This window comes from Adiantum capillus-veneris, chromosome 6 (assembly GCF_014529385.1).
Source record: "Adiantum capillus-veneris isolate H3 chromosome 6, ASM1452938v2, whole genome shotgun sequence".
NCBI classification, from domain to species: domain Eukaryota; kingdom Viridiplantae; phylum Streptophyta; class Polypodiopsida; order Polypodiales; family Pteridaceae; genus Adiantum; species Adiantum capillus-veneris.
Window position 1 is genome coordinate 16,852,541 of NC_140936.1, and position 72,089 is coordinate 16,924,629.

Here is a 72,089-nt window from a genome sequence, read left to right on the forward strand (position 1 = left end):
TTTTTGTGATTTACTTGATTTTTCTATTTTTTATTATCTCCTATTTTATAAATAAAACAAATTTTTATTGGAGTTGTTGATTTTATCTTGATTTCTATGTAATCTTTAAATCCTTTTTTGAAATTTTATTTATGAATGGTTTTTTTAATTTAAAAAAATGGCTTTTTTGAGTTTGTAACTAAGTTATACTAACTAAGGCTAACCTAACTATTACTAACTAAAACTAACCTCTGGTTACCTGGCGGGCGACCTGGGAGCAGAGCGTGCAGCACGCGTTGAAGGATATCTAACAACATCGAAAGGCAGGCCAGGGGGCAGCACACGAGTGCTGAGGTGGTTGCGTGTGGCGGGAGCAGCGCGCCCTGGGGTGCGGTGGCAGCACGCTGTGATTGCGGGACCAACAGGCTCTGAAGACGGAGTCAGAGAGAGAGAGAAGTCCGGACACACTACAGGTGGGGCTACACAACACAAGGGAGTGGGTGTGCGCGCGCGCGTGTGTGTGTGTGTGTGTGTGTGTGTGTGTGTGTGTGTGTGAGTAACTCCAAAAAAAGGGAGAGCTGCACGCGGGCAGCAGGGGATATTCGAGAGAGAGAAGGGAGAGTTAGAGAGAGAGAGTGGGAGAGGTGCACGTGAGCAGGGGATGAGGGGGGTTGTAGGTCCTGCGCGTAGGTGGCACAACAGAGACTAGAGAGAGAGTGAGAGAAAACGACAACGTGTGTGTGAATGCACTAAAGCTCTAGTGTGTGAATGCACTAAAGCTCTGGCAAGTGGATGCGTGTGTGTGTGAGGATGAGCCAAAAACGGGTGTATGCACGCGAGCTTTAGTGTGTGAATGCACTAAAGCTCTGGCAAGTGGATGCGTGTGTGTGTGAGGATGAGCCAAAAATGGGTGTATGCACGCGTGACAGAGGCAAGAAAGAGAGAGCGGGCACGCTAGAGAGAGAATGAGAGAGAGAGTGAGGGCGTGTGGGCGAGAGGGTTCACACGGAGCGAGACGAGAGCGGTCGGAAGCAGAGGAAGAAAACGAAGAAGATTATTCTAGCGTCGCAGGAAACTATCCCAAGAGACCGTAAAGATCTATCCGTAGAGGGATTTTATGCGCTGCAAGGCACGGGCATCGAGTTCGAAACCGGCCTTTTTTATTATTGTTTTTTTATTGTCAAATTTCCAAAAATGCCAAAATTAGGCCGAAAATTAGCCGAAACCCCAAAAAATCGCCAGAAAATCCCAAATATTGCCAGAAAAATCAAAACAATTCTCGGAAAACTCTAGAAACCTTAGAAAATCATTGTGGTTCACAGCCAAACATTTCCAACACGCAAAAGCACACCAAAAATAGCAAATTTTACCAAAAATGCCAATTTTGACAAAATTATCCACCTGGCCCTCGGAAATAGCAAAACGCTCAAAACTTGACCACGGAGGGCACAAATGCGAACAAAATGATGCCGTAAATACGCACACGCAAAATAGTTCATAAAGATCGCAAAATATCAAATTTTTATGAAATTAAGCAAAAATTAGCAAAAAATTGTCAGAAATTACAAAAGTTATCCAAAAAATACCCAAAACATTTCTAGAAATTCTCCACACATTGGGAAATAGTGCAGCCAAATAAAATTTCAAAAATCTCATCAATTCAATTGCCAAACAATTTTATCAATAAAATCAAGACTAGGCAATTAAACCGGCAAAATTAGGTCAAAAATTCACGCAATTAGAGTGTGTAAATCACTGTTTTGAGCACAGAAACACATCATTTAACCATTACACACATCAATCATGCAATTAAAACGGTGCGCACACAAAAGGGTTAAACTTGTCGAATTTGCAATGTGACTTCACATATCATTAGTTGGCCATGATCACAACACAAATCAATCATCACAATTGAAAAATCGTAACGCACACATTGATTTTTAGGTGCACAAACATGGGCAAAATAGTGCAAACACACCTAAAATTAGCATACACACACTCAATTAGAATGCACACACACTTGATTTTAGTGCACACACACTTGAAATTGACCATCCAAACATGCAATTAACTCAATTAGGCACCCAATTAGCAATCCACAATCACCAATTAGTAATTGAAACTTGTCAAATCATACACCACCAAATCTTAAAAATTTCGGCATTATGACGGCATGAAAATGAATAATCGCAAAATTTTCAATCCATAACATCAACATAGCATAGACATTACACTGCATCAACATTACATTGTATCATGGTGGGATTTCTACACAATTCTACACATCTTTAGATTCTAGGGAGGTTGAGAATACTACCTTAATTACCTTACCATTGAAGATCAATTGAATAGTCGAATGCTCCAATCTTTCATAGCAAATTAGTAAGTTAGCATAAATTAGTCAAATTAGCAAGGGGTTAGTGTGAAATTAGAGTGTGTAAACACACAATTGGCAAGATATGGTTACACATTAGGGAATTATGAACACATTGCTTCATGCACGCACATCCAAAATCCACAAAAACATAAATGCACAAGTGAAATTAGTGAGGGAACGCATTCGATTATGCCACAATTACACTAGCGTAGGCCATCGTCCCCGGAAACGGTGCCAAATGTTGGGGGTCCCATCGTTGCAATAGCTCCAATGACCAACAAAAATATCAATCTGGAGGGATGAGCGACCCGCCCGGCTAGGGCATGGAAACACTCACACGGTTAGTGAGATAATCATGGCAACACAAATGGTTAACTCTACGAGGTGAGATTCTTGGCCTATGGAGGAGCTAAGCCACAATGAAGGGCAATCTCCACATCCACTTCTCTTCACCTCTAATCAACCCAATCACACACACTACATTGCAAAACACACACAACACTAATCCTATCATGCAACACACTAATCGCAAGCACACACACATAATCTATCGAGAACCACACTTTAATCAAACGTACATGCACACACAAGCAAAAGAGGGCAATCACACAAGATTAGAGAGGGATTAACCACTAATTAGTTACGATCTAGCTAATCTAAGCATCATATGCAATCATAAGAAGCATGAGAGAGGCATAGTGAAAGAGAATTAAGCATTGATTAGTGTTAACCAAGTCTCATGAGCAAGGAGAAGCTCAAGGACTCCATAGCCATGCTTTCACCAAAGAGTGCTCTCAACAAATGAGCTTGAGAACCCTAATTTCATTTACAAACTGCCTTATGTACCTAGGTTAAAAATATGCAATGTCCGAGCTCCCAAGGCTTTTAGGGATCCACGACTTACTGAATCTGCTACCTAGACACAATAACGAACCTATTCTTTACATCTTGGAACTCCCGTTGAGCCCGTGACACATTAAAATATTACAATGGCTTGAAATAAATCGGGAATTTACAATACGTGACCATTTTGGAAAAACATGAAAAATGTGTAACTCCAATCTTTACTGCTGCTTCGTATTCATCCTCGATGTGCATCCGTATGTCTTCGGTCTTTAACAGCTTCTTTTAACTGACGTTGACTCAGTTAACAGAGCGTTTCTCTGTCATGGAAAACTAGTCAAACTTCTTTTCAAATTCTTGTAGTAGCTCTCATGCAGATAAAGTTTTATTCTTTTTCTGCATCCACTTCATGAATCTTTGTCTAGTTACGCTCTGAGAATCTTTAAGAAATTATTCCTCTTGCAACTCCTTCTTGAACTCTTGCCAGTGTGATGCGTGAGATGCTTGCATTTCTTCATTTATGGCCCTAAGTTCAGACATCGTAATTAGATAAAATCCGTCTATTTCATTTGATCATCAACTCCATTATCTTCCATAAATTGCTCGTATAGATATTGTAGAATTTGCTAATATCATGGCCTTCAAACGGCTGCAGTTTGTCTATAACCATGTGTTGAGATTTATGAATCCGCTCCTATCGATTATATTGTTGTTGGTGTTAAGTATGGAGCCTGATTTACCCCTTGTAATTTTTGTATTAAAAACGCACATTTGTAAGGCCCCCATTATGAGGAGAAGCCATCGTGAATGAAGAAAAATCACTCGCCAAAAACCAAAATTTTCACGGCCAGTCTCGGGCCGAATTATGATGGCCGGACGACGGCCAAAAAGTGGTCAAAAAACGGCCAATCGTTTGGCCGGTTGGTTGGTGGTTGAAAGTCAATGGTCGATGGTTAGTGGCCAAATTCAATGGCCGGTGGCCGAATTCAAATGCGGACTTTTCTTCTCAAGGATGGCCACACGGACGGATTGGAGAGTCCAATTTGGACTTGTCAACCCAAGGGCGACTACAGACGGCTACCTCTCATGAGAGAGGGCAGCCCTTTTGGCCTATAAAAGGAGGCCTCTTCTACACACAAAAATGGATTGTGATGCATTGTGAAGTTGAAGTGAGGTGGTGAGAGTGAAGCAAGGCCGGAGCTCCAAAAGGGTATAACCCCTTTGTAACTTACTTCTTGTTTGAAGTACTAAATCCATTGAGTGGATGCTTTCCTGTGGACGTAGCCCACATTGGGTGAACCACTTATATCGTGCTCTCTCTCTCTCTCTCTCTCTCTCTACTCTATTATCTCTTATGTGTAAAAATTATCAAGTAATCTACTTAATTATGTACTTAGCTACGTCATTTTTCTTAACAACTGGTATTAGAGCAAGATTTGATTGTAGCTAAAGTATCTCAAGGAAAGGATTCCTTGAATTGAGTGGGAGTAATGGCAGAGGAAGGTAAGCTCAAGATTAAGAAGTTCAACGGAAAGTACTATCAACAATGGAAGATGCAGATTGAAAACTATCTCTACCAAAAGGACCTTTATTTTCCACTAGGTGGCCTTGCAAAGAAGCCCTCAATGATGGCAAATGAAGCATGGGTTGTCCTTGACAGAAAGGCATTGGGAACAATCCGGTTAATCTTGGTGTCAACGGTGGCCTTCAGTGTTTTGGAGATGAAGACCACAAAGGACTTGATGAAGTCACTTGATGGCCTCTACGAGAAACCATCCAATAAGGTATTTCTTATGAAGCACTTGTTCAATCTAAAGATGGCGGAGAATGGTTCAGTCTTAGAACACCTAGATGAATTTGAAACCAACATAATTCAAATTTGATTGGTGAAAATGAATTTTGATGATGAAGTGCGAGCTCTCCTTATACTATTGTCTCTACCGGATAGTTGGGACACCCTTGTGATGGCTGTAAGTAATTCTATCTCTGGCACAAATACTCTTAAGTTTGATGATGTTGTGGGTGTTCTCCTAAGCAAGGAAATGTGAAGGAGAAGAATAGGAGAATCATCAAATGCTACACTGTCAGTGGAAACAAGAGGAAGGCTTAATGAGAGGTTCAAAAACCAAAAGGGTTGTGGTCGCTCAAGGTGGAGCAAGTCACACACAAATTCGGTTCTTGAATGTTGGAACTACGGCAAGAAGTCCCATGTCAAGAAGGATTTTTGCTCCAAGAACAAGGAGTTGGAATCTCAAGACAACAAGTCAACATCAGAGGCCAATGTGGCATGTAAAGTAGAGCAAGATGCTCTAATTCTCTCATTAAACAATGTGTCTAATTCCTGGATAGTAGATTCTGGGGCTTCATTCCATGAGACACCACATAAGCAACATTTCCAAAATTACACCAAAGGTAATTTTGGGTATGTATACTTGGAAGATGATGAAGCTTGTGAAATTGTTGGCAAAGGTACAATTTGTGTCAAAACTGCTAATGGAATTGAATGGAAGCTTAAAGATGTTAGGCATGTTCCTTCTCTTCGCAAGAATTTGATCTCTACAGGACAACTGGACAATGAACGTCACAACATTGCATTCAGAAACAAACGGTGGAAGATCTTAAAGGGATCTTTGGTGGTTTCCAAAAAAGAAAAGGTTGGTACACTTTACTTGTGTACTGTCAGCTCGCAATATTTAGCTTGTGCAACAACCACATAAGTCGACAGTGCAGTGTGGCACTATCGGCAGGGACATATGAGTGCCAAAGGAATGCAAATCCTTCAAATAAAGAAGTTTCTACCAGGTTTGAAAGAAGTGGACTTAGAGTTCTGTGAAGATTGTGTTTGTGGAAAACAAAAGAGGGTAAAATTTCAAAAATCAAGAGTTTATGTGTCATGAGTTTAATGCATTTTTGGCTAGTCATGGGGTAATAACCAATATACAATATGGTATACACCTCAACAAAATGTTCTTATTGAAAGGAAAAACAGGTCACTTTTGGAGGTGGCATGATGTATGGTCAGGAGTCAAGCTTTGCCACATTTGTTTTGGCTTGAGTCCTTCATGTGTGCTACTTTTGTACTTAACAAGTGTCCTACAAAATCTCTATGACTCCTTATGAAGCATGGTATCATAGAAAGCCATCAATTGATCACATACGCATTTTTGATTGTGGCCTATGCTTTGGTGCCACAAACAAAATGCAAAAATTAAGGCTATCAAATTCATTTTTTTTGGGGTTATAGTACTGAAAGCAAAGATTACATGTTGTGCCATCCACAAACAAAGTGTATCTTGGTTTTATGAGATGTTGTGTTTGTGTAAGATTATGTGCAGCCTTTTTTGTCAAATACTAGAGATAGTAATGTAAGCTCATAGGACATTTATGACATTTTTTAACCTCTTTCAGTGGTGGTGAAAACATGAATGTAAATTCAAATGAAGGAAGTGGGTTTACAAGTTGAAACGTAAGCCAGATGGTGAGATTGATCACTATAAGGCTCGTCTTGTTGCAAAAGGTTATGCACAACAAAATATCATAGATTATGAAAAGACTTCTGCTCCCACTTGTTGTATGACCTACTGTGTGTCTTCTATGTGCATTGGTAGCTCATTTTGGATGGGATGTACATCAATCAGACATTGTTACTGCTTTCTTGAATGGTGACATTTGAGAAAGTTCAAAAATTTGTCAAGAAAGGACAAGAGGATAAAGTGTTCAAATGTAAGGAATCTATGTATGGGTTGAAGTAGTCTCCTGATGCTTGGTATGAGAAATCTGACACTCATTTGGTTAAATGAAGCTTTTGTAACAATCCAACAGAAAGCACTTTGTATGTAAAGTGTGAGGACGATGTTCTTCTCATTGTTGTTCTATATGTGGATGATTTGTTGATCACTGGTTTGAATGAGAGACATATTACTGAATTTAAGGCTAAGTTGAATGCTACTTTCAAGATGAAAGACTTGGGGTTGTTGCATCATTACTTGGGCATACAGTGTAAGCAGTGTGATGGTGGTATTGCCCTGAGTCAAACAAGTTACATAGAGACACTTGCTATGTAAGTTTGGACTTGAGGATTGCAAAGCTATTGTCACTCCCATGGAAAAAGGCTTGAAGTTGAGTCCACTCACGATGCAAGTAATCCTGCTGATGTCGCTCTTTACAAAACTACAGTTGGATGCCTTATTTGTGTATGCAATACAAGGCCAGATATTCAGTTTGCAATTTCAGAGGTCATCAGATTTATGCATAGCCCAGGGTCTAAGAGTTGGTAGGTTGTTAAGAGGATCTTTTGTTACTTCATGGTCACTTTGCATTTTGGGTTGTTTTATCCCAAGGGGGATCATTGACGTCAAATTTACATGCTTTTTTGAACTTGTATTGGGTTGGTTGTTATGACACACGAGTGTCCACGAGTGGTTTTTTGTTTTTCCATGATTGGTAGTTCATGCATATCCTAGTTGAGCAAGAAGAAACCTGCTATGACCACTTCTAGTTTTGAGGCTGAGTACAAGGTAGTCTTCACAGCTATCGTTGGGTGTGTATGGTTCAGACTTCTTATGTTTGATTTGGGTGTTCGATAGGACACTGCCAACATCATCTACTGTCATAATAACTAATATCTAATTCTCCTAAATGATTTTCTCATGTTAAACTAATCATTTAATATGGGGAATTATAAGGGAGAAAAAGCTAGAATATTGGTTAAGCTAGCAGACCAACCACAGTAGGGATCCAAAGGAGAGAAAATAGGGATCCAAAGGCGGGGCCATCTGCAAAAGAGTAATGTGCAAAAATGGGCTACAAAGACCCTAAGGTTTTGCCCATTAAGACTTCCAAAATGCTAAGGTTCCAAAATTCAAAGGTTGGGTCTAATGGTCCAACCCCAGATAGAATTGGATGCTTCTGGGAAGACTCAAAAGTCTTCCCACATCCCTATTGATGGGGGCAAGACCTTTTAGTAGGGGATGAGAGAGAAACACACACACACACACATGCACACACGCACGCACGCACGCACACACACACGCACGCGCATGCGCACGCACGCGCGCACACACACACACACACACACACACACACACACACACACACACACACACACACACACACACACACACACACACACACACACACACACACACACACACACACACACACACACACACTCCCAGGATCCCTTTACACAAAGGGAATAGGGGACACATGTCATCTCCCTAGCCTAGTTGCCCCCAAGGTGCATTCAAATCCTATTGGATGGCCATAGAGGTGGACCAATGAGAATTAGGCTAGAGTACATGTAGTTTAATTCATTTTAAAAAACTTGATAAAAGAACCAATAGGAATCAAGCTCTCTAGAAGACTATTAGAAGGTCTCCCAACGGGTCCAATGAGCATTCAACAACCCAATGGCTTGCCTGATTCCTATTGGCGAGAAGACAAAGGGATCCAATGAGAGTTTAATTGCATTAATTAAATACCTAAAGCTCTCAAAAAAGGGGAAAGGGGGACACATGTCAAAAGGCTATCATTTATGCTTCTCAATTATCATTGGCTAAGCTTTGCAGGGTCCAATGGGGTGCCAACATGAGTAAAATCCAAGAGGGGCCAACCAAGAGAGAGAGAGAGGGGGCTGATTTTGGCTTGTGAGAAGCTTGTGAGAAGGGAGGCCTATACCAACAACTCTTGGCTTTGTGATACAAATCCAACCAAGAGCCAACCTCAAATGCATGCTCATCTCCTCTACCATGCTAATTACTAAGCTATGCTAAGCTTTTATGAGTGATTATGTGAGGAGATATACTTCTTCTTGTAAGAATACTCCTTCTTCCTCTCAATCTACTCTCATACCCCGCTAGCTCTCACCATATTTGAAGGTGTGTGAGGTCTTGGTTCTGAGACCGTGAGGGAATTGATGTCGTGTTTTATAAGTGTGTGCATGGTGCTTGAAGCTTCCATCTTCATTGAATTAGTAAGTTATTGAAGGAACACAAAGTATTGTATTGTAAAATGTCTCCCTTGATGGGGGAAACCTTTAATACAAAGCCTTTTGGAGGGGGGACCGGCTCCATGTAAATCCGGTCCTCAACTGTTGTCAATAGCTTAATTTCTCTCTCTTTTGAAGTATTGTCATGCCTATTTAACTAGGTGTTATGCTTTTGGTTGCTCTCTCCATCCAAGCACTCGTGCTATGCTCATTAGTAATCTATGCTAATGAAATGCGCACTATGTTTATGCTATTTTCTGCTACACACAAGTTACTAGGCCATTATATGTTACGTTGGTATCAGAGCACAAGGTTTCTCTTTTCTTGCTCAAGAAGGGAGGTCCTTAAGCTAGCTATAAATTTTTGGTATTATTAATTGCAATTGAGTGAGTAGAATAGGGTTTTTTTAGCCTTGCGCTATGCCTGCTTCGTGCAGATAACGGGGCATCACCGTTGAGAGCTATGGTCTTATTAGCGGAGTCCTACGGGGCTTGCCTACGACTTAACCACTATTGAGCTATTAGAAGTTTGACAGCAGCCGGTATTGTTTTGGTGTTGAAAGACCCTCTCTTCTATTCCTTGCAATTAATAATATTCAAGCCATGGGTACAGGAGCTTGAGTGATTTTCTAAGGGGTTAAGAGGAGTAGCAACTAGATCTTGAAGTGCCAAAGTACACTTTAAAAAGTTTACACCTAAAGAATGGCTTACAATAGTAAAGAGAGTGAAATTAATGTTGATAGCTTTGATTTTGCTAATGATCAAGCTACTAATGATGCCCCTATTCTTGTTAACTACCTTGTTACTAGGATCAATAAGCCATGTGTCATAATAACTAATATCTAATTCTCCTAAATGATTTTCTCATGTGAAACTGATCATTTAATATGGGGAAGTGCCAGGGGAGAGAAAGCTAAAATATTGGTTAAGCTGGCAGACCGGCCACAGTAGGGATCCAAAGGGGGGGCCATCTGCAAAAGAGCAATGTGCAACAATGGGCTTTAAAGACCCTAAGATTCAACCCATTAAGACTTCCATAATGCTAAGGTTCCAAAAAGCAAATGTTGTGTCCAATGGTGAAAGCTTAGTTAAATTGGATGCTTAGTTTGTGTACCAAAAAGTTATTCATAACTCCTACAAAGGAGGGGGCGAGCCTTGCAAGTAGGGGATGAGAGAGAAACACACACACACACACACACACACACACACACACACACACACACACACACACACACACTCACAAGCTTCCTTTACACAAAGGGAATGAGGGACACATGTCAGCTCCCTAGCCCAGATGCCCACAAGGTGTACTCAAATCTTATTGGATGGCCATGGACTTGGACCAATGAGAATATGGCTAGAGTAACTCTAGTGTAATTAATTTAAAAACACTTAATAAAAGAACCAATAAGAATGAAGCTCTCTAGAAGACTACTGGACAGACTCCCAAGGGGTCCAATGAGCATTCAACAGCCCAATGGCTTGCCTGATTCCTATTGGCCAGGAGACAAAAGGGTCTAATGAGAGTTTAGTTGCATTTACTAATTACCTAAAGCTCTCACAAAAGGGGAAAGGGTGACACATATCAAAAGGCTATCACTTATGCTGCTCAAATTTCATTAGCAAAGCTGGGAGTGGTACAATGGGGTGTCAGCATGAGTAAGATCCAAGAGGGGTGCGAGAGAGGGGGCTGAATTTGTCAAGTCATTATCACACACACACACACACACACTCACACAAGATCATGCTTGAAAGCAAGAATACACTCTCTCTCTCCTTCTCAAGATTTAATGGAAAGCTTATCACCTACTCCAAGCTTGTGAGAGGGAGGCCTACACCACCAACTCTTGGCTTTGTGATGAAAATCCAACCAAGAGCCAAGCTTCAATGCATGCTCATCTCCTCTACCATGCTAATTACTAAGCTATGCTGTGCTAATATGAGTGATTATGTGAGGAGAGGTACATCTTTCTCGTAAGACTACCCCTTCTTCCTCTCAATCTACTCTCATACCCCGCTTGCTCTCACCATCTTCGAAGGTGTGTGAGGTCTTGGGTCAAAGACCGTGAGAGAATTGATGTTATGTTTTATAAGTATTTTGCTTAGTGCTTGAAGCTTCCATCTTCATTGCACTAGCTAGTATTGAATGAACACAAAGAATTGTATTGTAAAATGTCTCTCTTGATGGGAGAAACCTATAATACAAAGCCTTTTGGAGGGGGGACTGGCTCCATGTAAATCCGGTCCTCAATTGTTGTCAATAGCTTAATTTCTCTCTCTTTTGAAGTATTGTTCATGCTATCTAACTAGGTGTTATGCTTTTTGTTACTCTCTCCACCCAAGCACTCTTGTTACGCTCATTAGGAATCTATTCTAATGAAATGCTCACTATGTTCATGATATTTTCCGCTACACACAAGTTACTAGGCCATTAAATGTTACATTGGTATCACATCACAAGGTTTCTCTTTTTTGCTCAAGAAGGGAGGTCCTCAAGCTAGTTATAAATGGTTGGTACTATTATTTGCAATTGAATAATGAGCAGGCTACTAATGATGCCCCTATGCTTGTTAACTACCTTGTTTCTAGGCTTCAACAAACCATGGGCAATCCATCCCTCCAAAGTGAAGTGCAACCACAGCTTTGTGCTCATGGGATTCTCCAAGCTTCCCACTATGACGAGAGAGTACCTAGGAAGCCTCCTTTCAAGACTCCCAAAAAAAGCCTCTTTCCGATTTGGGAAGAAGAAGAGGATCCATACAAAGGGCTCAAAAATTTGCTTCTTGATGACGCATCTCCTTCTTAAAGGATAACTCAAGAGACCCCACCGAAGGCACGAGAAAGAAGTGAGTCTCCTGACACCTCAGTGCAGATGGCTCCATAAAGATGGCGGGCTAAACGCTCTCCATCACCTCCTAAATGAAGAAGACCATCGCACACTTATCCACATCATAATTCAAAGAGGGATGAAAAAAAGCAAGAGAAGAAAAAGGTGAGAGAGAGGACTCACTCTTCTCCATCTTCTTCATCTTATAAAAGTGATGGTGTAGACAAAGAAGATCAAGGCAAGAAAAAGGAGAGAAGAGGTCACCCTCTTCTCCATCTTCCTCAAATTCATCATCCTCTAAAGAAAGCGATGGTGCAACTTTTGAACCATAAAAAAGAAGAGGCCATAGGAAATCCTATGCCGCATGGAAGAGGTTGTCCAAGCTCAAGAAGTTCAAAGAGGGAGGGAAGAGCATCTCTTTCCTTACCTACAATGGTACCTTTGGTGCTACGGACAAAGTCTTGGCCTCTATCCAACAATTTGATGCGGCGTTTGGATATGAGGGCTTCACGGAGTCCTCTAAGCTACACTATGTAGCTATGCAATTTCAAAAGTCTGCCAGGAAATGGTGGTCTAGCCTACGGGAAAACGGTGAAGCTCCAGAAACATGGAAAGCTTTAAGAGCTTCCATTATGAAGCAGTTTCTGGCCACTGATGCCAAAGAGAAAGTACTCACCAAATAGTGAAGCTTGAAGCTCTCTCCCTAAGAATCCATTCACAAATATGTAGAAAAGTTTTGGGACCTACATCTCAAAGCCACTGTCTTCAAAAAGATGGATTTTGGAGAGCAAAAGGAACAATTGTGTGCAGGCTTAACTGAAGAAATGGTGGAGTATGTCAACTCCCAAAGGCCACACATCATATCCGCGGTTATACACCATATTATGGTGGCTTCTCGAATCAATTTCCAAACAGGGGCTAAGAGAAATTCTAAGCCCATGGAGAACAAGGGCTCCAATGAGCCTAAGGGGAAGGACAATGTCCAAAAGTCTCCTACGGGAAATTCCAATAACAACAAAGCTGAGGAGAACGGAGTTTACAAAGGCAAAAACAAAATATCTCTTGAAGAGCTTGAGTGTTATTGCAAGGATAACTGCTGTTTCAAGTGCGGAAAGAGCAAGCGCAAGGGCATGCGTACCACGTTTGCCCCCAAAAAAACACCCGCCATGAGCCTCCTAGAGCTACCTTGGTCAAAATCCAAGAAGAGGAAGCTCACCACAAAGGCTATCCTCTATGCCGCCATGCTTGGGGAAAGGTAAGAGAACATGACGCTTTTATTCTCTTTGACCCTGGTTCTACTCACAATTTTATATCCACAGAGTTGGCAACCAAGCTAGGCATCCAAGCCTATGAGATGGGAGATGTCCTACCCGTAGATGGTGCTTTCAAGGGGCAAGAAGCTTCAGTCACTCCCTTAATTGGGAAATTGAGGCTCCATGTCCAAAGCTATGTGGACAAAGAGGACTTCTTTATCTCTCCTCTCAAGCACGAGGATGTAATCCTAGGAGCACCATGGTTTGATTGCATGGTTGCCAATGTTAAATTCCCTGAAAGCAAAATCTACTTTAAGTACAACAAAAAAGATATGTACATAGATGCTAAGGAAATGGGTAACACCATACCCATTGTACATACGCAAGCTTTCAATAAGTCAATAAAGAGCTCTATTTCCATGTACACAATTTTTATTAAAGATTCTCAAAATGAACCTAATGCTTTAGCAAAAGAAAATATAAATGATCACAAGTAATTAGAGTTATCCAATTTTCTCAAGGGGTTTCAAGATGTATTTATTGACGACATCCCTTGTGAACTACCTCCTAAATGAGGCAATGATGAGCATGAAATTGAACTCCTTTCAGGAAGTTCACCACCTAAGAAACCTCCTTATAGAGTTTCTCAAGCTCAACAAGAGGAGATTATGCAGCAAGTGCATGAGTTAGTTGAAAAGGGCATGGTTAGGCCTAGCTCATCTCCATTTTGCTCACCCATGCTACTAGTGCAAAAGAAAGACGGGACATATCGTATGTGTGTTGACTATAGAGCACTAAATAGGATCACTATCAAGAATAGGTTTTCCGTTCCACGGGTAGAAGACCTATTTGATAATCTAGAAGGATCAACCTACTTCAGTAGGATTGACCTAAAAAGTGGCTACCATCAAATAAGGATAGTTGATCAAGACATTGTAAAGACTGCATTTTGCACTACGTTTCGTCTTTACAAATACATTGTCGTGCTTTTTGGCTTGACCAATGCACCAACCACATTCAACCGCTTGATGGAGAAGCTATTCAGGCCTCACTAAACCTTTATTGGAGTGTTCTTTGATGATATTATCATCTACTCTAATTCACTAGACAAACACAAGAAACACCTTCAGGTAATATTTCAAGTCTTAAGAGAGAATAAACTTTTTGTTAATCGAAAGAAAAGTGAATTTTTCTTGCAAGAGATTTAGTATTTAGGTCACATTATCTCTCAAGATGGCATCCAAATGGATCCATCAAAGTTAGAGGTAATAAAAGGATGGCCTAAACCAAGGAATATTCATGAATTAAGAAGCTTTATAGGTATGTGTGCATACTATAGAAGCTTCATAGAAAAGTTCTCACAAATTGAAGGACCATTACATGACCTAACAAAGAAAAACGTTATGTATACATGGTCTGCAAAAGAGAACAATGCTTTTGAAAAGACTGAAGAAAAGCTTATCTCTCAACCTGTGCTTACACTGCCGGATCTCTCAAAGCCATTTGAGGTCCAATGTGACGCTTGTGGTGATTGGCTTGGAGCTGCTTTGCTCCAAGAAGGGCACACCATAGCCTATGAAAGTCAAAGGCTTGACCCTGTTGAGCAAGATCTAGGCATATATGAAAAGGAACTCTACGCAGTTCTACATGCCTTAAACTCATGGAAGCACTATTTATTGGGGACTCCTTTCATCCTGCGGATGGATCACCAAAGTCTTAAGTACTTCATGACGCTGACCAAGCTCTCCGACAAACAAATGAGATGGGAAAATTTCCTTTTGCAATTTCATTTTCATATTGCTCACATTGCTGGCAAGCGTAATCAAGTAGCCAATGCACTCTCAGGACGGCTGAGAGTGATTGCGGTTCCCATAGAAACTCACAATGATCTATCTTCCATGATAGATGAGAATGCTATTGATTTTGATTTTAGAGATGTGATTTCAGCCCTTGCACTAGAGAGGAAAGAGGAACCATTTACTTTACGAGATGGTTATCTTCTCTATGGAAATAGACTATGCATTACTAGCTCACTACGTGAGAAAATAATGTATGAATCTCATGCTCCTCCTTATGCGGGGCATACATTAGGAGGAGTATGGGGTCTATGAGGGCCACTTTATTTTCCATGAGATTATGGAGGTGATTAACATTTTGACAAATAGATACACGCCATGTGTGCAAGAATGGTGGGTGTGTAAGAAAGTTAAAAGATTGGTCAAAGGCTATGGTTTTTGGCCCTTCATAACTCCTACATACGATCTCTGATTTGAGCGAAGATTATAGATCTATAATCTACACACTGAGCTCTTTCCATAGATATGTTACATGATATGGTTTGATCGCTAGATTCTAAACTCCATTTTGGGGGGAAATTTGAAATTCAAATAAACTAGCCATTTTGCCTGTTTGAACTCAAAAGATATCCTTTGATTGCTTTCTTAATACTAGAGGTTTGACTCCCTTAAAGTGCCAAATAAAGAGGCCCTCCTAGACCCCATTCTCTTCCTAATGGAGGGATTCAGTCTACCTTAAAAGGGATTGAAACATATTTCTATTGGCCTACCATGAAAGCAAACATACAAGAGTATGTTTCTAAATGTGTGGTATGCCAAAAGACGAAGTTTGATAGAAGGAAGCAACTTGGATTGCTTCAACCATTTCCAATCCATAATTCACCATGGGAGAGCATATCCATGGATTTTATCTTTGGATTGCCTAAGTCTATCCATGGGAATATAGGAATATGGACAATAGTAGATAGGTTAAGCAAACAAGCTCATTTTATACCTGTTGACGGGAGCAAAGCGAACCCTGAACCCCGACGGCCTCTAAAACACCGGGGACCGAATGGCGCGCCTCGAGCCTGTCATGGTAAAGCAAACAGGGGGCACCACCTAGCTTCAGCGGCTAGGACGCAAACAACACACTACCATAACAAAGTTTTCATCCAAGAGAGATGGATGCTTGGGAGTAATGATGAAGAGGAAAGGGAATGAGATAGATAGAGAGAGAGAGAGAGAGAGAGAGAGAGAGAGAGAGAGAGAGAGAGTGAGGGAGGGGGTATAGAGGCTTAGTACTTAGGCACCACAAAAGGATGGCGAATCCGCACACCCTTCACACATACACAAGCTCACTCCAAACACAAGATTAGGTGGCGATTCCGCACACCTCACATGGGCAAAACATTGCAAGAAACCATACTCACAAAACCTCAAGCTTTATTTAGAGAATAAGGCGATGAAATGGGGAGCATAGGGTAGGGGAATGAGAAGGGAGAGAGTGGTAGAGCACATGGCGGATAGGTGGGAGTTGATGGCGAAGACTCGCACGAGGGTTATGGCCATCATCCTTCATTTAGTTGCCCTTCATCTTCCATAGCCAAGGGTGTAGAGGTCATGCTCAAGACAAGCATGGTGATTGCGGTGATGATGATGGTGTGGGTGTGTGTGTGTGCACTAGGCACACACAGTGCATAGTGTACTCTTTGGTGATGGTGTGTGTGTCTAGTGTGATGGTGACCCCTCTTTATATAGGGGAGGAGGGGGGAGAAATTCTAGAATTTAGAAATGAAGAAATCATTATCTACATAGGCCATGTGACTGTGGGCCCCACTTGTCTGGCTGTGTGTATATGTGCCAGAACAGCAGTCTCATGAGAGAGAGACTAAGAGAGAGAGATGGGTTGATGAAAAAAAGTGAGAGGTGACATGGAGAATAAAGTAATTACAAGAGGGAAGAGAGGGGAGTGTGTTAAGAGGTGAATCTGTGTGCAGATGTGTGTGAACACAAGAAAAATCAGGTAACCACCGGATGGGGATGGGTTTGTGGGCACCTTTTTCAGTGAAACTGAGTGTGTGTGAGTGTGGGGGAGGTTATTTAGCTACAAGACAAGAGACATGGCGCCCTTTAGAGAGAGAGGGGGATATTTGGGTCATGGGATATGATAGGAGAGAGAAAAGGGGGGTGGGGTATACTATTTTTGGAAGATAGGAGAGGTGGCATGTGAGTTAGAATGTATTATTGGTGAGTTAGAATGCATTATTGGTGAGAGGTGGGGTAGCTTGAGGGGAGAGAGAAAGGAGAAAGGACAAGGGGAAGAGAGAGGGGGTTGACCTTTTGAGTGGAGGAGAGGAAAAGGGACACATGGCGGGGCAACAATGAAGAAAAAGGAGGCAAGGTGGGGATGGGCTGCCCCGCAGGCATCAGGTGGCCTATTTTACCTTTCTCATATATTTACATAATCATACTTTATTTTTTTTCTTACTTTTTCCAATGCCTTTTATCACTCCCTCCCTAAGAGGGGGTTTCCATGGGGTGGGGACGAGAGAAGAGGGGTATGGGAGCTTGGCTTGTGAAAAGCCCCCATCACTGTCAAGAAGACTATCAAAGCCCATCAAATGGAAACCCTCTTCATTTCACAAATCTTCAAGTACCATGGCTTGCCAATGTCCATAGTGTCGGATAGAGATCCTAGAATGACCGGTGTTTCTGGAAGGGTCTCTTTGAGAATTTAGGGACAAGGCTAAATTTCTGTTCGGCCTATCACCCGCAAACAGCTGGCCAAAGTGAAATGGCTAACCTAAGAATTCTTGAGCTACTAAAAGCCTATGTAACGGAAGTAGATCAACGGTCCCAAGGGGAGAAGTACTAACCCTCGTGGAGTATGCTTACAATAACACTGTACATACTTCCATGTGAAAAGCACCTTTCAAGGTAATTGAGGGAAGATAAAAAATTCCCCTGCTACTTATGGTACACGGGAAGATCTGCACTGCAGATGAGTATAACCGAGACCTACAAGAATCTTTCCAAAAGATTAAGGATTCTATCTCTATCTCATAGCAAAGGCAAAAGGCTGCTGCTGATAAGCACAAAAGAGCCCAAGCCTTTAAAGAAAATAATTGGGTCTTACTCAAGTTTCCCAAGGCTTGATTAAGGCACGACAGGAAAAAATCCTACAGGACACCAAACGTACTATGCTAAATTAGCAAAAAGCGACTATGGTCCCTTCCAGATTCTAAGGCCAATCAATGACATGGCCTATCAACTCAAGTTGCCCAATCATTGGCTCATACACAATGATTTTCATGTGAGCCTAATAAAGTCTTACAAAGGAGAGCCACCTCAAGAACCAACTATTGAAGACCCATTGGAGATCGAGGACCAAGAAGAGGTGCTGCAACCAAAGTCCATTCTCCGACATGAAGACACGGTATTAAGAGGCGGTAAGACTATCCGACGATATCTTATTAAGCTTAAGAATTATCCTTTGAAGATGCTAGATGGATCCAAGGCATAAAATGAAAGGATAACCTAAACCTTGTCAATGCTTACAATGCTTCCCTAGAGTAAGCAAATGTACAAATGTTTAAAATGAACAAAGCTTTTGTCTTATAAGACTCTCTTTTTCTTTATTGTGCACAAATATGAAGTAGTATGCATGTTGAGATAAGGTTTGCAGAGATGGTGTCTCCCAAACACCAAGTAGAGCTTGTCACTCTGCTATGGAAGATTGATAGTGTAACATTTAATGGCCTAAAAACTTGTGTGTAGCGGAAATTAGCATGAACATAGTGGGCATTTCATTAGAATAGATTCCTAATGAGAAATTACAAGAGTGCTTGGGTGGAGAGAGCAACAAAAAGCATAACACCTAGTTAGATAGCATGATCAATACTTTCAAAAGAGAGAGAAATTAAGCAATTGACAACAACTGAGGAATGGATTTGCATGGAGCCGGTCCCCCCTCCAAAAGGCTTTGTATTATGGTTTCTCCCATCAAGAGAGACATTGTACAATACAATTCTTTGTGTTCCTTCAAGACTAGCTAGTGCAATGAAGATGAAAGCTTCATGCACCAAGCAAAACACTTAGCAAACACAACATTAATTATCCCTGATCTCAGACCCAAGACCTCACACACCTTCGAAAATGGTGAGAGCTAGCAGGGTATGAGAGTAGATTGAGAGGAAAAAGGAGTATCTTACGAGAAAGATGTACATCTCCTCACATAATCACTCATATTAGCATAGCTTAGCTTAGTAATTAGCTTGGTAGAGAAGATGAGCATGCATTGAAGCTTGGATCTTGGCTGGATTTGAATCCACATGCCAAGAGTATGTCGATGTAGGCTTCTATCTCACAAGCTTGGAGTAGGTGATGAGATCTCCATTAAAGCTTAGGAAGAGATAGTCTTATTTACTTCTCACATAGACTGTGTGAGAGAGTGTGTGTGATAATGCCTTGCAAAAATCAACCCCCTCTCTCTCTTGGGCGAGCCCTCTTGCTATTTGCTCTTCCTCTATCCTCATTGGACCTCCCCAAGTCAAAGCCAATGACTATTAAGCAGCATAAGTGATAGCCTTCTGACATGTGTCGCCCTTTCCCATTTTGTGAGAGCTTTAGGTAATTTAATAATTCAACTAAACTCTCATTGGACCCCTTTGCCTCCTGGCCAATAGGAATCAGGCAAGCCAATGGGCTGCTGAATGCTCATTGGACCCCTTGGGAGACTGTCCAATAGTCATCCAGGAGACTTAATTTTCATTGGTTCTTTTTATTAAGTGCCTTTAAAATTAACTAAACTAGATTTACTCTAGTCTAATTCTCATTGGTCCACCTTCAAGGCCATCCAATAGGAATTGGGTACACCTTGTGGGCATCTAGCCTAGGGAGATGACATGTGTCCCTCATTCCCTTTGTGTAAAGGGAGCTTGTGTGTGTGTGTGTGTGTGTGGCTTTCTCTCTCATCCCCTACAAGCTAGGCTCGCCCCCTCCTATGTAGGGATGTGTAAAGACTTTTGGGACACACACAAAGCATCCAATTCCCCCTATGGTTGACCTTTGGACACAACCTTTGAATTTTGGAACCTTAGCATTTTGGAAGTCTTAATGGGCTGAACCTTAGGGTCTTTTTAGCCCATTGTTGCACATGGCTCTTTTGCAGATGGCCCCCCCTTTTGATCCCTATTTTCTCTCCTTTGGATCCCTACTGTGGCCGGTCTGCTAGCTTAACCAATATCTAGCTTTTTCTCCCCTGGCACTTCCCCATATTAAATGATCAGTTTAACATGAGAAAATCATTTAGGAGAATTAGATATTGATTATTATGACATTACCTCTCTCTTGAAATCATAGTCGTCCTCGACTATGGTGTAGAGAAGATAAAGCATATTCATGAGTCCTTTTCTTAGCGGGTAGAGGATCCCTATGTTACCCTACAAGATCATTGCACAATGGATGACTAGTCCATTTGGTGCTTGAGAGCCTGAGGCTGCTGCAAGCATGTCTGCACATTAGTCCTATCAGTCTTCCATAGTAGAGTGACAAGATCTACTTGGTGTTTGGGAGACGTCGTCTCCGTAAACTTGATCTAAGCATGCATACTACTTCACTTTTGTGCACAATAAAGAAAAAGAGAGTCTTATAAGACAAAAAACTTTGTTCATTTTTAACATTTTGTACATTTGCTTACTCTTGGGAAGCATTGTAAGCATTGTAAGCATTGACAAGGTTTACTTTATCCTTTAATTGTATGCCTTGCATCCATCTAGCATCTTCAAAAGGATAATTCTTAAACTTAATAAGATATCGTTGGATAGTCTTACCGCCTCTTAATACCTTGTCTTCATGTCGGAGAATGGACTCGGGCTGCAGCACCTCCTCTTGGTCCTCGATCTCCGGTGGGTCTTCAATAGTTGGTTCTTGAGGTGGCTCTCCTTTGTAAGACTTTAATAGGCTCACATGGAAAGCATTGTGTATGAGCCAATGATTGGGCAACTTGAGTTGATAGGCCATCTCATTGATTCGCCTAAGAATCTGGAAGGGACCATAGTACCTTTTTGCTAGTTTAGCATAGTACTTTTGGTGGCCCGTAGGATTCTTGCCCGTCGTGTGCCTTGATCGAGCCTTGGGAAACTTTAATAAGACCCAATCATTTTCTTTAAAGGCTTGGGCTCTTATGTGCTTGTCAACAGCATCCTTTTGCCTTTGCTGTGAGATAGAGATAGCATCCATAATCTTTTTAAAAGATTCTTGTAGGTCTCGGCTATACTCATCTGCAACGAAGATCTTCCCATGTACCTTAAGTGGAAAGGGACTTTTTGATCTTCCCTCAATTACCTCAAAAGGTGCTTTTCCCATGGAAGTATGTACAGTGTTATTGTAAGCATACTCCACTAAGGGTAAGTACTTCTCCCATTGGGATCTTTGATCTACTTCCGTTACATAGGCTTTTAGTAGATCGAGAATTGTTAGGTTAGCTATTTCACTTTGGCCATCCGTTTGTGGATGATAGGCTGAAGAGAAGTTTAGCCTTGTCCCTAAATTCTCAAAGAGACCCTTCCAAAAATTACTGGTCATTCTAGGATCTCTATCCGACACTATGGACATTGGCAAGCCATGGTACTTGAAAATTTGTGAAATGAAGAGGGTTGCCATTTGATGGGCTTTGATAGTCTTTTTGACAGGTATAAAATGAGCTTGTTTACTGAACCTGTCTACTATCGTCCATATTCCCGTATTCCCATGGATAGACTTAGGCAATCCAAAGATAAAATCCATGGATATGCTCTCCCATGGTGATTTAGGGATTGGCAAGGGTTGAAGAAATCCAAGTTGTTTCCCTCTATCAAATTTTGTCTTTTGGCATACCACACATTTAGAAACATACTCTTGTATGTTCACTTTCATGGTAGGCCACCCTTTAAGGTAGATTGAATCCCTCTATGCCCCGCATAAGGTGGAGCATGTGATTCATACATTACTTTCTCACGTAGTGAGTTAGTAACACATAGTCTATTGCCGTAGAGAAGATAACCATCTTGTCAAGTAAATGGTTCTTCTTTCTTCCCTAATGCAAGGGCGGAAATCACATCTCTAAAATTGGGATCAATAGCGTACTCATCTATCATTGAAGATAGATCATTGTGAGTTGCTATGGAAACCGCATTCACTCTCGGCCGTCTTGAGAGTGCATGAGCTACTTGATTATGCTTGCCAGCAATGTGGGCAATATGAAAATGAAATTGCGAAAGGAAATTTGCCCACCTCATTTGTTTGTCGGAGAGCTTGGTCTGCGTCATGAAGTACTTAAGACTTTGGTGATCCGTTCGCAGAATGAAAGGAGTCCCCAATAAATAGTGATTCCATGAGTCTAAGGCATGTAGAACTGCAAGGAGTTCCTTTTCATATATGCCTAGATCTTGCTCAACAGGGTCAAGCCTTCGACTCTCATAGCCTATGGCATGCCCTTCTTGGAGAAAAACAGCTCCAAGAAAATCACCACAAGCATCACATTGGACCTCAAATGGTTTTGAGAGATCCGGTAGTGTAAGCACAGGTTGAGAGATAAGCTTTTCTTTAAGATTTTTGAAAGCATTGTTCTCCTTAGCAGACATTGTATACCTAACACTTTTCTTTGTTAGGTCATGTAATGGTCCCGCAATTTGTGAGAACTTTTCTATGAAGTGTCTATAGTATGAACACATACCTATAAAGCTTCTTAGTTCATGAATATTCCTTGGTTTAGGCCATCCTTTTATTACCTCTAACTTTGATGGATCCATTTGGATGCCATCTTGAGAGATAATGTGACCTAAATACTGAATCTCTTGCAAGAAAAATTCACTTTTCTTTCGATTAACATAAAGTTTATTCTCTCTTAAAAATTGAAATATTACCTGGAGGTGTTGCTTGTGTTCGTCTAATGAATTAGAGTAGATGATAATATCATCAAAGAACACTCCAGTGAAGGTTCAATGAGGCCTAAACAGCTTCTCCATCAAGCGGTTGAATGTGGCTGGTGCATTGGTCAAGCCAAAAGGCATGACAATGTATTCGTAAAGACCAAATGTGGTGCGAAATGCGGTCTTTACAATGTCTTGATCAACTATCCTTATTTGATGATAGCCACTTTTTAGGTCAATCCTAATGAAGTAGGTCGATCCTTGTAGCTTATCAAATAGGTCTTCTACGCGTGGAACGGGAAACCTATTCTTGATAGTGATCCTATTTAGTGCTCTATAGTCGACACAGATACGATATGTGTCGTCTTTATTTTGCACTAATAGCACCGGTGAGCAAAATGGAGATGAGCTAGCCTAACCATGCCCTTCTCAACTAACTCATGCACTTGCCGCATAATCTCGTCTTGTTGAGCTTGAGAAACTCTATAAGGAGGTTTGTTAGGCGGTGAACTTCCTGGAAGAAGTTCAATTGCATGGTCATCATTACCTCGTTTAGGAGGTAGCTCACAAGGGATGTCGTCAATAAAAACATCTTGAAACCCCTTGAGAAAATTCGATAACTCTAATTCCTTTTGGTTGATTTTATTTTCTTTTGCTAAAGCATTAGGTTCATTTTGAGATCTTTAACAAAAATCATGTACACGGAAATAGAGCTCTTTATTGACTTGTTGAAAGCTGGTGTATGTACAATGGGGATAGTGTTACCCATTTCCTTAGCATCTATATGCATGTATTTTTCCCTGAAGTTAAAGGAGATTCTCCTTTCAGGAAATTTAACATTGGCAGCCAGGCGATCAAACCATGGTGCCCCTAGGATTACATCCTCATGCTTGAGAGGAGAGATAAAGAAGTCCTCTTTGTCCACATAGCTTTGAACATGAAGCCTCAATTTCCCGATTAAGGGAGTGACTGAAGCTTCTTGCTCCTTGAAAGCACTGTGTGCGGGTAGGACATATCCCATCTCGTAGGCTTGTATGCCTAGCTTGGTGGCCAACTCTATAGATATAAAATTGTGAGTAGAACCAGGGTCAAGAGAATAAAAGCATCATGTTCTCTTACCTTTCCCCAAGCATGGCATAGAGGAGATCCTTTGTGATGAATTTGGTGAGTCTCCTCCTCTTAGATTTCAACCAAGGAAGCTCTAGGAGGATGTTGGCGGTTGTTATTTTGGGGACAAGCGCGGTACGCATGCCCTTGTTCGCCGCACTTGAAACACCGATTATCCTTGCGATAACGCTCAAGCTCTTCAGGAGAGAGTTTGTTTTTACCTTTGTAAACTCCCTTCTCTTTAGCTTTGTTGGAGTTTCCCTTAGGAGACTTTTGGACATTGTCCTTCCCCTTAGGCTCGTTGGAACCCTTGTTTTCTGTGGGCTTATTATTTCTTTTAGCCCCTGTTTGGAAATTGATTCGAGAGGCCACCATAGTATGGTGTATTACCGCCGATATGGTACGTGGCCTTTGGGAGTTGACATACTCTGCCATTTCTTTGGTTAAGCCCGCAAAAAATTGTTGCTTTTGCTCTCCAAAATCCAACTTTTTGAAGACATCGGCTTTGAGTTGTAGGTCCCAAAACTTTTCTACATATTTGTGGATGGATTCATAGGGAGAGAGCTTTAAGCTTTGCCATTCGGTGAGTACTTTGTCTTTGGCATCGGTGGCCAAAAACTGCTTCATAATGGAAGCTCTTAAAGCTTTCCATGTTCGTGGAGCTTCACCGTTGGCTCGTAGGCTAGATCACCATTGTCTGGCGGACTTTTGAAAGTGCATAGCTACATGGCATAGCTTAGAGGACTCCGTGAAGCCCTCATATCCAAACACCGCATCGAACTGTTGGATAAAGGCCAAGACTTTGTCCGTAGCACCAAAGGTGCCATCATAGGTAAGGAAAGAGATGCTCTTCCCTCCCTCTTTGAATTTCTTGAGCTTGTACGACCTCTTCCATGCGGCATAGGATTTCCTATGGCCTCTTCTTTTTGATGGTTCAAAGGTTGCACCATCACTTTCTTCAGAAGGTGAAGAATTTGAAGAAGGTGGAGAAGAGGGTGACCTCTTTCTCGCCTTTTTCTTGTCTTGATCTTCGTCATCTTGACCATCGCTTTCATAAGAGTAAGAGGATGAAGAAGATGGAGAAGAGGGTGTCCTCTTTCTCGCCTTTTTCTTCTCTTGCTTTTTATCATCCCTCTTTGAATTATGGTGTGGAGAAGAGTGTGATGGTCTTCTCCGCTTTGGTGGTGATGGAGAGCGTTTAGCCCGCCGTCTTCGTGGAGCCATCTCCGCCGAGGTGGCGGGAGACTCACTTCTTTCTCGTTCCTTCGGTGGAGGTTCTTGAGTTCTCCTTTGGGAAGGAGATGCATCATCAAGAAGTAAATTATCGAGCCCTTCGTATGGATTCTCTTCTTCTTACCGAATCGGAGAGAGACCTCTTTTGGAAGTCTCACAAGGAGGCTTCCTAGGTGTTCTCTCGTCATGGTGATGAGCTTGGAGAATCCCGTGAGCACGGAGCTGCCGTTGCACTTCACTTTGGAGAGATGGATTGCCCATGTCTTGTTGAAGCCTAGAAACAAGATAGTTAACAAGCATCGGAGCATCATTAGTGGTTTGCTCATTAGCAAAATCAAAGTTATCAACATTAATTTCACTCTCTTTACTATTGTCAGCCATTCTAACAACTTTTAGGTGTAAACTTTTTAGGTGTACTTTGGCACTTCAAGCCCTAGTTGCTACTCCTCTTTACCCCTTTAGAAAAAGAACTCAAGCTACTGTACCCGTGGCTCGAATACCATTAATTGCAAGGAATAGAAGAGAGGGTCTTTCAACACCAAAACAGCACCGGCTCCTGTCAAGATTCTAATAGCTCAGTAGTGGTTAAGCCCTAGGCAAGCCCCGTAGGACTCCACTATTAAGACCATACCTCTCGACGGTGATGCCCCGTTAATTGCACAAAGGCAGGCGCACTACAAGGCTGAAAAATCCCTATTCTACTTACTCACAGGCAATTAATAATACCAACCATTTATAGCTAGCTTGAGGACCTCCCTTCTTGAGCAAGAAAAAAGAAACCTTGGGCTCTGATACCAATGTAACATTTAATGGCCTAAAAACTTGTGTGTAGCAGAAATTAGCATGAACATAGTGGGCATTTCATTAGAATAGATTCCTAATGAGAAATTACAAGAGTGCTTGGGTGGAGAGAGCAACAAAAAGCATAACACCTAGTTAGATAGCATGAACAATACTTTCAAAAGAGAGAGAAATTAAGCAATTGACAACAGTTGAGGACCGGATTTGCATGGAGCCGGTCCCCCCTCCAAAAGGCTTTGTATTATGGTTTCTCCCATCAAGAGAGACATTGTACAATACAATTCTTTGTGTTCCTTCAAGACTAGCTAGTGCAATGAAGATGAAAGCTTCATGCACCAAGCAAAACACTTAGAAAACACAACATTAATTATCCCGATCTCAGACCCAAGACCTCACACACCTTCGAAAATGGTGAGAGCTAGCAGGGTATGAGAGTAGATTGAGAGGAAAAAGGAGTATCTTACGAGAAAGATGTACATCTCCTCACATAATCACTCATATTAGCATATCTTAGCTTAATAATTAGCTTGGTAGAGGAGATGAGCATGCATTGAAGCTTGGCTCTTGGTTGGATTTGCATCCACATGCCAAGAGTATGTCGATGTAGGCTTCTATCTCACAAGCTTGGAGTAGGTGATGAGCTCTCCATTAAAACTTGGGAAGAGATAGTCTTATTTACTTCTCACATATACTGTGTGAGAGAGTGTGTGTGATAATGCCTTGCAGAAATCACCCCCCTCTCTCTCTTGGGCGAGCCCTCTTGCTATTTGCTCTTCCTCTACCCTCATTGGACCTCCCCAAGTCAAGCCAATGACTATTAAGCAACATAAGTGATAGCCTTCTAACATGTGCCTCCCTTTCCCCTTTTGTGAGAGCTTTAGGTAAATAATTCAACTAAAATCTCATTGGACCCCTTTGCCTCCTGGCCAATAGGAATCAGGCAAGCCAATGGGCTGCTGAATGCTCATTGGACCCCTTGGGAGACTGTCCAATAGTCATCCAGGAGACTTAATTTTCATTGGTTATTTTTATTAAGTGCTTTTAAATTAACTAAACTAGATTTACTCTAGTCTAATTCTCATCGGTCCACCTTCAAGGCTATCCAATAGGAATTGGGTACACCTTGTGGGCATCTGGCCTAGGGAGCTGACATGTGTCCCTCATTCCCTTTGTGTAAAGGGAGCTTGTGTGTGTGTGTGTGTGTGTGTGTGGATTTCTCTCTCATCCCCTACAAGCTAGGATCGCCCCCTCCTATGTAGGGATGTGTAAAGACTTTTGGGACACACACAAAGCATCCAATTCGCCCTATGGTTGACCTTTGGACACAACCTTTGAATTTTGGAACCTTAGCATTTTGGAAGTCTTAATGGGCTGAACCTTAGGGTCGTTTTAGCCCATTGTTGCACATGGCTCTTTTGCAGATGGCCCCCATTTTGGATCCCTATTTCCCCTCCTTTGGATCCCTACTATGGCCGGTCTGCTAGCTTAACCAATATTCTAGCTTTTTCTCCCCTGGCACTTCCCCATATTAAATGATCAGTTTAACATGAGAAAATCATTTAGGAGAATTAGATATTGATTATTATGACAGATAGGACTAATGTGCAGACATGCTTGCGGCAGCTTTGGCTCTCAAGCGCCAAATGGACTAGTCATCCATCCGAAAACGATGTCGTAGGGTAACATAGGGATCCTCTCCCCGGTAGAAAAAGGACTAATGAATAGGCTTTATCTTCTCTACCCCATAGTCGAGGAGAACTATGATTTCAAGAGAGAGTTAATGTCATAATAACTAATATCTAATTCTCCTAAATGATTTGCTCATGTTAAACTGATCATTTAATATGGAGAAGTGCCAGGGGAGAGAAAGCTAAAATATTGGTTAAGCTGGCACACCGACCACGATAGGGATCCAAAGGGGGGGCCATCTGAAAAAGAGCAATGTGCAACAATGGGCTTTAAAGACCCTAAGGTTTAGCCCATTAAGACTTCCATAATGCTAAGGTTCCAAAATTCAAAGGTTGTGTCCAATGGTGAAAGCTTAGTTAAATTGTACCAAAAAAATATTCACAACTCCTACAAAGGAGGGGGAGAGCCTTGCAAGTAGGGGATGAGAGAGAAACACGCACACACACACACACACACACACACACTCACAAGCTTCCTTTACACAAAGGGAATGAGGGACACATGTCAGCTCCCTAGCCCAGATGCCCACAAGGTGTACTCAAATCCTATTGAATGACCATGGAGTTGGACCAATGAGAATATGGCTAGAGTAAATCTAGTTTAATTAATTTAAAAACACTTAATAAAAGAGCCAATAAGAATTAATCTCTCTAGAAGACTATTGGACAGTCTCCCAAGGGGTCCAATGAGCATTCGACAGCCCAATGGATTGCCTGATTCCTATTGGCCAGGAGACAAAGGGGTCTAATGAGAGTTTAGTTGCATTTACTAATTACCTAAAGCTCTCACAAAAGGGTAAGGGGGGACACATGTCAAAAGGCTATCACTTATACTGCTTAAATTTCATTGGCTAAGCTGGGAGGGGTCCAATGGGGTGTAAGCATGAGTAAGATCCAAGAGGGGTTGACCAAGAGAGAGAGGGGGCTGAATTTGTCAAGTCGTTATCACACACACTCACACACTCACACACTCACAAGCTCATGTGTGAAGCAAGAAGACTCTCTCTCTCTCTCTCTCTCTCTCTCTCTCTGTCTCTGTCTCTCCTTATCAAGCTTTAATGGAAAGCTTATCACCTACTCCAAGCTTGTGAGAAGGGAGGCCTACACAAACAACTCTTTGCTTTGTGATGAAAATCCAACCAAGAGCCAAGCTTCAATGCATGCTCATCTCCTCTACCATGCTAATTACTAAGCTATGCTATGCTAATATGAGTGATTATGTGAGGAGATGTACATCTTTCTTGTAAGACTACTCCTACTTCCTCTCGATCTACTCTCATACCCCGCTAGCTCTCACCATCTTTGAAGGTGTGTGAGGTCTTGGGTCTGAGACCATGAGGGAATTGATATTATGTTTTATAAGTGTTTTGATTAGTGCTTGAAGCTTCCATCTTCATTGCACCTAGCTAGTATTGAAGAAACACAAAAAATTGTATTGTAAAATGTCTCTTGATGGGAGAAACCTATAATACAAAGCCTTTTGGAAGGGGGACCGACTCCATGTAAATCCGGCTCCATGTAAATCCGGTCCTCAACTGCTGTCAATATCTTAATTTCTATCTCTTTTTTTCTCTCTCTTTTGAAGTATTGTTCATGCTATCTAACTAGGTGTTATGCTTTTTGTTGCTCTCTCCATCCAAGCACTCTTGTTATGCTCATTAGGAATCTATTCTAATGAAATGCTCACTATATTCATGATATTTTCCGCTACACACAAGTTACTAGGCCATTAAATGTTACAACATGGGCAATCCATCCCTCCAAAGTGAAGTGCAACAGCAGCTTCATGCTCATGGGATTCTCCAAACTCCCCACCAAGAAGAGAGAATACCTAGGAAGCCTCCTTGTGAGACTTCCAAAAAGGGCCTCTCTTCGATTCAGGAAGAAGAAGAGGATCCATACGAAAGGCTCAAAAAGTTACTACTTGATGACGCATCTCCTTCCCAAAGGAGAACTCAAGAGCCTGCACCAAAAGAATGAGAAAGAAGTGAGTCTCCTGCCACTTCGGTGGAGATGGCTCCACGAAGACAACGAGCAAAACGCTCTCCATCACCTCCTATACAGAGAAGACCATCGCACACTTATCCACACCATAATTCAAAGAGAGGTGACAAAAAACAAGAGAAGAAAAAGGCGAGAAAGAGGTCACCCTCTTCTCCATCTTCTTCATCCTTTTCCTCTTATGAAGAAAGTGATGGTGCAGACAAGGCAAGAAAAAGGAAAGAAAGAGGTCACCCTCTTCTCCATCTTCCTCGAATTCTTCATCTTCTGAAGAAAGTAATCGTGCAACTTTTGAACCACCAAACAGAAGAGGCCATAGGAAATCCTATGCCACATGGAAGAGGTCATCCATGCTCAAGAAGTTCAAAGAGGGAGGAAAGAACAGATATTTCCTTACCTACGATGGCACCTTTGGTGCTACGGACAAAGTCTTGGATTTCATCCAACAATTCAATGTGGCATTTGGAGATGAGGGCTTCACGGAGTCCTCTAAGCTATGCCATGTAACTATGCATTTTCAAAGTCCGCCAGGCAATGGTGTTCTAGCCTACCGGCAAACGGTGAAGCCCCACAAACATGGAAAGCTTTAAGAGCTTCCATCATCAAGCAGTTTTTGGCTACCGATGCCAAAGAGAAAGTACTCACCAAATGGCAAAGCTTGAAGCGCTCTCCCTACAAATCTATTCACAAATATGTAGACAAGTTTTGGGTCTTTAAAAAGATGGATTTTGGAGAGAAAAAACAACAATTTTATGCGGGTCTAATTGAAGATATGGTGGAGTATGTCAACTCCCAAAGGCCACGCACCATATTTGAGGTCATACACCATACCACGGTGGCTTCACGAATCAATTTTCAAACAGGGGCTAAGAGAAATCTGAAGCCCACGGAACAAGGACCATAACAATGAGCCTAAGGGGAAGGACAATGTCAAAAAGTCTCCTAAAGGCAACACCAACAAGAACAAAGCTAAGGAGAAGAGAGTTTATAAAGGCAAAAATAAACTCTCTCCTAAAGAGCTTGAGCATTATCATAAAGATAACCGATGTTTCAAGTGCGGGGAGCAAGGGCATGCTTACTGTGCTTGCCCCCACAAGAATACACAAAACGAGCCTCCTAGAGCTACCTTGGTCAAAATCAAAGAAGAGGAAGCTCACTACAAAGGATCTCCTCTATGACATGCTTGGGGAAATGTAAGAGAACATGATGATTTTATTCTCTTTGACCCTAGTTCTACTCATAATTTCATATCCACAGAGTTGGCCACCAAGCTAGGCATCCGAGCCTATGAGATGGGAGATGTCCTACCCACCGATGGTGCTTTCAAGGGTCAAGAAGCTTCAGTCACTCCCTTAATTGGGAAATTGAGGCTCCATGTCCAAAGATATGTGGACAAAGAGGACTTCTTTATCTCTCCTCTCAAGCACGAGGATGTAATCCTAGGGGCACCATGGTTTGATCGAATAGCTGCCAATGTTAAATTCCCTGAAAGGAAAATCTACTTTAGGTTCAGGGAAAAAGATATGTACATAGATGCTAAGGAGTTGGGTAACACCATACACATTATACATACGCAACCTTTCAATAAGTCAATAAAGAGCTCTATTTCTGTGTACACGATTTTTTTGTTAACGATTATCAAAATGAACCTAATGCTTTAGCAAAAGAAAATATAAACAATCACAAGGAATTAGAGTTATCCAATTTTCTCAAGGGATTTCAAGATGTTTAAGAGAGAGGTAATGTCATAATAAGTAATATCTAATTCTCCTAAGTGATCATCTCATGTTAAACTGATCATTTAATATGGGGAATTATAAGGGGAGAAAAAGCTAGAATATTGGTTAAGCTGGTAGATCGGCCACGATAAGGATCCAAATGAGGAAAAATAGGGATTCAAAGGGGGGGCCATCTGCAAAAGAGAAATGTGCAACAATGGGCTTCAAAGACCCATTAAGACTTCCAAAATGCTAAGGTTCCAAAATTCAAAGGTTGTGTCCAATGGTCCAACCCTGGGTAAAATTGGATGCTTGTGGATTTCAAGATGTTTAAGAGAGAGGTAATGTCATAATAACTAATATCTAATTCTCCTAAGTGATTATCTCATGTTAAACTGATCATTTAATATGGGGAATTATAAGGGGAGAAAAAGATAGAATATTGGTTAAGTTGGCATACCGGCCATAGTAGGGATCCAAATGAGGAAAAATAGGGATCCAAAGGGGGGGCCATCTGCAAAAGAGAAATGTGCAACAATGGGCTTCAAAGACCCATTAAGACTTCCAAAATGCTAAGGTTCCAAAATTCAAAGGTTGTGTGCAATGGTCCAACCCTAGGTAAAATTGGATGCTTGTGGATTTCAAGATGTTTAAGAGAGAGGTAATGTCATAATAACTAATATCTATCCTAAGTGATTATCTCATGTTAAACTGATCATTTAATATGGGGAATTATAAGGGGAGAAAAATCTAGAATAATGGTTAAGCTGGCAGACAGGCCACAATAGGGATCCAAATGAGGAAAAATAGGGATCCAAAGGGGGGGCCATTTGCAAAAGAGAAATGTGCAACAATGGGCTTCAAAGACCCTAAGGTTCAACCCATTAAGACTTCCAAAATGCTAAGGTTCCCAAAATTCAAAGGTTGTGTCCAATGGTCCAACCCTAGGTAAAATTGGATGCTTGTGGATTTCAAGATGTTTAAGAGAGAGGTAATGTCATAATAACTAATATCTAATTCTCCTAAGCGATTATCTCATGTTAAACTGATCATTTAATATGGGGAATTATAAGGGGAGAAAAAGCTAGAATATTGGTTAAGCTGGCAAACCGGCCACAGTAGGGATCCAAATGAGGAAAAATAGGGATCCAAAGGGGGGGCCATCTGCAAAAGAAAAATGTGCAACAATGGGCTTCAAAGACCCTAAGGTTCAACCCATTAAGACTTCCAAAATGCTAAGGTTCCAAAATTCAAAGGTTGTGTCCAATGGTCCAACCCTAGGTAAAATTGGATGCTTGTGGAAAGACTCAAAAGTCTTCCCACATACCTATCTTGATGGGGGTGAGCCCTTTTAGTAGGGGATGAGAGAGAAACACACACTGTTTGCGGGTCGCCGCGACGGACGTCCATAGCATAGCTCTCAAGCATCAACATAAAATTATCGATACAGAGGAAGCGACTCGGATGAGGCATGGAAACTCACTAGGATGTCAACCCTAATGAAGTGAACTCGAAGAGATGCAACTACTAACTCTACAAGCAAATCGATCGCACCAAAGCCAAGTAATCTGCCTATGTCCTTCTACACAACTCTACAGTCATCACGCCCGTTCACCATGCAAATCATATCAGAATCGCACGAAACTTGAAGGGAAGCTACAGGGAACTATCAAGAACATATCCTATCACTGTCACATCATTCTGGAGAGGTACAATGATCGCAATCGTTCGTCCCACAGTACGCAAAAACAGTAAATGGATGATCCTAAAGGGTCGTTTTTGGGTCCCTAAAGCCTCTCCTAGGGTCAAAACAACATAAAATGCGCATATAAACATTCAAAACAACGATTTAAGGCCTAAACGGATGCGTATGAAACCTTCACCGAATCTTGAATGCTTACACTTGAACGAAAGAGCAGAGTAAGAGGAACACAATGCAAGAAACAAAACTGAATTTGGATTACCGTAGCCCCAGAAGCGATGATTACAAGTTGGAGCAAAGAGGTAGCTCTCTGTACGTAACGCAATAGTCCCTTATCTTCACAAAAATAATCTCTCTTTTCCCACTAACCTTAGTGTATTATATACCTAGGGCTTTCTAAAGTGGTAGGCGGCCAACTCCTCATGGACCTTTACATACATCACTGGAAAAATTACATCTTTGACTCAGACTTGACATAGACGATTGACATTAGGCTTTTACAGGGTTTGATGTATTAAACATCGGAAAAATAATGTGACCACATCAAAACTTTGGCCGGATGACCCAACGGGCGCCTTGGCTAGGTGGGCACTTGTATGTTGTTATCACCTCCAAACACTCCCCCCTTCCTAGCTCGTGTTGTCCCTTGACACGACCTTGTGAAGTCTTGTCATAGGGTTGTCTTCAGCTTTGTCTTCAAGGTTGGTCTTTATCTTGGGAATCGCGTTGTCGTTGATGACACTCCCCCCTTCCTTGAGTGATGCATAGCTGTCATGTTGTTGATACAGGATTTGAGCTTTGGTTATCGATGCAACGTTTCTTCTTGTTGTGCATTCGCCTCTTCGTTGCCAATCTTAGCCGCCGTAAAGATGGATGTTGAAGTGGTTGATCATGTAGAACTGATCCTCTTTGTGGCATGGAATTTATGATGGATATTCGTTCAAGGTCCATTGCAATTTGAGTTGTCTGCAATAGGTCACCAAGGTTGAAGCACTGTGCGAGCTACTTTTGATTGTTGTGGATAGCTCTTGCTAAATTTCTCATTTCTTGATGTTGTAGGCAATTCTTTGAGTTGCCATTGTTGGATGGAGCTTTGTTGTCATCCTTGAAGATAAAAGATGCTCTTGATAAGCATATGGAGACCTGCTGTTTTTTCTCCAAGTTGTTGTTGATTGATTTGGGTAGCCGTTTCCTTATTGTTGATGTAGAAGGAATATATACAATAAGTTGATGATGAGGTCTGGATTAGGGTCTTAAAACTTGGATGACCAAAGGGAAAAAACCCGGTGGGAAAAAAGTGCCTTTGGTATACGCTCTTATTGGAGTTGAGCATTTTGACTCGAAGTACCTGTCATGCAAGGTGAGTGCTTGGGAGAAACAAAGGAAGAGTGCTTAATGTAAGTGCCAATTATGGGACACTCTATATGCTTATGAGAAGTTCTCAAACAAAAGCATGTAGTGTAAAAGATGGAGTTGATGGGTGCTTCAAGGAACAATTGTAGCACATGTGACATCAAAGGACGTCTCAATAGCTTGCACGTTTCCAAGAAGGGTTTTCGATGTAGAAGCTTCTCCACTCATTCCTCACTATGCGTAGTGCGTGAGTGTCTTTTGGACTCTCTTCTTCACTTAACCAAACTTAAAATACATAGACTTGGACTCTTATGCTCACCTATACCAGCATGAGCGACACAACATAAATATGCTCAACTCCTCCACCTTGAGCAGTACCTAGAATAGCTAAGACTCTTAGACCACAAAGAATATTACTTGAAGCTTTGGGACAAATGCCTTGCTCATTTAGTGGCTCAGCTGCCCGACTCTTGAGTTTTATGCCATGTATTTTTAATGGCGACTTGGACTTACCTGTTCATGGCTTGAAACCCAATGCCATAAGTTCTTGAGATTAAGGCCTCTATCATTGCTTTGGTCTTTGGATGCCACCATTTTGTCGAGTAGGTTGGCATATTTTGGCTCCTCTAGACTTGCTTGTTGTATGTTGATACTTCTTTGTAAAACAAGTCCTTCAGCTATGATAGGGCTTGATACAGCCTTTACGTTAATTTCCATGAGAAGCGATTGTCGAGATGTGTGGGTTCTCTGTGATTGAGTTTCCACTAGAAATTTTGGAACCCATCTTGTTTTTGGTCCTTGTGTGACCATCTTTGGCATTTTATCTTCTTCTATAATTTGATGGACACTAGGCTTTGGTATCCAAACCCGATGATTTCCATTGTAAAATCCTTGCTTTTGTAATTGATGACAAGGTATCCATCTGTAGATTGCAGCAGCCTTGGTTGTAATTGGCTTCTGTCGGATGTTGGTTGTCTTTGCTTGCTTTGAGGTAGAAGCTTGTGCTGCATGGTTTTTCATGGTTGTTCCAGAGTGAGCTACAAATCTTGGTAACCATATTTGTGTGTTACTTTCATAAAATCCTTGTGCTTTTAGTAGCTTAACTGGAATCATTCCCTGATTCACCTATTTGCGTTGGGTAATTTGACTAGCGAGTGACTTTGGTACCTAAACTTGTCGCATTGCCCGCTTGGAAGGTCTTTTTGTGTGCCTTTTTTGGGTGTTCTTTCGCTTGCCTGAGTATTTTGTATTCCGTTGATAGCGCGTCTTGTTCCTTGTAGAACTCTTTGGTTGAGGTGGGTAGGTCCAGGCTGTTACTTTAGGCTTTTTGGCCCAAACATTAGTGTTTCCTTGGAAGTAGCCTTGAGTAGTGATTGACTCATTTGATGCTATCCACTCTGTCACCTTTTGTTGTTGTGGTTGAACCCGTGTTTCATGTATCCAAACTGGGTCTTTGATTTGGATGTGCTCTTTGGATACCAACACTTGTTTGACATTCTTCGGCTTCTTCTGGATGATTTTTTGTGATGGAAACTTTGGTTGATAGACTTTTTGCTTTGGTTTCCATTGCATTGTTGATGGTGTGGCTCTTGATGTAGAGGCTTCGTGGGAAATTTGATGGAAGCTCGTTGAAGGTAAAGTCGTCTGGCGAGGTTGATATACTTCAATGTTTACCTTTGATTTACCTTTTTCCTCGATGGTTGGTGATTTCTTCTCTGCATGGATTTGAGAAGCTTCATGGAGTCTTACCGTTGTTGTTGTTGAAGCTTTTGATTGTTGTCGAAAGAAGATGTTCTTCTAGCTTTCTGTCAGGACCAGACTCTCTTTGATATGATGGGAGTTGATTATATGGAAAGTATCCTTATACTCCCCGGTACTTAATTTGAGTACAGCTTCTGCCACTCCAAAGCTAGGAATCGGCATTTTTGAACTTGTGTAAACTGTTTCTTCTAGCTCATTGATTGGTGGCTTTCCCATCATGATCCATGTTCCATAGGTCATTAGATTCTTTGTTGCTTCAGGATCTATTGCGGCCGAGCATGTAACCTTGAGCCCTGTTTGTCCGCATAAATTGAATTTGATCATTGTAGGAGATAGTCCATCTTCTTCCTTGTCCCTGTTCTTCTTTTGATCTTGCGTTTGTTGAAGATTTGTCGTTGAACTTGGAAGCTTTTCTCCTTCATCTACTTTCATTTGCACTTTTTCTGGAGTCGACTTCTTTGAAACAGCTTTTGTCGATTCTTCAGGTATGTCAATGATGACATATTCTCGTTGTTGCTTTGCTTTCTTCATGTGCACTTTGGCATCATTCTCCATGACGTAGCTATCTGTTTCACCTTTTCTGCCTTCACACTCACAAATCTCGTTAGCTTCCTTCAACACCTTTATCGTAAATACGGGAGTTATATCATACCCTTCCTCATCACAAAATTTAGTCGGGGTCACCTCATTTACACACACATCCAAGGTTGCCAATATTTGAGTCCATCCAAATGGCTCAAATAATTGCTCTAGAAAGGGTTCCGGTATGTAAGCTTCATCGTCCATTGATCTTTCTAGGATGCAATCCTCCTTCACTGAGCTTCCACACTTCGAAGCACCACACATCCAAAGTTCTTGTTTGGTTTGTAGCCACGCAGGTATCTCTTTCCCATTGACTATAGTAGAGTCAATTTCTTCTATAGGAGTTCTATTCACATCTCTATAGCTATGGTCTTTTATGCTTATTTTTGTGGTGATCTTTTTATGTCTCAAGTAGATATAGTCATAGCCCCAATCTTGAACCATCTTAAGTTGACGCATAAAAGGTCTTCCTAAAATGATATCAAAATTGTTCCCTTTTCCAAAATCTACTATTGCAAATGTATGTTCATATTCAATTCCACAAGAAGTCACAATAATTTGCTCTAAGATACCCAGAGTTTTTTCCGTGTATCCATCTGCAAGTTGCAGCTTCATTCTAGTTTTCCTAAGCGCTGTTCTACCCCATTTTTCCCAAATGCCTTTTGTGGCTATGGCTACTCCAGCCCCACTATCAAGTATAGCCAATGTTTTAACTCCTTTGTATTCCACAAGTAAGGTGGTGTTTCCTTCTTCTCCTTCGCAATATTCCCCTACCTTGTTTATTGGCACAGGTTTAGCGTTTGCACTTTCTTGTTGAGTTTTGTTTGATTATTCATTTGAGGGTAGATCTTGAAGAGGTATCTTTAATCCCATCTTCCCCAAATTGTTACCTACTTCATCCCATACATGTGGTCTAATCTTAAGCAGTTCAGATAGAGTAATGGTGCACTGTATTGGAGCTGACATCAACTCTTGCATACTCTTTGTATCCATCATCTTGGATATGGCTTTCCTCTGAGATGGCACCACTCTAGTCTCTGAGTCTGCCTCATGTTCTCCTATGTATGAGGGTAAGGTCTTCAAGGACTCTGGTTTGCTTTCAATTGAAACTTCCGTCCCTGCATCTCCATTTAGAGATTGAATGGCTCCCTGATAGACTTCATGCCCTGTATTGACCTCATTTATGGGTGCAAATTGGAAAGTCGCACTTCCATCTTTTGCACTTCTAATTGCTTCCCACAATTCATTTGGCCACGGCTCATCTATCTCTGGGATAGGTTCCATAAATTGTGATCTTGACCTTGCATCACTAGTGGTGTTGGCCACTACTTGATCATCTAGTTGAATTTCTAGGATTTTGGTTTCTTGTGCTGTAGTCTTTGCTTGCACATCCTTCTATGATTCTAGCTCAATGTTTCTTTGAGTTAATGTTTCAACAACCTTTGCCTTGGGCATTTCAAATCCAGCACTTTTTGGTTTTGTTTCTGGAGGTGGAATTGGTGCTTCAGGCTCCATCATTGCTTGTGCAGTTTTTACTAATTCCTTACACATTTTCAACCTCTCAGTCTCTACCTCAGCATGAGGATATTTCATCCCTCTTTGCTCTAGGGTTTGGTTGGGTCTCAATCTAGCCTCATATGCTTCCAATGCAACATCTAATGGCTCTAGGACTTTGTCTACCAACACAGATCCTCCCGAAGACGCCTTCCTTGGCTTCTTATCGCTCACCACCATTTTGTTTTCCCGTTCCTGTTTTAACTGCTCCATTGTCTCTTGTAATTCTGTTTGTAGTGCAGTTTGATTTGTAATTGTTTTTGCTTTAATTCTGTCTCTTTTGGCTTTCCAGGATTTTCTCCCAGTCCTCACTGACACACTAGCTATTTCCCCTTGTTTGGGTTGTTGATCTTTCTCCTCATTAGCTTGGTCCTTAGCATTTTCTTTTGCTTGGGCTCTAGTCACTACCTTCACAGGAATTTTGGGTTCTGCCTCTGATCCACTTGGAGAAGGTAACACTCCCACAACATTCATTGTTGTTTTCTACTGTTTGTTTGGGTGTTTTGGACAATTTGGAACAACGTGTGTAATGGAACACTCCAAACAATATCAAATTATCTCTACACGAGAACAATTCTTGGCCCAATGATTACCTCTATACTGGTAGCATGGTCCATCTTGTTGAGTCACTGGTGGCACAATTGACGGTTGTTCTTGCTTAGCCAGAATGGTCTCTAGTCTACGCTCTTGATTGGCTATGAACATCAGAGTGTCCTCATTCAATGAATAGAGTTTTCTCATAGGTTATTGCCCTCGTGTAGGTTGTGATACCTCAGCTTTTTGTAAAGCCCTTGATACAACCCTATTTTGAAATAATGGATGATTTGGTAATGGAATTTGTTTTTCTATTTGATGTCCAAATAGTATCCCCCTCGTGTAGGTTTGATTATAGTAGCACTCACTCATCTCATGATTGGTCCATTTTTGCTCAATGGCACACCATTTTATTTGTTGTGCTACTTGCGTTGCTAGCTCATCTAGATCGTTCATTAATTGAGACAAAACCACTTGCCTTGTGTTGGTTTCACCAGATGCTAAAGGAGAATTATCCAGAGTGATCTTTGTATCACCAATTTCCTCGCCATAGGCTTTACAATTGTCAACTAGGTATAACGCTTATCTCGTGACTTGTTCAAAGGAAGTACATCCTTTTAAGTGCAAATCTTTCTTGAGAGTTTCATTTATCAAACCCTCTATGAAGAGAATTGATAATCTTTCATCCTGTGGTAACTCGCGTTCCGGACATCTCTCTATATATTGTTTGAAGCGTAGCGATGCTTTCTTCACTCTCTCATCCTGTGGTAACTCGCGTTCCGGACATCTCTCTATATATTGTTTGAAGCGTAGCGATGCTTCCTTCACTCTCTCATCTTCTTTTTGCTTGAATGCATAGATTTGGGACACTGTGTTATGCTTGATTCCCCTTTTAGAGAACTCCACAACAAATTCTTGCAACAGTTGTTCAACGTTTGAGAAGGCATTTTTGTCCAACGGTTGGAACCAATTCAATGCTATCCCTTCCAAGGTTAAGCCAAATCCCTCATATTGTGTATGAAAATAAAATACTTGTTCAGCTCTTAACACTTGTTTGAACAAGGATGCATGTACGTATGGATCCCTTAACCCATTCTACTTCTTCTTGACACATTTGGCCAATTGATATGGTCTCATTGGTTCTGGTTCAACCATGTATCTTAGCATGTTGGGGTCTCTAACAAGGACATCCCTCGTTCCTTCTTCTCATCTTGGAGCAAATCCTGGTGGAATCCCCTTTGAGACATGTTTCGGAAATGTTGATGGATTTGTAAGTCTAATTGGTGGTGTCCTGGTTCCACTCAATGAGGTAGGAGCTACACTCCCGTGAATAGCTATTTTGGATGTTTGAGGTCCATTTGATCCCATAGTTTCAATGTTAGCTTCTTGCAAATCAATCTCAAAAAACCCTGGTACGCTTACACTCGGTTGAAAGTAGTAAGCAAAGATTGGAGTACCCATGTATGTATATCTTTCTAGCTCAATTGGGCTGATAAGTCTGTACTCTCGTCCATACTTATCTACCATTAGAACTTGCACTCCCTGGTCATCTGTGTATGTGAAGGCATAGAGGTTCTTGTAGTCTGTCAACTCTTCAATGATGGAATTTAAACATCTATAGAAGTTGTTTTGATCCCCAATAGGTAACCTATAAAGGCCATCATAAGTGTAATCCGTTAGAACTCTCGTGGCTTCATTAGTTTTGATGAACCTCACGTTGGGTTTGTTGATTAGAGGATGCTTCTCCTCTAATAAGTCTCCAGCAATTTGCACTTTTGCTCTTCCAAACTCCCGCATTTTAGTTGATTGGTTTGGCTTCCAGTGAGCTACATGATCACTTGACAAATATCCATGATCCATGCCTTGAGGTTTAGCTTGATATGATTGATAAGCCTCATGGTCTTGTCTCAACCCTCTTGTTATAGGTGTTGCAGTATTTCTGGTTGTTTGTGTAGGTGGCATAGCTCTGAGTTGAGTGGAAAACCCTAATGATGGATGAGTTGTCATGTTTAAGCCTCACTCAATACTCTCAAGATGGTCCTTGATAAGAACACCTTGGCTTAGTGCACACAATCCCTTTTGCCCCTGGTCAAGTCTCTAAAAAGTCAGGAATTTGTGACTTTTTTGGTCTCTGGAAATTGGTTCTGGGTACCCTAAAAGTTTGGATTTAGGAAAGCTAGAAAAATTCAGCTCTAAAATTCGGCTATTGCCCACAAGCTTTCTTTGTAGCTATACCTGACTCAATTTGGAGTTGTCTATCAAAAGTTAGAGCACTTTTAGTGAACTGCACTTGAAACAACACTCAAAACAGTCTCATGACCAGAACACAGGAACTTTGGCTTGTATCTTGGCTTCCAGAGGGTATTTTTCACTCAAACTTGAGATTTGGGATGTACTCAAGTAGATCTACAAAGTTATGAAGTCAGATACCCTCACTATGTAGAGGTACATCGATCGCGATCGTTGACCCCATGCCACAGATTTGGAAGATTTTTGCACAATAGCTAGCCCTTGATGTCCTGATACCAAGTGTCTTTGGATTTTTGAATTTGGAGAAGTTTTGACCAATAAAAACCCAAATCCCAGGTGGTTCTGCGGTTATTGGCCTGATTGTGTAAATGGGACTTTTGACCACTTTCTTTTGCTTTTTTGACCTTGCTCCTTTTGGAAAATATGCTGCACTAGATGTCAGCTACCTACTCATAAATTTTCAGTCCAAAATGTCACTGGGGTACACCGATCGCGATCGTAGTTCCATCTCCTTTTTGCATGAAATTTTAGGAGTTGATAGACATGGGTATGATTAGTCTATTCCCAAACCCACTTTGCATTTGGATCACAAAAACTTAAATTTTCTCAAAATTTTGGCATGAAGGATCAGTGATCAGTGTTTGCCCTATTAGACAACTGTCTTTTGGTTTTTTGACCCTGGTTCTTTTGAGAAAGTTGTTTGTCTAGTTATCAGCTACCTACTCACCAAGTCTCAACTCAAAATGTCAGTATGGTACACCGATCGCGATCGTACTTTGGAGCCCAAATTGGACGAAACTTGTGGATATGGTAGACAATGATGTGTACAGTCTACTCCCCAAATCTTTTTGCATTTGGATCACCAAAAGTCAAGATTTTACAGTTTTTGGGTCTGTCAGGCTAGTTTTACCCAAGTGGCCTGATTTCGTTGATTTTTGATGTTTTTGGGTGTGGTTGTTTTAGACAAACTTGTTCAGAATCTTATCAAGAAGGCACATGTCAAATCTTGTACAATTCTGGCACTGAGGTACACCGATCGCGATCGTAGTACCAGAGCCAAATCTGATGAAATTTTACAGCTCACTCTGACAAGTATTTCCCAGTGTTTGGTGCTACCACTTTGTGATTTGAATCAATTTCAGCTATGTTTGGTCAGATTTTCTAATTTCAGAGTCTTATGGCCCTTTTGCCAAAGTTATGGTTTTCTGGTGTTTTTGACTCTATCTTTTGCCCCAAATCTGACTAGAATGTGATTTACTTATCCTACTCCTAAGTACAGAAATGAAAGAACATAAGAAAATGAATCAAACAAAACAAACACGATAAAAAACGGATGATGGATCAGTACTCAATCGATACAAAGAAATTTGAAGAGAAAAAATGCTTAAAGCAACCTCACTCACAACTCCCTATATCTCTCAAGAGTAGATCTAGCCAGTCCACAGACCCTAGACTCCACTAAGCACTAAACCCCTGTCTAGATGCTTCACTGAAATGTAAATGGAATGGAAATTATCTTTTGGAACAATAAGAAAACTCTGAATACGCACTCGGTCACTCATCACCTAAGATTCATTCCCCGGCAGCGGTGCCAATGTTTACAGGGTTGCCGCGACGGACGTCCATAGCATAGCTCTCAAGCATCAACATAAAATTATCGATACAGGGGAAGCGACTCGGATGAGGCATGGAAACTCACTAGGATGTCAACCCTAATGAAGTGAACTCAAAGAGATGCAACTACTAACTCTACAAGCAAATCGATCGCACCAAAGCCAAGTAATCTGCCTATGTCCTTCTACACAGCTCTACAGTCATCACGCCCGTTCACCATGCAAATCATATCGGAATCGCACGAAACTTGAAGGGAAGCTACAGGGGACTATCAGGAATATATCCTATCACTGTCAGAGCATTCTGGAGAGGTACAACGATCGCGATCGTTCGTCCCACAGTACGCAAAAACAGTAAACGAATGATCCTAAAGGGTCGTTTTTGGGTCCCTAAAGCCTCTCCTAGGGTCAAAACAACATAAAATACGCATATAAACATTCAAAACAACGATTTAAGGCCTAAACGGATGCATTTGAAACCTTCACCGAATCTTGAATGCTTATACTTGAATGAAAGAGCAGAGTAAGAGGAACACAATGCAAGAAACAAAACTGAATTTGGATTACCGTAGCCCCAAAAGCGATGATTACAAGTTGGAGCAAAGAGGTAGCTCTCTGTACGTAACGCAGTAGTCCCTTATCTTCACAAAAATAATCTCTCTTTTTCCACTAACCTTAGTGTATTATATACCTAGGGCTTTCTAAAGTGGTCGGCGGCCAACTCCTCATGGACCTTTACATACATCACTGGAAAAATTACATCTTTGACTTAGACTTGACATAGACAATTGACATTAGGCTTTTACAGGTTTTGATGTATTAAACATCGGAAAAATAATGTGACCACATCAAAACTTTGGCCGGATGACCCAACGGGCGCCTTGGCTAGGTGGGCACTTGTATGTTGTTATCACCTCCACACACACACACACACACACACACACACACACACACACACACACACACACACACACACACACACACACACACACACACACACACACACACACACAAACACACACACACACACACACTCACACTCACAGGCTCCCTTTACACAAAGGGAATAGGGGCCACATGTCAGCTCCCTAGCCCAGTTGCCCCCAAGGTGCATTCAAATCCTATAGGATGGCCATAGAGGTGGACCAATGAGAATTAGGCTAGAGTACATTTAGTTTAATTAATTTTAAAACACTTGATAAAAGAACCAATAGGAATTAAGCTCTCTAGAAGACTATTGGACAGTCTCCCAAGGGGTCCAATGAGCATTCAACAACACAATGGCTTGCCTGATTCCTGTTGGCCAGAAGACAAAGGGATCCAATGAGAGTTTAATTGAATTAATTTAATATCTAAAGCTCTCAGAAAAGGGGAAAGGGAGACACATGTCAAAAGGCTATCACTTATGCTGCTCAATTATCATTGGCTAAGCTTTGCAGGGTCCAATGGGGTGCCAACATGAGTAAAATCCAAGAGGGGTCGACCAAGAGAGAGAGGGGGACTGATTTTGGCAAAGCATTATCACACACACACTCACACAATCTCATGTGTGAAGCAAAGAAGACTCTCTCTCCTTCTCAAGCTTAAATGGAAAGCTCATCATCTACTCCAAGCTTGTGAGAAGGGAGGCCTACACCAACAACTCTTGGCTTTGTGATGCAAATCCAACCAAGAGCCAAGCTCCAATGCATGCTCAGCTCCTCTACCATGCTAATTACTAAGCTATGCTAAGCTTTTATGAGTGATTATGTGAGGGGATATACTTGTTTCTCGTAAGAATACTCCTTCTTCCTCTCAATCTACTCTCATACCCCACTAGCTCTCACCATCTTTGAAGGTGTGTGAGGTCTTGGATCTGAGATCGTGAGGGAATTGATGTTGTGTTTTCTAAGTGTGCATGGTGCTTGAAGCTTCCATCTTCATTGAATTAGCAAGTTAATGAAGGAACACAAAGTATTGTATTGTAAAATGTCTCCCTTGATGGGGGAAATCTATAATACAAAGACTTTTGGAGGGGGGACGGCCGGCTCCATGTAAATCCGGTCCTCAACTATTGTCAATAGATTAATTTCTCTCTCTTTTGAAGCATTGTTCATGCCTAGCTAACTAGGTGTTATGCTTTTTGTTGCTCTCTCCATCCAAGCACTCTTGCTATGCTCATTAGGAATCTATTCTAATGAAATGCACACATGCACACACGCGCGCATGCGCGCACACACACACACACACACACACACACACACACACACACACACACACACACACACACACACACACACACACACACACACACACACACACACACACACACACACACACACACATACACACACACACACACACACTCCCAGGCTCCCTTTACACAAAAGGAATAGGGGACACATGTCATCTCCCTAGCCCAGTTGCCCCCAAGGTGCATTCAAATCCTACTGGATGGCCATAGAGGTCGACCAATGAGAATTAGGCTAGAGTACATGTAGTTTAATTCATTTTAAAACACTTGATAAAAGAACCAATAGGAATTAAGCTCTCTAGAAGACTATTAGACAGTCTCCCAACGTGTCCAATGAGCATTCAACAGCCCAATGGCTTGCCTGATTCCTATTGGCGAGAAGACAAAGGGATCCAATGAGAGTTTAATTGCATTAATTAAATACCTAAAGCTCTCAAAAAAGGGGAAAGGGGGACACATGTCAAAAGGCTATCACTTATGCTTCTCAATTATCATTGGCTAAGCTTTGCAGGGTCCCATGGGGTGCCAACATGAGTAAAATCCAAGAGGGGCCAACCAAGAGAGAGAGGGGGCTGATTTTGGCAAGGCATTATCACACACACTCACACAATCTCATGTGTGAAGCAACCTCTCCTTCTCAAGCCTAATGGAAAGCTCATCATCTACTCCAAGCTTGTGAGAAGGGAGGCCTATACCAACAACTCTTGGCTTTGTGATACAAATCCAACCAAGAGCCAAACCTCAAATGCATGCTCATATCCTCTACCATGCTAATTACTAAGCTATGCTAAGCTTTTATGAGTGATTATGTGAGGAGATATACTTCTTTCTCGTAAGAATACTCCTTCCTCTCAATATACTCTCTTACCCCGCTAGATCTCACCATCTTTGAAGGTGTGTGAGGTCTTGGGTCTGAGACCGTGAGGGAATTGATGTTGTGTTTTATAAGTGTGTGCATGGTGCTTGAAGCTTCCATCTTCATTGAATTAGCAAGTTATTGAAGGAACACAAAGTATTGTATTGTAAAATGTCTCCCTTGATGGGGGAAATCTATAATACAAAGCCTTTTGGAGGGGGGACGGCCGGCTCCATGTAAATCCGGTCCTCAACTATTGTCAATAGATTAATGTCTCTCTCTTTTGAAGTATTGTTCATGCCTAGCTAACTGGGTGTTATGCTTTTTGTTGCTCTCTCCATACAAGCACTCTTGCTATGCTCATTAGGAATCTATTATAATGAAATGCTCATTATGTTTATGCTATTTTCCACTGCACACAAGTTACTAGGCCATTAAATGTTACATCTACATTGACATTCAGAGTACATTGGCAATTGCAAGGAACCCAGTTTTTCATGCTCGCACAAAGCACATTGAGGTGCATTGTCAGTATGTCAAGAAGAGATTTTCAGCAAGAGAGATCAACTTGTCTTATGTGCCAACACAGGACAACCTTGCAGATCTTTTCACAAAGGCATTGTCTTGTCAGAAGTTCAAAGCTTTCTGCAAAGCTTTGGGCTTACCCCCTTTGTGGATTGATCATGTCCTCAAAACATGGCACTTCCCCATACTCTATGTGCTAGCTCTTATTCACCACATGACTCCCTGGGGGGATTTGCTACCATACATATGTGCTAGTGATGTGTGTGAACATACTTAGGACCGCCGGGGGATTTTCTCTCTCACTAGAAGGTCCCCCTTGCATTGTATATACACCCATCACTCTAGGGCTATCTCATCTTTCATTGTGCACTAAGAAATACATACTCTCTTTTGTGTGCCTTGCTACATTCAATTGTGTGTTATATCATGTACATATAGTACGCTTTAAATGGACGTATATTACAACATCATCAATTAAACAAACGTGTGATATGGTGCCATGTCAAAAAAATCACCATATCATTTTATTTTTTGTATGCAGAATGGGGTGAACAATTCTCCCATGCTACTACTGCATACAATCAAGCATGTGGTGGTTCAAACCCCACACCTACCACTTCCCATTTAAAAGGATCCAATGTAGCACCAGTTGGTGGTTAACATGCATATGATAATGCTACTTTACATCAAGCATTTGACAAGCAATGTTTACTTGTGAGCTACATCTCAACTAGACTCAAGCCTTTTTTGCATGCCAAATCCTCTTTAATGTAATCCGTAATCCTATCTTCAAAGATGTTTTGATGGGCACAACAAAGAAAGGATTTGTGGCACTTGATTACAACATGGAATTGGAGCTGATCTGTTCAGATAGCTGATTCGAGTGTTAGAATTTAGAGCTACTGGTAAGCCGTCAGTTTAGTTAGTGAAACTGGAAAGGAGACTAGAGACTGGATTGAAATAGTTATCTGAAATGAGAGACAGACCGGACAACTGGAAAAGTACTTGTAGTTTCAGATCCATAGTTCAGGAACAACCAGTACCAAGTGTAATGGATTGAAGCTCAATTGATTACAGTAGAAGTAAAAATCACAAAGAGAAATTACAGGCAAAGAGATTGTAGCTCAGGAAATACTTGGAAGGCTCAACTAAGAAGTAAGAAGCAAGAAGCCCGATTACAATGTAATGGGTCCTATTTATAGCCCTCTAGAGTTACTGTAGTAAGTACCATGGTAATTACTACTGTGTGATTGATCCACTGTTCGGCTTCCAGGAGAAAGTTCTTGCCTGTTGGAGCTGTCTTTGCCTTCTACATCCTTCCCTCCTTTCTTGAATTTTGGTATAATTCCAAATTTTTTGAAAAATCCACCGCCTGATTCTGAAATGGTGTTGAGGGACTTATTTGGGTTTCTGGTTGAGGTCCAAACCCTAAACCCTAAACCCATTTTTCTGTTTGCTGAGTTGGCCAATGTTCCTCATGAGTTGGCCTATGTCCCTCATGATAGTATTCCCCTGGAGTTGCTAGCCCTTTTGGTATTGCTAGCTTTATGCCATATTTCATGCTTGTTGAGTGCTTGACACCCCTATAGTTGTAATTCCAAGGGTGTCTAGCCAACAAAATTCCACCGTCCTACTAGGAAAATCCTCCATCTAATTTTGAGATGAAACTACCTAGTATCTTTCCACTGACCCGCTTACTCTTGCCCTGCTTCTATATTGGTGCTTCAGAAGTTCCAGTGCCAGCATTGTCCTTTTGGATAAGTCAATAAATGGCCTCCTTCTCAAGCTGATCCCACCTTGCTGTGGACATCTCCAATTCATAAGGCATGAGAGGATTATATGTCTTGGTGTTGGGATCATACAGCGTGAGTCTACCCTTTGACAGATGGCATCTGGCCAATTTATGACAATGCAAAGAAGCTGTGTGATCCATCCTTCTGGGAGAGGCTGATTTGTTTTAATCCTTGCTTCAAAGAGTATCTCTACCATTTCTTTTTATTGTGGCCCTCGACCTGGTTTATCCGTAATATCCTTTTCAGGAATCTTAGAGGACTCCACAGTAAGTTGAAGCAACTGATTTGTGATCTTGGTGAGACCTTTGACCTGGATTTTCCACTATCCCATACAGAGCTTGATCCTCTACATTTTGCCTTGCAGTTCCAAAACATCATTTAATTGGAGAGCATCATTGATCAGTGTATGCCAGGTTTTCCACTCTATAGTGGCTCACTCATACCAATCCTGCAGATCATCAGTGATGTTATAGTATGTGAGCCGATCCACTGGTTCTAGATGTTGAGGATACAAAGGTGGGAAAAACCTAGGTAGCTCAGTCTCCCTGGCCGGCAATGCATATAGGAGAACTAGGGAATCCGGTACAAACTACAAACTACTGCATCATCTTCCTGGTGACTCGAACCAGTTGAAACAATCTTTGGAGAGCAGTTGCCTGTTTCCCTACTGTCATTTGAGTTTGTGGTCCCTTACTGCTGGAAGTTTGATCTTCAATAATAGCTTGTACCCTCTAGTCCAGCACTCCTCTGGAAATTTGCATTTGCAGTAGGACTTCTTTCAGTTGATTTTTGACCTCTTTCATACATTTATATGTTAGCTTGTTCCCAAGCAGGAGCTCTAATTCAATGGTAGGGATTGACAATCTACAGTCAACTACCACTACTAGTGTGGATTGACCAGCTTATCATCAGAGGTTAGTGCCCATTCAGGTACTCTCTCTAGCAGCTGAATTCTGCTAGGATGCTCAGGTAATTGGCACAACTCTTGATCATGGAAAGTGGCTGATTTCCAATGCTGGATCATTTCTCTGGCTCTGACATATAGTCGTTGAAACCGTTCCAGATCGGAAAGAAGAACATCATCCTCCAGATACATCCTAGTTATAGGAGCTTGCTGATGTCTTAGCCTCTTATTCAATGTGATGAGCTGTAATGAGTGTTGCTCATTACTCTTCAAAATCTCAATCACAACTTTACCTTTTCCTTTCACATCTAAACTGTGTTGTGACTGGTGTACTGGTGAATCTTGAGGGTTGCCTGGTTGTTGATCACCAGTCTGCTGATCTCTCGATTGCTGATCCCTATATTGGTATGACTGGTCTGTGTTGGGCTGTTGACTGTCCCCTATGGTAGCTGATCCACCAACACCAGATCCTGAAGGCAAAGATGGAGGAGAGTCATTATCATCATCATGTCTATTTGCTAGTTCATCCTCCCTCTCTTCATCCTTCTCTTTTGCTTCCTCAGAATCCTCATTGAGGTCATTCTGCTTATCAATATAGTCGAAAATAGCTTAATTTGCTTGAAAAGCACTGTTATATTTAGAAAGTTTATCTTGCAAATCACTTTGCATTGTTTCCATGAGCGTCCTCAGATTATCCATATTGAAGACAACGTTGCCTTCTGGATTCGGTATATCAGCCAAATTATTGTATATGTATCTTTCCGTTAACGAGGCTTTTAATGCAGTGTGGCTGGTCAACAATGAGTTGAAATCAACTCTCTTCATCCTCATCATAGTTTCAAATCTGTCAACAACTCTCTCAGCCTCTACCTTTTCTTCATTTAACTGCCTCATCTTAAATTCAAGCTTTGACTGTAAAGTGTGAGCTTTGTCCTAAGGTGTGAGTCAAGGAGAGGAGAGTGGATTTATCCCACATAATGTGGAGCAAGGCTGTAGAGCTACTTAAAGATCATTTCATGAATGAATAAACAACAACTCCATTTTGCACTACATGCTTGTCCATGGTGAGCTTGTGCTAAGCTAAGTCAATACTCAAGATTGTGTTTATGAGTTCAAGCTAATTCTATCTTGGAACCTAATTCACTTGAGTGATAACCTTGCTTACACACAGACTCACACATTGACATTATGTTTCTCTTTCATCCACCCTAGCTAGCACGATCCCATTCCTAACATTTGGTATCAGAGCTATGGTATGCTAGCTAGGCTTGCTATTATGTATTGGCACATTTATACAATTAGCATTCATTGATCATCATTAGATAGATCCATTAGGTTTGCTCAAGTTTCATTGCATAACATACACATTATGTATGCGACACAAGTGCACCAAGGCACACGGGCTGCCTGCACAATACGTGTATGATAAGGCCGCCCATGAGCGCACACACAAGCATCACATTTGACATGTATGTGTCCTTTACATCATTGGCCATGAAGTTTTTGCCTTCTACAAATCGGACCAACAACATCAATGAATATCAAGATCTATATCAACATGAAAATGATGAAGAAAGAAAGATGTAGATGAGGTTAGGATATCAAGATGAAGGGACATATATTGGGGGACATTCTCCATCATATTTTAAATAATCTAAAAATCCTTTTATATAGCATAAATAATGAGGGCTTTTCCCCACGTGGTTTTTCCCTCCATTGTACATATATGTGCATTGTGTCTTCCTTTGCATTCTAAAAAACATCGGCGACAACAACAACATCGCAATGTGGAAAAACAATGACATAGTTACAATAAGTTCTGCAGTATGTGGGAAAGAAGATCCTCCCACAAACAACAAACGACATGTGCTGAGAGAATTATCTCTCTTGTGTACCTTACCCTCTATTTGTGCCAGGAGAGGCTTGTCTGTGCCTACACCTTGATGTTCTGTGTGTCTACACCCTTTGTGTCTAAGGGAGGCAACTTTGTGTTTAAGGGGAGGCTTGTGAATTGTGTGCCTCACCCTAGTGTGTTTTGAGGGGAGGTTTGTGTGAGTGATATACAACCAAAACCTACATAGGGGAGGATTGTTGGGATGCGAGGTTTTGTTGCATCTCTTGTGTGAACAGTCTCTTCCACCTAGAAAAGCCTTAGGTATCAAGCCATGCAAAAAACCTCTTACAACCTTTGTGTAAAGCACCACCACTTGTATTTGTGCATTGGCAGCTACCTCTTGTGCTCATGTGTCAAAAGACTGTCTATTTTTAAATGCCTATATAGAGGCACATTCTGCTGAATATTTGTACCCCTTTATCATTTGCAATTATACTCTATATTGTATTGTGCAATAGTTTCTGTCTCTCAAGCTCTACACTAACCTCTCGAAGCATGCTTAGGCCATGAAAGGCACACTAACACATCCACCTTAATCCTAACATGGAGTACCCCTCTTTTGATACCCTCGCCACCATATGCTATTTATCTGGTCGAATATTTTCGCTTAGTTGGCAGTCACACGATAGTTTGTTACATCATTCTTATGTCCAGTGGTTTCTTTCAATAATTTATGCGTTGATTTTGTCTTGTTGGGTTTGAGATTTTTGCTCCTTGTGAGAGGAGAATTTGTCAAATTTTTCCCGTGAATCGACCATATGCATTCTTGGAACATTTGACTGCTTATAGTATGTGATTTTGTGGCATTTTGTCTTGAGTTTCTACTCTTGTTTTAGAGGAAACTCTACCAAAATTCTCCCAACAATTTTTGCCATCGGTCTTTGGTCAAATTCTCTTGAGTTATGGCTGCTAGTAGAGCTTCAAAAAGGGAAGACTACTACTTAAAGAAGTTTGATGACTCAACTTTACGATTTGGAAGCAACATATGCTTGATGTCTTGGTTAATAAGGGATTGCAAGTGCCATTGAAAGATCATAGAGAGAATGCTTACATTGATGATCAGTGGGAAGTGTTTGATGCCCGTGCTATGGGGCCACAATTAAGTTAGACCTTGGCAAGATCATATTTCTCACGATTATGGACAAGACTATAGCATGAGAGCTTTGGGACTCTCTATGCAAAGCTTGGGATGGAAAAAGTGATTCTAACAAAGTTTTCTTGATGAATAAACTTATGTGTTTGAATATGAAAGAAGGTAGCAGTGTTAGTGCACACTTGAATGAGTTCAATAGCATCTTTTGTCAGCTAACGTCAAAAGCCTTGAATTTTGATGATGAAATGAAGTCCATTTTCTTGCTATGCTCTTTGCCTTGTTCATGGGATACATTCAATATTGTGATTAGTAACTCTACACTAGGCTGTAAACTCAAATTCGGTGATGTTACTAGTGCATTGCTCACTAAGGAGATTAGACACCAGTCTCTCGATAGCGGTGGGCATGAAGATACATGTATGGCAAGTGGTCATAATAGCCATAGGCAAAAGAGGTCAATGTATTCAGAGCCGTGGTGACTCACAGGATTGTAAGCATTTCCAGAATTGTAGCAAGATCCAAGGTTGTGATTCGAAAAATATACAATGCTATCATTGCGGTAAGAAAGGTCATTTAAAGAAAGTTTGTCATGTTTTACAGAATGAAAAGGGAAAATCTATTGTGAAGGTTGATGCTTCAAAGAGCAGTGTAAAGATAGAGGAGATCAATGTGGTCAAATCTCCACATCTAGAGGTTGTTCTTGATGTGCAACAGCCACCAGTAGATGTGCTTGTTTTCACTTTTGTTTTGAGTCCAGATACATTATTATCTCTTGATGAGTGTTATTCACAAAAATTGATCACTGATTCGGGCCGGTTTCCATGTTACTTCCCATAGGGAATGGTTCTCCAATATAATGTAATGCATGGTTCAGTCAAGTTTGAAGATTCTTATCAGCTTGACATATGTGATATGGGAGATGCCAAGTTATGCATGGAAATGGCACTGAATTTATGCTTTGTGGAGTCATTCATATTCCTAAATTGACTAAGAGTTTGTTGTTAGTTGGTCAGCTTGATGCTCTAGGCTATACTACTGGTTTTGGCAATGGTTCTTGCATGGTGTGTAAAGCAAATTTGGTTGCCATAAAAGGTCACAAATCTAGTTCATTGTATTCTTTATATGTCTCTTCAATCAAAGAGAGTTCTATCTATGTAGCCAAGAAGCCTTCTACTGAGTTGTGGCATAGCCGGCTAGGTCATATGAGATGAAAAGGAATGAAAATATTTCAATGATTGGGATACTTACCTGTGTTAAACTATTTTGATTTCAATTTATATGAGCATTGCATCTATGGTAAGAAAACTAGGAAAACTTACTTTCCATTACATCGAGAGTTGGAAAACCCTATAGATTTTTGGTTCATAGCAATTTATGTGGGCCTATGCCACACAAATCTCTAAGGGGAGCACTATATTTCTTGACATTCATAGACGAATCTACTCAAAAGGTGTGGGTATACCTCTTGAAGGGAAAAGACAAAGTGTTTGCTACATTCCAAAAATTCTTAGCCTGGTTGAGAACCAATCTGGTAGAAAGCTAAAATCTTTTTGAACTGACAACAATGGAGAGTATGTCTCCATATAGTTCAAGAATTTTTGTAGCAAACAAGGGATTTGGCAACAATTGACTATGACGTACATACCTGCTCAAAATGGAATTTCTAAGCATATGAATCGCATAATTCAAGAAAGAGTCATAGCCATGCTCTCTATGGAGAATTACCTCCTGAGTTTTGGGGAGAGGATCTTATGATATACACATCATCAATAGATTGCCTAGCGCTCCGTTGAATTTCCAGATTTTGCAGGAGATGTGGATTGGCAAGAAGCTGTTGGGGGCAATCATAGCATAGCCTAATCAACCCAAGACCAACAAAATTATCAATCCTAGGATCGGCAACCCGGCTAGGGCATGGAAGCACGAGCATCATGGGATGTATCGAATGAGAGGATTCAAGAGAATGCTCTTCCAATGCAATAGAGATTAGCGAGTTTTACCAAACACCGAGCAAAGTTTTCTGAGCAACCTATAGTCCGAGCGAGTCTCTTAATTGGTGAGCCTTCTATATAATACCATTATGCTTTTACGCTTTCCATCAACCTATGTAAACATTTTGTTGGTAAGGTCACACAAGGCCTCCCTCTAAGTCCCAGCCATTGCAACATTTGTAGTTCATGATGGCTTACCTTTGGAAGATTGTGATCTACAGCTAGTCCTACACATCGTTAACAAAAAATTGAGATGTAGTGTATTTCTAACGAGCTAAACTTAAGAAATCCAAAGGCTAGATTTGGGCTTTCGATTAAGAGAACATTCAAATTTTATAAGTGTTAGTGTAAAAGTCAGGTAATGCTTCAAATTTAAGCTTAAATTGGGAGGATTTCAAACATCCACTAACATAATATGGTGGAAGGGGGACCCCTTTACACGTGTCGTAATCTACGACTTGAAGGCTAAAGTCCAAAAAAAAAACAAACCCCTTTGCACGCGATAAAGAGGGAGAGAGGGGGAGAGAGAGAGGCCGCCGAAGGCGGCCAGCTGTACTAGTTATTTATAAAAGTTGGTGGTGTACTTTATTTTCAATGGCCTAAATTGAGAAATCCCAGTTGGACTTGAGCTTACCCTTGAGAAAAGTGCTTAAAATTTACGAGTTTTAGTGTAAAAACGGGAAAATGATTCAAATTTTAACTTAAACCTTGGAGCGTGCTTTCTTTTGACCCTACAATTTTGAAGTATGCCCTTTTTCACTTTGGTTGATCTTTTCTTTTGGAAAAATTATAGAACTTCCACAATAGTTTCAATGAAAACTATCTTCAAGAGCATGCACCGGCTTCAACATGACTCGAGTAAAGCTAGATTTCGTTTATCCAAAGCCTCCTCAAGCGTGCTTTGAGAGGGTGGGGGGGGGGGGGGGGGGGGGGGGGGGGGGGGGGGGGTTTCTAAAAAATAAGGGAGAAGGTTAGTGAAACCTTCTCAAATTTTTGCCCAAAAAGCTTTAAGCGTGTTCACTTCAGTTGCAAAAGGAAAAGAATAAGTTGTATTTACCATGAGCACGCTTATATATATATATATATATATATATATATATAAGGAGTGCAAGACTCAGTGAGACTCCATATTCAAACATTTTTTCAAAGTAATTGTCCAATGGCAAGAGGCTAGACAAATTAGAATTCTTTAGAATTCTTCAATCTAGATAACATACGCTCAATGTGTGTGTGTGTGTGTGTGTGTGTGTGTGTGTGTGTGTCTTTTCTCATGTGCCTCGAGAGGTGTTCACAAGATGCGGCCATAACAAATCTACACACTAACAAGCTACGGTAGAACATGAGGCAATGTCCCCCTCACAAAAAAAAAACAACTCTTACAAGTTCCATCCTCAAGTTTAAATAAACTGCTTGTGTCAAGTTGTGTGTCTTTACTTCTATTGGTTTTCATCCTTGAATCTTAAATCAAACAGGTTCTTTTATTCTTTTATTAAGGGTATTGAGTTACTATCGTCCTTATGTGAACAAGAGATCAAACCTTTAATCAAACAGATTCTTTTATTCGTTTATGCTAGGCGTATTGAGTTACTATCGTCCTTATGGGAACAGGAGCTCAAACCTTTATTCAAACAGGTTCTTTTATTCTTTTATGCTAGGTGTATTGAGTTACTACCGCCCTTGTGTGAACAGAAGGGTGGAATGTAGTGCTCGAAGAAAGTATGCCTCAGCTTAACCTTATAATAGAGAAGGAGAAAATCCACTTGAAAAGTTTAGTTAAGTTGCAAAAAATGTAGGTTGAATTTCCTCAATGGATTTACTTGAACACTGGTGGAATGCAAGGATAGGGAACCTCGTTTGAAATGGACTCTCCTTGCACTCAAAGTTGGCGGCCTCCACATGCATTGCCAGCTTCCCGGCATACTCGTGTTGCAACTCATCTTCCCCAACGATTTGTATTTGGTAGTGTTTCTGTCGCAACACATGGATGCCATCTAAACTGCCTTCAAGGGTGCACGCCGGGGCATGGAGAGAGAGAGAGAGAGAGAGAGAGAGAGAGAGAGAGAGAGAGAGAGAGAGAGAGAGAGAGAGAGAGAGAGAGAGAGAGGGGCTCTCATGGCGGTTTGTATTTGGCAATGTTTTTGCCGCAACACCTGACTGCCATTTTAACTGCACCATCAAAGTATCTTCAAGGGTGCATGCCGGCGTGCAGTGGTAGAGAGAGAGAAAGAACGGAGGAGGTGGCATTAGGCAAGCAGCAGAAGAAAAAATAGAGCAAGGGAAAGTAGAAGGAGAAGGTCCACAATATTATGGTTTTGTTTGATGAGGTTACTTATGATAAGCTTCTTTCTGAGGTTCTAAAGTACAAACTTATTACCCATGCATCGGTCAGATCGACTAAGGATGAATGGTGGGTCACTTTCTCGCAAAGCTATTAGGGACTTGATGGCCATAGGCACCATATTTAGGCTTATAGTTGCTCATCAGTGTTCAAGAAAAATCATTTTTCCAAACATACTTTCCTTCAATTTGCCAAGAGGAATTTTTAGCAAATAAGGTTATCTTTTTGGGCTTTTGCACTATTTCTCTCTGTTTCGCGGCGAAATTTCTCCTTTTACTCTTTCTCTCAACCGGCATTTTTGAAATTGAAAATGACACGATATTAAGCTGAGACACATTTTTCCAAAACATTGTCGCTCATACAAATCAACAAACTTTTTACTAGTTCCTCTATGGTGACTCTAACTTTGTCAGTTTTGAGAGGCAAAGGTTACTGGCAGAATTTTTCTTCGAATTTTGAATGGAGATGGTTTTGCCTAAAAAGAGAGAGAAGAAGAAGAAGAAGAAGAGAATTTTACGTCGTAGGAAACTATCCCAAGAGACCTTAAAATTCTATTCAACGAGGAGAGTTGAACTCAAGACTTGTTATTCAAGTGGGAAATGGCATAACCAATCTACCACACTTGGGTGATTGAAAAGCTATACCTTTTTCTCTTTTTATTAGCGCACACACACCCACACACACCCCCTGAGAAGAAGAGAATTTTAACATCGTAGGAAACTATTCCAAAAGACCTTAAAAATCTATCCGACGAAGAGAGTTGAACGTGTCCTTGAACTGTTGTAAAGTGCGAGAGAGAGAGAGAGAGAGAGAGAGAGAGAGAGAGAGAGAGGAATTAGAATGGCTCTAAATAGCCAAGTTTTGCAATATTTTGCAATGATGACCCCTTCTTGGATCAATGAAAGTTCTTGTTGCCGACAACCCTTCAAAACAATTCAACCATTAGTGCTCTTAAGCATATGATCATTCAATACAAGCACTAAAACTCATGCTCAATTTAAGAGCTTTGTAATGATTTTTTATTCAATTTAAGCACTAAAATTCATATCCAAATGCCATTTTCAAAAATAAATACCAACCAAACAAGCACAAATCTTCATCCACAATGTATGAAAATCACAGAGAATTTCTTTCATTTAGTGCAAGGAAAGTCTTTCAATTAAGCATAATGAACAAGAGCACATAAGACAAAAGAAACTTTGCACTCATGTTCATTATGCATGGAAATCCTCACACACACACTATCCATGCCCACACCTTTCTTTTGCATATAAAATATGGTATTCATAGCAAAAATAAAGAGAGAGCATAAGATGAATTGAAATGTAAGGTCCCTCTAGGCATCATAACATGATTTTGTGTCATTTAGTGCAAGGAAAGTCTTTCAATTAAGCATAATGAACAAGAGCACATAAGACAAAAGAAACTTTGCACTCATGTTCATTATGCATGGAAATCCTCACACACACACACACACTATCCATGCCCACACCTTTCTTTTGCATAGAAAATATGGTATTCATAGCAAAAATAAAGAGAGAGCATAAGATGAATTGAAATGTAAGGTCCCTCTAGGCATGATAACATGATTTTGTGTCATTGCCCATCACCCTTTCCAAATATCTTTTACTAGTGTATGAAAAATCTAACATTTAGACCAAGTACTGAGAAAAAGCATTTTGTGCAATGATGTTCAACTACGCATAGGCGTGCTCACAATATCTTTATACACATGACATACATATCAAAGAAACGAGTTTTTTTAAAAAAAAACTCCCTCAAGTGGGTCCAAATAGTGATTGATAGAGTCACGTCGATCATGGTTTTTGTTACTTCAAGTGTTTTTCACAAGATCCAAAAATTATTTTCTCTCCGTTCTCGTCTCTCGATTTTGAGCCAAGTCATTGTTTGCCCACTTAATCTGCCCTATATATTTTTTTGGTTTTCTTTTCAAAATTTTACTCACAATCCCAATGGGCTCGTGGTGAAGACAGGGTGGGAACCTCTTCTCGAGAAAAATAAAACCATTTCTTTTAGATATATTAAATATTTATTTATTTATTTTTATTTTTTTATTGTCTGCTACGCTCATCGTTGGCAGGTGGGGCTGCACAGAGAGAGAGAGAGAGAGAGAGAGAGAGAGAGAGAGAGAGAGAGAGAGAGAGAGAGAGAGAGAGAGTGGAAGAGCCCGGCAATGATAGGTTGTGGGTCCGTGGGGTGTGTGTCGATTCTATAACTTTGTTGGGAGGTAGTGCAAGCTGGGCAAGCCTGGTTGCAAATGACCTGTGTGAGAGATGGCAGTGGTCTGACAAAATAAGAGGGACAAGTGAGTGGGGATCCAAGCCGAGGGGAGTGGTTGATCATAAGTGTGTGTGTGTGTGTGTGGAGCGATGCGCATCAATGTAGGGTCGAAAAGCTACCAGTGTTGAAGCTGGCATTAGCTACAACAAAGAGAGGACATGTGTGTGGTTGGATGAGCCAAAAACGGGCCAGAGTAGCATGGTGCAAGCATGAGCTAATTTTAAAATCATCTTGGGGCTTGTTCCTACGGATAAAAGATGTGTAAGGCCATGTAGAGAGAAAGGGTGTGCAAGATTCCGATCACACCGAGGCAGCCAAAATAAAATGAACTATAGGTTTCCCTTGATGAGATGAAAATGATACTCACAACCAATGTTCGATAAATCATCATTTTTCTTGCAGCCACATGCACACAAACTCATTCAAAACTCATGCAAAATTCTTTTTAGTTTTTAGCAACTTCCACATTTAATTGCACACGCCTCCTATGAGGGAAGCATGCAAAATTAGATGAATATTCTATCGCTTTCTCAAGATTTTTTCAAACGTTCAACTTGGCACACACACTTGATTAGAAAAATGCCTCAAAGCATGAAAATCTTTATGTACAATTCATTAATTAGACACAACCTTATGGATACACATATGTGATACATATAGAAGCATGCATGAAATTCCATTTTTTCTCGACTCAAAATCAATGCACTTTTGCGCTCAGTCAAATATTAATGCACATAGGCAGGATGAGTGTAGCCACTTTTCAATGGAAGATTTAAGCCCAACTAATAATCATTGCAACCAAAGTTGCTCATTCTCAATATCTAAAATCATTCAACCCTAATTAGGTTTGTCATCTAGGCTTGGATTGCTAAAGGCTCATGATTATGGCAACACATAAATTAATGAAATTTTTCATAATAATCAATATCTAATTCTAATAAATGATTTTCTCATGTTAAATTGATCATTTAATATGGGGAAGTGCCAGGGGAGAAAAGCTAGAATATTGGTTAAGTTAGCAGACCGGCCACAATAGGGATCCAAAGGAGGGAAAATAAGGATCCAAAGGGGGGGGCATCTGTAAAAGAGCCATGTGCAACAATGGGCTTCAAAGACCCTAAGGTTCAGCCCATTAAGACTTCCAAAATGCTAAGGTTCCAAAATTCAAAGGTTGTGTCCAAAGGTCAAACATTGGGGAAATTGGATGCTTTGTGTGTGTCCCAAAAGTCTTTAGCAATCCCTACATAGGAGGGGGCGAGCCTTGCAAGTAGGGGATTGGAGAGAAACTCACACACACACACACACACACACACACACACACACACACACACACACACACACACACACACACACACACACACACACACACACACACACACATGATCTGTTTACACAAAGGGAATGAGGGACACATGTCAGCTTCCTAGGCTAGATGCCCACAAGGGGTACCCAATTCCTATTGGATGGCCTTGGAGGTGGAACAATGAGAATTAGGCTAGAGTAAATCTAGTTTAATTAATTTAAAAACACTTAATAAAAGAACCAATTAAGCTCTCTAGAAGACTATTGGACAATCTTCTAAGGGGACCAATGAGCATTCAGCAGCCCAATGGCTTGCCTGATTCCTATTGGACAGGAGGCAAAGGGATCCAATGATTCCTATTGGCCAGGAGGCAAAGGGGTCCAATGAGAGTTTAGTTGAATTAAATAATTACCTAAAGCTCTCACAAAAGGGGAAAGGGGGACACATGTCAGAAGGCATCACTTATGCTGCTTAATTACCATTGGCCAAGCCTGGGGAGGTCCAATAGGATGCTAGCAAGAGCAAATAGCAAGAGGGGTCGACCAAGAGAGAGAGGGGGATGATTTTTGCAAGGCATTATCACACACACTCACACAATCTCATGTGTGAAGTAAAGAAGACTCTCTCTCCTTCTGAAGCTTTAATGGAAAGCTTACTAGCTACTCCAAGCTTGCAAGAAGGGAGGCCTACACCAACAACTCTTGGCTTTGTGATGCAAATCCAACCAAGATCCAAGCTTAAATGCATGCTCATATCCTCTACCATGCTAATTACTAATCTAAGCTATGCTAATATGAGTGATTATGTGAGGAGATGTACATCTTTCTTGTAAGAATACTCCTTCTTCCTCTCAATCTACTCTCATACCCCGCTAGCTCTCACCATCTACGAAGGTGTGTGAGGTCTTGGGTTTGAGACCGTGAGGGAATTGATGTTGTGTTTGATAAGTGTTTTAATTGGTGCATGAAGTTTCCATCTTCATTGCACTAGCTAGTATTGAAGGAACACAAAGAATTGTATTGTAAAATGTCTCTCTTGATGGGAGAAACCATAATACAAAGCCTTTTGGAGGGGGGACCGGCTCCATGCAAATCCGGTCCGCAACTGTTGTCAATTGCTTAATTTCTCTCTCTTTTGAAGTATTGTTCATGCTATCTAACTAGGTGTTATGATTTTTGTTGCTCTCTCCACCCAAGCACTCTTGTTATTCTCATTAGGAATCTATTCTAATGAAATGCTCACTATGTTCATGCTATTTTCCACTACACACAAGTTACTACACCATCAAATGTTACACTAGTATCAGAGCACAAGGTTTCTCTTTTCTTGATCAAGAAGGAAGGTCCTCAAGCTAGCTATAAATGGTTGGTACTATTAATTGCATGTGAGTAAGTAGAATTGGGATTTTTCAGCCTTGTAGTGCGCCTGTCTTTGTGCAGTTAACGGGGCATCACCGTTGAGAGCTATGGTCTTAATAGTGGAGTCCTACGGGGCTTGCCTACGACTTAACCACTATTGAGCTATTAGAAGCTTGATAGGAGCCGGTGCTATTTTGGTGTTGAATGACCCTCTCTTCTATTCCTTGCAATTAATGGTATTCAAGCCATGGGCACAATAGCTTGAGTGCTTTTTCTAAAGGGGTAAAGAGGAGTAGCAACTAGGTCTTGAAGTGCCAAAGTACACGTAAAAATTTTACACCTAAAAGTTGTTAGAATGGCTAACAATAGTAAAGAGAGTGAAATTAATGTTGATAACTTTGATTTTGCTAATGAGTAAGCTACTAATGATGCCCCCATGCTTGGTAACTATTTTGTTTCTAGGCTTCAACAAGCCATTTGCAATCCATCCCTCCAAAGTGAAGTGCAACGGCAGCTTCGTGCTCATGGGATTGTCCAAGCTCCCCACCATGACGAGAGAACACCTAGGAAGCCTCCTTGCAAGACTTCCAAAAGAGGTCTCTCTCCAATTCGGGAAGAAGAAGAGGATCCCTATGAATGTAAAGAATGAGGATGCAAGAGAGCTACACAAGACAAGCACAAAGCACACAGAGATGGAAAGCTTCTTCTTCTTCTTCACAGAAAAGAGAGTACAAAATGACTAAGTGCTAAAGCTGAAAAGTAGCACATATGTACATGCGGTCACTAAGTGTGAAATCGCTAGACGCGTACTAGGCTGGCACTATAAGTGTAGTCCAGCTGTAGAATCACTGGCAGAGATCCTCCGTGTCGGTCACCTAACGCGCCAGTGAATAAATGCCGTAAGCGGCCAAGACCCGTAGTGGATGCCAGCTCAAGGTGTAGAGCTCGACATCTCAACACTCCCCCTCGAGCTCTGCATGTCGCAGAGTCCAAGCATAGTCTGGAAACGTCGAAGCTTCTCAGCTCCGAGGGCCTTGGTAAAGATATCCGCTATCTGCTCCTCTGTGCTGACGTAGACCAAGTCGATGTCGCCCGCCAACACTCGCTCTCGAACGTAGTGGTAATGGACCTCTATGTGTTTGGTCCTGGCATGGAACACTGGGTTCCTAGCCAACTGCATGCTGCTGAGGTTGTCACAATGGATGAAAATCTGCTGGTCCACCTGCACTCCCAAGTCCTCAAGTAATGTGCGTAGCCAAGCTACCTCGCACGCCGCAACTGCTGCACCTCTGTACTCGGCCTCTGTGCTCGATAAAGCAACCGTAGGCTGCTTTTTGCTGCTCCAAGTAACAGCAACACTCCCAAAAGAGAACATGAAGCCACTCGTAGATCTCCTATCAATAATGCTACCTGCCCAATCTGCATCTGTATACCCATACAATGCTAATGGTGCATCTGCTGCATAGAACAATGCGTAGTCAAGAGTACCTTGCACATACCTAAGTATGTCGTACTCCATCCAAATGTGGCTTCCTCGGAAGTTGCATGAACTGACTCTCCAAGCCTACTGTGTAGCTCAAGTCTGGCCTCGTGATAGTCAAGTAGATTAGACTACCCACAATCTTCCTATACATGTTGACATCCTCAACAACATCACCCTTCTCTGCACTCAGCTTTGCATTCACATCCAAGGGAATAGAAATTGGCTTACAATCAGCCATACCATACTTTGACAACATGTCCAAAGCATACTGTCTCTGTGATAGCCATACACCCTCTGGAGTCCTGATCACTTCAATGCCAAGAAAGTAGCGCAACTCGCCTAAATCTTTCATTTCAAACTCCTGTTTGAGAAGACCCTTCACATGGTCAATCTCCATAGCATTGTCACCAACAATAATAAGGTCATCTACATATATGGTAATGACCACAATCCCCACATCACTCTCACGTACATAGAGTGAATGATCAGCATGAGCTCTCCTAAAACCAATACTGACAAGATACTTGGCAATCCTGTCATACCATGCTCTAGAGCCCTGCTTCAAACCATACAAAGCTTTGAGAAGTCTGCATACATAATCTGGGTAACCTGGATCGACATAACCAGGTGGCTGATCCATATACACTTCCTCTTGCAACTCACCATTCAAGAAGGCATTCTTTACATCCATTTGATGCATAATCCATCCTCTAGATGCAGCCACTGCTATGACAGCTCTCACTGTCGTCATCTTTGCCAATGGAGCAAAGGTCTCCTCATAGTCTATGCCATAGCCTTGCCTTGTGACGCTCAATGTTACCATCAGCCTTATGCTTGGTTTTATACACCCATTTACAGCCAATAGCTTTCTTGCCACTTGGCAATGGCACCAACTCCCATGTGTCATTTGCTTCCAATGCAGCCATCTCTTCATTGATTGCATCATCCCAATGCACATTTCCAACTGCATCCTCAAAACATGTGGGCTCCACATCCTGTATCACCTTAGCCATGTAGGCTTGGTGATGCGCTAGATACCCATCATAAGTCAATTTCTGAACTGGATTTCTGACTCTATTAGATCTGCGCGGTCCTGGGTCACTCCTTTGCCCTCTAGCATCTTCTTGTACTTTCCTTACACCAGGTGTCCTGACAGCCGGAATTCCAAATTCCTCATCAAGACTTTGTTCAGAACCATCTGAATCCATGTCTACATGTGAAAAACCTGATGATGCATCAACCATAAAGGGAGGTTCATCAACATTTTCCTTTCCTTTTCGTGATACATTCCCTGTACCTGTTGGTGGAGTAACCTGCGTACGTAGTCTACCATTCCATGGTTTCTCAACAGAGCCACGAGAAGAGAACTCTTGTGGTCCACTCAAAACCTGTGACTGTGGCCTCACATTTTGTACAACCACATCATCTTTTACATCAGCCCCAATAGTGCCATGTGCATTACTGTACCAGCTGCTCATCTCATCAAAGACTACATCTCTGCTCAGTCGTAATTCTCGTGTAGTAGGATTGTAGCACCTGTACCCCTTTTGTTCAAGGGAATATCCCACAAGAATACATTTCTCTGCTTTAGGATCCAATTTCCTACGCAACTCATCTGGTACATGCACGTAAGCTATGCAGCCAAACACTTTCAAGTGTGCCAAATCAGGCTTTGTACCTGTAAACTTTTCCTCAGGTGTTACATCATGCACCGCAGCTGTAGGTGTCCTGTTCATAATGTACACAGCTGTATTTACAGCTTCAGCCCATAAATGATGAGGCATGTTCTTCTCATTCATCAATGCACGTGCAACCTCTGCAATGTGCCTGTTTTTCCTTTCTGCGACCCCATTCTGCTGTGGAGTATATCTGCATGTAAACTGCCTGTGTATACCATGCATTCGCAGAAAATCTGAAAAATCATTGGAGAAGTACTCTCCCCCTCCATCTGACCTCAATGTCTTGATTTGCATATCTGTCTCCTTCTCAATCATGACTTTGAAGTCTTGAAAGTGACCAAACACTTCACTTTTGTTACGCATGAAGTAGACCCATACTTTCCTTGTATGGTCATCAATGAAAGAGACATAATACCTGCAACCATGTATACTTGCAGTATCGGTTGGACCCCAAACATCTGTGTGCACCACCTCAAGTGGATTTTTACATACATTGCGCTCATGTGGAAATGAGCTCTTTGACTGTTTTCCAAACTGGCATGCTGCACACACTTTATGCATACCATCCACCTTGAATTTGGGCAAACCTTTTACAATCTGTTTTGATTGCATGCTGCGCAATCTCTGCTCATTGACATGGCCAATGCGTTTGTGCCAAATGTCAACATCAGCCACAACACCTGTGCCCTGTGCAAATAATGCAGCTTTTACCTCAGGCATGTCTACATTCAGCGTAAACATTCTGCCCACACATTTGCCCTCTGTGATCAGCTTACAGCCATTCTGAAAATCTTCTACATAACAACCATTTGGATTGAAGCAAACCTGCAAACCCTGCTCAACCATTTGTCCAACAGAAAGAAGATTCTTTGTAATGTTTGGGACATGAAGTACATCTGCTAAGTACTTTGATTTCCCACTCTTCGTATTTAGAGGTATGTCCCCTACATGAGCAATGGGGTGAGCTGTGTCATCTCCTGTCTGCACATAGCCTGACACATCTGGTTTGCGCATATCTCTAAACCACTCTCCACGAGACGTCATGTGATTAGAGGCACCTGAATCCACATACCAAACATCATCTTGGGTGGAATTCTCTGCAGTCATTGTATTCATTACATGTTGCATAACAAACATGCGCTCGTTTTTGCTGTCATCTGCATCTCTGCTAGTAGATGCATAGTTGCCCTGTTCTCTCTTTCTACTTGCTTTTCCCTTTGGACAGTCACGTGACATGTGACCTCTTTCACCACAAGTCCAACATTCTCTACTATCTGGAGTATGTTGCTGCCTGCTTGATCCTGCACCACGACCTCTTTGACTCCCCCTGCCTTGAGACTGGTTTCCCCTGCCACCTGTATTGTTTTGATTTGATTGACCTTCCAGAAATTGGACCCTGCAACCCCTTGGGCCTCGACCACGACCTCTACCTCTACCTCTGTTGGAGTTAGAATAGAAGGCCTGTTCAGAATTATTTCTGCCATGAGAAGAAGATGTGTCAAGGTTCTTCTCCTCAAGAATAAGCATAGAAATCAAATCTTGGAACACGGGGATGTCGTCTCTTGTATTCATGGAAGACCTAAAATGTACATACTCATCTCCTAGACCATCCAAGCATGCACGGACAATGTTATCGTCTTCCACTGAGACCTTAATAGATCCAAGAGTCTCAATGATACTCTTGATCTTCAAAGCATAATCATTGATGGAGAGGTTGTTCCTCTTAACCTGATTTAGCTCCGACTTTAGTTGAAGCTTCTTGGCCTTGGTGTTCACCTCGAACACTCTGCCTAAGTTTTTCCATGCAATGGCGGGGGTTTCAGCATCCTGTAGATAGCCCATCATGCCATCTGTGATGCTCATAGAAAGCCAATACATCACTTTGCTCTGGCCTTGTTGCCAGTCCCTCAAAGCTTTCCTTTGTTCTGCTGTAGCATTTGCCTCGGGAATCTCTGGTTCCTTTTCATTGTCTCCTTCTACATAGTCCCAATAACCTTTTCCTTTTAGGAAATTTGTTATTCTGAACTTCCATGCAGGGTAGTTATTTTTCTCAAGCTTCTCAGTAACAATATGACTGAAACCGTCAGACATCTTGAAGCACTAAGACAAAAGAGCTGCAATCTGCAAAAACTTGCAAATCTGCTGAACCTGCTATCGTGGTTCTTGTAACGCTTTCTACACTCAACGAGTGTCCACAATCAAGCGTACATACAACCACTGTACTTGTACAGTAAATCTCTGTATACTGCAATTTGGAGACCTGTTCAGAAACTTGTGCGAAAAACCCCTAAAATTTTTTTCGCTGCGCGAGGCGCCTTCGGCATCTGGTCGTGGATTGCGAACGAAGGGATTGTGATGCTCTTGCTCTCTTAGCCTCTCTTGCCTGCACCAGGCTCTGATACCATGTAAAGAATGAGGATGCAAGAGAGCTACACAAGACAAGCACAAAGCACACAGAGATGGAAAGCTTCTTCTTCTTCTTCACAGAAAAGAGAGTACAAAATGACTAAGTGCTAAAGCTGAAAAGTAGCACATATGTACATGCGGTCACTAAGTGTGAACTCGCTAGAAGTGTACTAGGCTGGCACTATAAGTGTAGTCCAGCTGTAGAATCACTGGCTGAGATCCTCCGTGTCGGTCACCTAACGCGCCAGTGAGTAAATGCCGTAAGCGGCCAAGACCCGTAGTGGATGCCAGCTCAAGGTGTAGAGCTCGACATCTCAACAATGAAGGGCTCAGAAATTTTCTCCTTGATGATGCATCTCCTTCACAAATGAGAATTCAAGAGCCTCCACCGAAGGAACGAGAAAGAAGTGAGTCTTCCACCACCTCGGCGGGCTAAACGCTCTCCATCACCTCCAAAACGGAGAAGACCATCGCATACTTCTCCACACCATACTTCAAAGAGGGATGACAAAAACCAAGAGAAGAAAAAGGCGAGAAAGAGGACACCCTCTTCTCCATCTTCTTCATCCTCTTCCTCTTATGAAAGTGATGGTCAAGACAACAAAGATCAAGGCAAGAAAAAGGCGAGAAAGAGGTCACCCTCTTCTCCATCTTCCTCAAATTCTTCATCTTCTGAAGAAAGTGACGGTGCAACCTTTGAACCATCAAAAAGAAGAGGCCATAGGAAATCCTATGCCGCATGGAAGAGGTCGTCCAAGCTCAAGAAGTTCAAAGAGGGAGGGAAGAGCATCTCTTTCCTTACCTACGATGGCACCTTTGGTGCTACGGACAAAGTCTTGGCCTTTATCCAACAATTCGATGTTGAAGATGAGGGCTTCACGGAGTCCTCTAAGCTACACCATGTAGCTATGCACTTTCAAAAGTCCACCAGACAATGGTGGTCTAGCCTACGGGCCAACGGTGAAGCTCCACGAACATGGAAAGCTTTAAGAGCTTCCATTATGAAGCAGTTTTTGGCCACCGAAAGTACTCACCGAATGGCGAAGCTTGAAGCTCTCTCCCTATGAATCCATCCACAAATATGTAGACAACTTTTGGGACCTACAACTCAAAGACGCTGTCTTCAAAAAGTTGGATTTTGGAGAGCAAAAGCAGCAATTTTGTGCGGGCTTAACCAAAGGAATGGTGGAGTATGTCAACTCCCAAAGGCCACGCACCATATTGGCTGTAATAAATCATACTATGGTGGCCTCTCAAATCAATTTCCAAATAGGGGCTAAGAGGAATTCTAAGCCCCCTGAAAACAAGCGTTCCAATGAGCCTAAGGGGAAGGACAATGTCCAAAAGTCTCCTAAGGGCAATTCCAACAAAGCTAAGGAGAAGGGAGTTTACAAAGGCAAAATTAAACTCTCTCTTGAAGAGATTGAGCGTTATCACAAGGATAACCGGTGTTTCAAGTGCGGTGAACAAGGGCATGCGTAGCGCGCTTGTCCCCAAAAGAACAACCGCCATGAACCTCCTAGAGCTACCTTGGTCGAAATCCAAGAGGAGGAAACTCACCACAAAGGATCTCCTCTATGCCATGCTTGGGGAAAGGTAAGAGAACATGATGCTTTTATTCTCTTTGACCCCGGTTCTACTCATAATTTGATATCTATAGATTTGGCCACCAAGCTAGGCATACAAACCTACGAGATGGGATATGTCCTACCCGCAGATGGTGCTTTCAAGGGGCAAGAAGCTTCAGTCACTCCCTTAATTGGGAAATTGAGGCTCCATGTCCAAAGCTATGTGGACAAAGAGGACTTGTTATCTCTCCTCTCAAGCATGAGGATGTAATCCTAGTGGCACCATGGTTTGATCACATGGCTGCCAATGTTAAATTCCCTGAAATGAGAATCTCCTCTAAGTTCAGGGAAAAAGATATGTACATAGATGCTAAGGAAATGGGTAACACTATACCCATTGTACATACACAAGCTTTCAACAAGTCAATTAAGCGCTCTATTTCCGTGTACAATGATTTTTGATAAAGATTCTTAAAATGAACCTAATGTTTTAACAAAAGAAAATATACACAATCAAAAGGAATTAGAGTTATCCAATTTTCTCAAGGGGTTTCAAGATGTCTTTATTGACGACATCCCTTGTGAGCTACCTCCTAAACAAGGTAATGATGACCATGCAATTGAACTTCTTCCAGGAAGTTCACCGCCTAACAAACCTCCTTATAGAGTTTCTCAAGCTCAATAAGAGGAGATTATGCGGCAAGTGCATGAGTTAGTTGAGAAGGGCATGGTTAGGCCTAGCTCATCTCCATTTTGTTCTCCTGTGCTACTAGTGCAAAAGAAAGATGACACATATCATATGTGTGTCGACTATGGAGCACTAAATAGGATCACTATCAAAAATAAGTTTCCCGTTCCACGGGTAGAAAACCTATTTGATAAGCTACAAGCATCCACCTACTTCAGTAGGATTGACCTAAAAAGTGGCTATCATCAAATAAGGATAGTTGATGAAGACATTGTAAAGACCGCATTTTGCACTACATTTGGCCTTTACGAATACATTGTCATGCCTTTTGGCTTGACCAATGCACCAGCCACATTCAACCGCTTGATGGAGAAGCTATTCAGGCCTCGCCGAACCTTTACTAGAGTGTTCTTTGATGATATCATCATCTACTCTAATTCATTAGACGAACACAAGCGACACCTCCAGGTAATATTCCAAGTTCTAAGAGAGAATAAACTTTATGTTAATCAAAAGAAAAGTGAATTTTTCTTACAAGAGATTCAGTATTTAGGTCACATTATCTCTCAAGATGGCATCCAAATGGATCCATCAAAGTTAGAGATAATAAAAGGATAGCCTAAACCAAGGAATCTTCATGAGTTAAGAAGCTTTATAGGTATGTGTGCATACTATAGATGCTTCATAGAAAAGTTCTCACTAATAGCAGGACCATTACATAACCTAACAAAGAAAAATGTTAGGTACACATGGTTTGCCAAGGAGAACAATGCTTTCAAAAAGCTTAAAGAAAAGCTTATCTCTCAACCTTATGCCATGTGATGCTTGTGGTGATTGCCTTGGAGCTGTTTTGCTTCTAGAAGGGCACGTTGGGATGGGGAAAATGGAACAACACACAGGACACAAACTCAACGTCTCTCTATAGCCCAACAGGTATCCAACACCCCAAACCACACAGAATCACACACACGCACACTATCTGTAACTTGCATCGAACAGCCTCGCTTACGAACAACTTCGGCTACACACAATCACCTTTACCGATGCACACACCAATGCACCCATATCTGTAACCACACTCACACCGGGAGACCTCGCAATGCCTCGACCGCATACAAAACCACTCTCAAACTGCAACCACAATCAATCTCAATCTCTCTCTCTCTCTCTCTCTCTCTCTCTCTCTCTCTCTCTCTGCCCACACACACAAAAGACCCGGAGCCACCGCTACCATGGGCGTTATGCACGAGACGAGATAGCCAAGAAGAATGATAGAAAATCCAATCCCAAACTCTAACCCAATCAGACCATACAATCACTTATGCATAGCAGCAAAACAAGTTTTTGGGTATAGTGGTGTCACCGGCCATAGTTTTGTAGCCAATGGTTTACCTATGCATTCGATCCATGGCCATCGGCTTCTCTATTGTGTGCAACATTCTTCACAACTGCAGTTTGTGGTCGATTGGTATATACTTTTTCTCCGTTCCTGACTTTTGGCAGCCCTTATCAGCCCCTTTACCTTCCCCTACCTACAACTCATCCACCTCTCAGCCATAGTTTTGTAGCCAATGGTCTCCCTATGCATTTGATCCATCGCCGTCGGCTTCTCTATTGCGTGCAGCATTCTTCACAACTGCAATTCGTGGCTGATTCGTACTTTTTCTCTGTTCCTGACTTTTGGAAGCCCTTGGCGGCCCCTTTACCTTCCCCTACCTACAACTCATCCACCTCTCGGCCCTTCCATGTGTGGGAATAATTAATCCACATCACGACACAGTTGTCATCCTAGTATAGTAGGCATAACGGCCCGCATCCCCATGAATCTGTAACTGCCTCTTCATGTGTATATAAGTACACCTTCTCTTGAATACAATTATCGCCTTCTTGCCACGCTCTGCGTATCTCTCTGTCCCTCTCTCTCTCTCTCTCTCACCTTCTCAGTGAGCACTACCTAGCTTCTCACATGGTATCATCGCAGTGGTGATCCTGGCTCACCTTGACGGTGTCCCACCACAACCCCTCTGCGCAGTACCTCTCCGAACCCTGGCAGACGCCAACTCACCCAGCCAAGCATGGCTGATGAAGAAATCGCAATTCAAATCTTCCTTGGGAGCCTTACTGATGATGTCCCACATCATCCGGTTCGTGGTGCAGTTGAGCCTGTACTCGCACGTGGCTGCTCTCCGAGCACGTGCCCTCCCAAAGAAGTTGATGCCGCAACTACCACCATTGCTGCAGCTACCGAACCTGCTGTAGAAGAAGACCTTGCTGCAGACGCTGCCGCTGCTGTAAATCTTGCTGCCAAAAACGATGCTGCCAGAGCTGGTGCTGCCACCCCTGAGGCCATGACAAGCGCCAGCCTGGCTGCTGGCGAAGATGTTGCTGCAACACCTGCAGACACAGTCAACTCTGGCGCTGCCAAGCCAGCACGCCATGCTCAAGCTGCTCCCAATCCCACCGTTGGTGGAGCGGCCTGCATACCTCAACTCTCTCGGGTGAACGCGCCATGCCTTCAAGCCGGCTTGGACACCTTTCAGCCTGCACACCTGCATGCCTCATGCGTAGCCAACCCTGCTGCAGTCAATGCTGCCCACGCAGATGCGCACGCAAGCTCCTGTTCCGCCATCCCTGTAGTTGAACCTGCTGCTCCTGGTGCTGCGAAGTCAGCCTCAAAAGCAGCCACCTCAGCATTAGAAGCCAAAGCCGCCCACAGTACTGCTGTCCTCAATGCAGAAGACCAACTTACCACCGCTCCAGACGCATGTTGTATTGACACCCTTGCAACTGTGGCAGCCGCCACCCCTGTGGCCAGTACTGCCAA

The 72,089-nt window shown here is 41.7% G+C and overlaps 1 protein-coding gene across 1 annotated transcript in view; it reads left to right on the top strand.

Moving 5' to 3' along the window:
* Positions 1–70,558: 70,558 nt before the first annotated feature.
* Positions 70,559–72,089, top strand: part of LOC147455196 (uncharacterized) — a 2,474-nt gene continuing 943 nt past the window's right edge. Inside the window, exon 1 of the mRNA XM_086515215.1 lies at positions 70,559–72,089. This exon is cut by the window's right edge and continues 943 nt beyond it. Within this exon, the coding sequence (XP_086371341.1) occupies positions 71,341–72,089 (749 nt within the window). The 5' untranslated portion in view covers positions 70,559–71,340.